The following is a 72089-nucleotide window of genomic DNA, read 5'->3' as shown; positions in this document are numbered from 1 at the left end:
GGTGGTCTACTAGAAATATTCTTCGGTTGCAGACTCCATGATATCTGATCCGGCTTCATCAACATAGTCATCATCGCTATCATCTGGGTCCGAGTCGGTGTCGTCGATGATGATGATGTAGTCTTCCGGGCGAATCTCCTTGAGTTCTTCGTCTTCATCTACTGGTGTAGGGCCTCCCATAAATATTCCGATCTTCTTGATCAGATCGTCATTCTTCTCCACCAATACTTCAATTTCTTCTTCATAATCTTCACGTGTAGCCTTGAGTTCTTCCTCCAGTTCTTTGATTCTTGTCTTAGCCTTCTTCAGGTCTATCATGTCGGCGCACATCTGGTTCTCCTGTCGTCGAATGTGCTGGTTTAATTCCTGGATAAAAGCTGCAATTGATCTATCCTTTCTGGTGCTGATCATCTCCCAGTGCTCATCTCGGCGCCCACAAATCTGGTAGATAGTATCCTTGAGATCATTGCGGTAGAATTCTCCAATGCGTTCCATGGCGATGTGAGCTGCCATGCTCTTTCGTAGACTCCAAGTTGGTGCGTCAAAAGAAAACTCTATGGGCTGTGATTGGCATGAACGTCCTTCCTGGAACTTGAACTTGAATCATCCAGCGCTCTTCTTCAGGTAAAGTGGCGTTGTAGGTTCCGATGAAGCTTGGTACTCCTATGTTCAGGTATCTAGTGACTTCCTTCAAGTGGCGTCCAAAGGGTGTATCTTCATCCGGTTGCCTGAACTTGTTTCTTGCATCCGCCATCCTAAAGAGTAGAAAATATGAGAGGTCAGAAGAGAAGAGAGTGAATAGTGAACTAGGTCTTTAGCTTAGTGGTCGTGTCCTACAGTCAGCGTGTGCTCTGATACCATCTTTGTAGCGACCAGACCTCAAACAGTCTGATCTCTGTGCTCAGGTGTCATCCCTGGATCAGTAGTGCTGACACCACACAGTACTTGAAAGATTTATAACAGAGTAGCAATCACACACTTATTACATCGAGTGTCTCAATAGAGAACTTATTACAATAAATATGGCTTAAGGCCATCTAGTAACGATAACAACGGAAGGCTTGGAAGATAAGTGAGTCCATCAACTCCAACGGCATCACTGAGTATAGAACCATGACCTAAAAACTCCTTAATCATCGTCTGAAAAGTCTGCAACATTAACGTTGCAGCCCGAAACGGGTCAGCGCATGGAATATACTGGCAAAGTAACACATAGAGAGTAATGGAATGAAACAACTATACTATATGCATATTTGGCTGGTGGAAAGCTCTATGGTTACAGTTTTGCGTAAAGCTAATTTTTCCCTACTGCAAAGGAATAAATTTTATTTAACTATCATGGTAGTTGTTACACATTGAGAATGGTTGATAGCATTCTCAATCCCAATTAAGCATCATCATTAAACAAAACCCAACAAAATTAAATTTTAGAGTAACATGTTGAGATTCACATGATAATCCAAGTACTACATACTCAAGATGTCCATAACCGGGGACATGGCTAACCATGATTAGTTTATACACTCTGCAGAGGTTTGCGCACTTTTCCCCACAAGACTCGATCGCCTCCGTTTGGTTTCTCGCACTACACGATGTTTGAGAAACGGATGACCGAGACATAGTCTTTCAGAAGCGCTAGCACCTTACGATGGATAGACCGTTACACCTACTTTCTCCTACATCTGCTAGTCTACCCTGTAAGAGTTCGCACGACTTAACCAACTATGCTAGAGCCCATAATAGCTTGTGGCTGCACACGGAAGTTTCTAGTATGAAAAATCTCATGATCCCTTTGGGCCTGGGTGGCGGTCCATAAAGAAAAACAGGCAATCCTGGAATACCCAGGTACCTCAATCCACCCAGATGTGTGTTTAAGTTGCCACCTTAGATAAACCATTAAATTAACAAACTCACATCTGTCATGGATATCACTCACCCAATCCACGTCTACTAGCATAGCATGGCATAATAGGCAAACGTAGAAGTAACTCCCAAAGGTTTGATAATACAACATGTAATAGGTACTACCTCAACTACTTCCCATCCCACAATTTAATTAGATCCTAATCATGCAATGTTTGAGGATTGATCTAATGCAATAAAACTGGGTAGTAGGAGGTATGATCAAAGTGTTACTTGCCTTGCTGATGATCCGCGAAACCTAGAGATTCGAAGTAACAGGCGGCGCACTCCGGGTATTCTATCACAGACAAACAAACAAACATACAATAAGTATTCATCTAATGCATAGGTAAAACTCAAATAAGAGATCTAACCAGAAGGTTCAACTTAAGAACTCTGGTTTGCAAAAAGAATCAAATCAAACGAAGCAACGAAAGTCAAATGGCAAAAGAAACAGGCTTCGTTTACTATTCTGGATCTAGGTCAATTTTTACAATGGCAAAAACTTGTTTAAGTTGGTTAAACGGATAGAGGGTTTCAAGATGAAACTTCATGCGCTTGAATCGCCTGATTTCGATAAACGAGCGAAAAGTTATACTAAAACGAAAATCGGATCAGGAATCGCGATCAGAAAAATTGCGGATTTAATCCGAGAAAAGAAAAAAACGACGAACGTTCGCTAGAACGAACGAACGAACGCTCGCTATTTAAATAAATCGGAAAACCGATCTATTAAAAAACCGAAACTAAAAAAACGAACAAAACCGTCGGAAAAACCGAACGGTTTTTCGGGAAAAAAACGGCGTCTAAAAAAACTACCCGGCAATTCCGGCGAGAGATCCGGCGGCGGCGGCGGGGCTCCGGCGGTCGGCGTCGGTCGGCGGCGGCGCGGTGGTCGGCGGCGGGGCGGTCGGCGGCGGCGGCAAGGCGGGGCGGCGGCGGCGGCGGGGCTGGGGCTAGGGTTTGGGGAGGCTCCCGGGCCGGGCTCCCGGCTTATAAAGCCTGGACGGGCTTAGTGTCCAGGTCGGACATGGCCCGTATGTCGGTTGCGTTTTTTTATATTCCGCGCAGAAAAACAAATAAAAGAAATACTAAACGGACTCCAAAAATCCCGAAATAAATTTTCCCGGGCTTCTAAAATCAAGCCGCACAAGGTGAACGTTTATTTGGGGCCTAAATGCAATTTTGAAAAACGCACATTTTTCCTAAATTCAAATAAAATAACGAAAAACTCCGAAATAAAATCTTATTTGATTTTATTATTAAATCCTCAATATTTCTTTAATTTGGGAAAGTCATTTTATTCCTTCTCTCATATTTTTGTAATAGAAATAATTGATGATAAAATAATTAAAATCAAATGATCCTATTCTCAAAATTTGAGAAAACCCAAATATGAAAACAACGAAATCCCCAACTCTCTCCGTGGGTCCTTGAGTTGCGTAGAATTTCTAGGATCAAACCAAAAGCAAAATAAAATATGATATGCAATGATGGTCCAATGTATAACATTCCAAATTAAAATTTTGGGATGTTACACATAACTAGTTGGGCACTTGTCTGATAAAGCACTAATGACCCCTACGTCTAGTCTCCACGCATGCCCCGGTTCTTATATAACCGAGAGGGTATTCGGATACACTCCGGACTGTCGGGTCCCGAGGTTGAAGCGAAAAGGCCCGCCACGACAAACGATCTACAATTCGGCTAGAAGGCATCATATATGTCACTTTACAATTACATAGTCAACTTGACTGGTTGAATTCTTCTTCAATGCCGTCCAATAGGCTGTCTAGTCTACAGTCCTGTTGAGAATACTTTGCGGCCAATTCTACTTGGTCATACACTAAATTTACAGGGATCTCCTTGCCATCAGGCCCCACAGGTCCGACTTCGGCCATGTGGTTTGGGTCAGCCTTCGTGTACCGTGTCTTCACCATCGCCCAAGCTTCCCTGGCGCCCTGACGGCAGGCCGATATCTTTCATAATCGGAAGCGTCGTCGTGCTCCCTTCAGCTTTTCTGCAAGCTCCCCAAGGCCTTCGGGTAGGGAGACGGACGGCCACAAGGCCTGGGCAACGCCTCGCATCACCTGCCGAACTCGTTCATGCAACTGTGCGAGCTCAGGAAGAAGATCACCCGTCGAACTTGGCATCTCCTCGGCAGGACGACCTGTTAACATACCTACAGACATAACTCTGTCAGCCAGCTTCCCCGCTGAACTCTTTTTAAGTTCGTTCAAGCACTTACTAAATATGCTGCGCCGAAGCCGTGGATTCTCCTTAACAGAGTCCGACAGTTGGGCACGAACATCTTTCAGTTCCACGCCCAGCTTGGTGTTGGCATCTTGGAGATCATTCTTCTCCTGCCTCACCCTTGTAAGCATGTTCTCACCAGCTTTCAGCTGGCGTTTGAGCTGTTTCTTATCCAGATTCACTCCAGCGTCATCTGCAATTTTTTCGTCAGATTCGCATATAAAGCCGCACTCTAATATGGTACTTATCATTTGACGGATATGTTACCAGCGGGGGTCTCTTTGGGCTCCCCTGCGGCGGACAGTGCGGCCTGAAGTTGGGCTTTGCACTCTTCCAGCTCCTGGGACAATTGAGTATTCTTTTCTGTAAGAACCTACATAACAAATGATCCTTAAATCAGTTATCCTAACTGTTTCAAGTCTCAGGGGCTACTGATATATATAATCATCAACTTTTCTCACCCGTATGTCTTTTACATACTGCTCCGTGGCTCTGGCTAGACCATCTTGAGCGGCACGGAGGTGCGCGTCTCCCGAGTTGAAGGCATCCAACGCCTCTGGGGAGAAACAAGCGTCACAAAGAACAGTCCGGGGACGCCTGTGGTTCATGGCACTTTCCACCTCACAATGGGTGGCGGACAGTCTATCCGTATCCTCTGTCGGAGGAGCACCCGACGCACGCCTTGTACTCGTTCCCACCTCTGAGCCTGGCCTTGGAGCCCGGCTTGTGGAGGCGCGATTGGTAGCCTCTCCGGGTATAGTCCGGTGAGCGCTCTTTTTCCTGAAAAGAAGGCATGGGCGTTAGTATGCCTCTGAAAATTATGTCTTGCAATAAAAACGGCGCGCCATACCACTACGCCGGTGCCTCAATTCGGACTGCGGATCTTTTTAGCCTGCCTGGCCTAGCGGCCCCTTGTTGGCTAGTTGCCACGGGCTCGGCCTTCTGCTCCGAGGACTTCCCCTGCAAAACACGGCTGTTATACGGCAATAAAAAGAGCACAAGGACGGATCCTTTTTTAACTGCTGGGATTTCGGTCTCAGTCACCTGTGAGGCTGGAAATAGCCCAGGGTAATCGGCCGTAATGGCCACCAAGGTATTGCCATTACTCCCTTGGTAAAATACCCCGTCGATCAGCTCCACGGATATGTCCGGATCCTCCTGGGAGGCCGGGTCAAGGGACCATCCAGGGTCCTCGGGCTGTGGGGGAGGGCTGTTTATCTCCTTTACTGCCTGGCGCAGCTCCTGCGATGAAATCGCTAGAATGAATACTTAAACTACGGGAATACAAAACGGATGGGCGAGAAAAATCTCCGCTTACCCAGCTCGGATGGTTGTACATGGAGAATCCGCCCTGCGGATTGACGCGGAGGAATTCCTCCTCTTCTCCCTTGTACAAAGTGGACAAGATCTTTATTAGATCGGCAGCCGATCCCGGCCCTTTGCGGCCGTGGCGGGTGGCGTCATCCTCCCCATTGAAATCCCACATGGGGTGGCCCCTATACTGGAGCGGCTGCACCCCCGCATAATGCATATAGCCATGACCTCGATCATGGTCAATCCGGATCGAGCTAAAGAGCTTATCCGGCTCATCAGATAAAGAATGTCCCGGTCGTGTTCCTCCAGGGGGCTCCGTGGACGCCAGCTCTGACGCTTCTTCAAAGGGGCGTTGTCAAACTCTGGAAGGCCGATCCGAATAGGGTCCGAAAGGGGGACATCTTCTATATAAAACCATTCTGAAGGCCAGTCTTCGGACGTCTTCTTTGGGGTCCAGTATAGGTATCCGGTCCCGGCGATACGCCACACTTCGGCTCCGCCCACTTGATATATTGATCCCTTCTTAGAACGGGGCACCAGACAGAACAGCTTCTTCCACAGAGCGAAATGAGCCTCACAGCCCAAAAATAACTCGCAAAGGGCTACGAATCCCGCGATATGCAGGAGAGAAGCAGGCGTGAGGTTGTGCAGCTGGAGGCCATAGAACTCCAGAAGCCCTCGGAGAAACGGATGGATTGGGAATCTGAGCCCTCTTACTAGATAAGGGACAAGGCACACCCGCTCTCCCTTGGAGGGATTGGGATGGCTCTCCGCTTGCTCTCCGCCATTATAGATGGCAATCCCGGCTCGAACTGGGACCAGGTACGCTGGGGGAAGAAATCCCTTGGACTGAAGCATCACCAATTTGCTATGCAGGATGGAACATCTCTCCCAATCTCCAGTCTTGGAGCTAGGGGTGCGAGAGGAGGAGCTGCATCGACCGGCCATGGTGGAATGGATCTCTATCGGGTACGCTCTGATGAAGACTCGGCAAGGGAGGATGATGTGATTTGGATCTGAATCCTTGTCTTTTTAAATAGGCAGCCCATTTGTATAGCTAGGGGGGTAAATGTGAAAACACCCTGGCTCTTCACATTCGCTCGACACGTGGAAAGTGGCCATTATTGGACGCGGAAGCCAAGAAATACAAACCATCACGAGGAACCGGACATTATTTCGACAGGTACACAGAATTTGGAGAAGGAACCCGCCCTGCAATGCCGAAGACAACTGCGCGCCAGACTCATCGTCATTGAAGCCTGGTTCAGGGGCTACTGTGGGAGTCCTGGATTAGGGGGTCTCTGGACAGCCGGAATATCTCCATTGGCCGGACTATTAGACTATGAAGATATAAGATTGAAGACTTCGTCTCATGTCCGGATAGGACTCTACTTGGCGTGGAAGGCAAGCTAGGCAATACGTATATGGATATCTCCTCCTTTGTAACCGACCTTGTGTAACCCTAACCCTCTCCGGCGTCTATATAAACCGAAGAGTTTTAGTCCGTAGGACAATAATCACAACATACAATCATACCGTAGGCTAGCTTCTAGGGTTTAGCCTCTCTGATCTCGTGGTAGATCTACTCTTGTAACACCCATATCATCAATATCAATCGAGCAGGACGTAGGGTTTTACCTCCATCAAGAGGGCCCAAACCTGCGTAAAACTTCGTGTCCCTTGCCTCCTGTTACCATCCAGCCTAGACGCATAGTTCGGGACCCCCTACCCGAGATCCTCCGGTTTTGACACCGACAACACCCTTGTAATCATGTTCATCATCATCAATATCAATGAAGCAGGATGTAGGCTTTTACCTCCACCGTGAGGGGCCGAACCTGGGTAAAAACCTCGCGTCTCTCGTCCCACTCAACCCCTCTCAAGCTACCACGTAGATGCATTGGCCTCACGACTAAGTCCTGACACTAAGGACATCTGTCGTGACAATTCCACGACAGTATCTAGTCATAATATGTTAATATTTCGTTGAACATGTTATATGCTAGCTACTAGTCATATCATGTTAATTAGCAATTTGATGAACTTAATTGATGTCATTTGGCTCTACTAGTAATGTCAACCTTAAATGCTATATGATATACTGTTGCTACTAAACTGAAAAATGTTATCATTTGGCTAGGAAAACACCATTGTGTAGCTTTTTTTATGTGTAAATATCAAATTAGTGGTGTGGCCCTATTATGACATGCCATCGACGATGAATATTACTGGTTGTGTGCCTTGTTACCACACGCCACCAGTATATCCCGTACCGGTGGCGTGCCTCCATGTGACACGCCACCAGTATATCTGCTATTGGTAACGCGGGGTCCACATGCCACCAATATATTGTATCAGTTGCGCATATTGATGGTGTGGGGGCGACACGTCACAAAGGTGTTTTTTAACATGCCATCAGTAGCGTCTTTTGCGCTAGTGTCTGTAAGATCTCTCTACGATCAATCATGTCACTAAAATTTGCGACAAGAGAAAAATATAGCGCATCAAATTGTTTCAACAGTGCAATTGACAATTTACATTCTTTCGTAAGAAAATGTTATAGAAAGCATCACTTTCATGAATTTTTTGCGTAAGTTATGTCCACATCGATATGGATTGCAGCACACCGTAAAGATCCTAAGTCTCTCTCTGTAAGTTATCTAAACATCATCACACGCCACTTGTCACTAATTGGTAGGGCCATAGCCCACTGTAAGCACAGCACAAAGGCAACATTTCTAGTGGATTCTCTCTAGACCTCTCTCTACTATGTACATTGCTTTCCCTCATAAAAAATAATAGTACTATGTACATTGCTCAATCCACTCATATGTGGAAGACAGTAAAACCAAGGTGCATGTGTGGCTGGAAACGAGGGACAAATCAATTTGGAGACACACAAATATCTTCCGGCGCGTCTTTGACAGCACGGGTCGACAACAAAATCGGACGGATGTGATGTAAGCCTAACAATAAACAGAACAATAGACGTCTACATCGAGCTAAAGATGCGGTTTGTTTCTCAAGCCACACACACAAAAAAACGTTTTTCCCCCGCTCAAGGTGGATTCCGCAATTAGAAAAGGCTGAAATTCCCATTACAAACATGTAGTTGGACCGCGTCGGGGGCCAATAATTGGTCGTGCGAAAATCATCGGAGGACCATATGAATGAGCGCTTCACCAGCTATTCAAGAGGGAGGCAGGGTGCATGCATCCTGCGACTGTGCCCATAGCTTATGCTAGATCCCATTGCGTTGGGCATCTTCTAGGCCTGGGCTACACGATCTCATGCCGCAGTGTGCGGTAAATGGAAGGGAACAATCATGCTGCAGCAGCTAGGATGGGGAGGAGTACACGACAGAGCACGGCGAGCGGGCGGGGCAATGGCCAAAAGGAGGAGGAATCTCGATCTCAATCTCAATCTCAATCCGCGCTTGCACTGCCGCTAGGCCACAGTGTGTGACGAGGGCTGCCGCATCCGCATATATGCTCCACCCCACCAAATTTCCCCACTCCGATGGGCCTCACCACGCCGAAAACCATAAAAGAGAGAGGAACCAGACGATATCCGTCGTGGTTTATAAGCAAGCAATCCACCTTCACTCCCAGCCGATTATTATCCCCATCCCGGAAGCCGAAAAATCCGAAGCGATCCTCGCTGTCGTTGGCGGTTTACCCCTCGGGCTCGGGCGTTTTACGCTTGCGCCCCATGCCCGGTGAAAAGTAGTCGCAGCCAGCCGAAAATCCCCCCGTGCGCCCGCGGAGAGATGCCCACGCCGGTAGCCGCGGCGAGGCAGTGCCTGTCGCCGGCGGCCGTGACGGCGCTCGACGCCGCGGTCGTGTCCGCGCGGCGCAGGGTGCACGCGCAGACCACGTCGCTCCACCTCGTCGCCGCGCTGCTCGCGCAGCAGGCCCCGCCGCTCCTCCGCGACGCGCTCGCGCGGGCCCGCAGCGCCGCCTACTCCCCGCGCGTGCAGCTCAAGGCGCTCGAGCTCTGCTTCGCCGTCTCGCTCGACAGGCTCCCCTCCGCCGCCTCCTCCTCGTCCGCCGACGAGCAGCCGGAGCCGCCCGTGTCCAACTCGCTCATGGCGGCCATCAAGCGCTCGCAGGCCAACCAGCGCCGCAACCCGGACACCTACCACTTCTACCACCAGGCCGCCTTCCAGGCCGCCACCGCCGCCTCGCAGGTCAGGGTCGAGCTCTCGCAGCTCCTGCTCGCCATCCTCGACGACCCCGTCGTCAGCCGCGTCTTCGACGACGCCGGCTTCCGCAGCGCCGACATCAAGCTCGCCATCCTACGCCCCGCGCCGCCCATGCCGCTGCTCGGCCGCCTCCCTACGCGGGCCCGCCCGCCGCCTCTCTTCCTCTGCAGCTTCGCCGCCGCCGACGACGCCGACGTGCCCTCGCCCGCCGGGAGCATCGCCGGCGGCGCCGGCGAGGAGAACGGCCGCCGCATCGCCGAGATCCTCGCCCGGGGCCGCAACCCCATGCTCGTGGGTGTCGGGGCCGCGTCCGCCGCAGCGGACTTCGCCGCGGCCTCGCCGTACCGCGTCCTCCCCGTCGGTCCAAACTCCATCGACCAAACAGAACTCGGCGTGGAAGCGGCGATGGCTGGCGCCACCTCCGGCCTCGTCGTAAGCGTCGGTGACCTCAGAGAACTGGTCCCCGATGACGGCGAGCTCCAGGAGAGGGGGCGCCGGGTGGTGGCGGAGGTGACGCGGGTGCTGGAGACGCACAGAGAGGGGCGTGTCTGGGTGATGGGGTGGTCGGCCACCTACGAGACCTACCTCACCTTCCTGTCCAAGTTCCCCTTGGTTGACAAGGACTGGGAGCTCCAGCTGCTGCCGATCACGGCGGTGCGCGCCGGCGGGCTCATGCCTCCGGCAACCACGGCATCTCCTTTACCCAAGTCCGCAAGGTGAAGAAGCCCTTTCACTTTTGCACATATATATCTTTTTTTTGAAACTTTTGCACATATATATCTGTCATAGTAATTGTTTATGCTTAGGGTTTGATTGGCAACCATTAGGTGGCTGACTGGTCTCGGTGCTTAGTTTATTATCCGGATGTTTCTTAATTCGAAATTACTACACGTACGATGCTTCTTGTCTGACCTACACGTACGATGTTTTCATTCCATATAAGCGTGTACGCCCATCGTAGCATTTGGTATTTTTCAGCGATGCATGCTTCATTTGAGTGTACTGTAATTACTACTAGTGGAGTGCACGTAGCTCAACAAGGTCTTTATTAAATATATAATCTATGTACTAGCTAGTAGAACCATTTTCTCCTGCCGACAGTTTATAGTGGTTTTACCTGCCCGGATATGCTTACTTAAGCGGTCAATGTGTTCATGCTTGTTACCGTATTTGAATTATGAAGTACGTCAAACTGAAGCCATGTTATTGTGGTTGTTCCATCTATGGTTCAGTTCATTCTCTGCACATTTTCCTTTTCTTTCTGATACTGTACTATTCAAGTGCTCCATGGCGGGGAAAATGGAACTTGAATTTTGTTATGTATTTCAGAACTGTTTCATCTTGAATTCGGATAGTATACTTGAAAGATGATTTGGGTTGTACTGGTCAGAGCCAAGAGTATGATGGTTTTATCATTGACTAGTGGTGCTTAAGACACGGAGTGTTTCCATGCAGTATATTCTTTGGATACATTAGGCCTTCCACTATGTGTTAGGTGCCAAAACTCTGAAAAGTTTGCCACATACACATCTATGTCAGATACAAAATATTTAGCACTGCTCACACCATGTTGAGAAGTTAGCATCGATTGAAGCTTGGACCCACATACATAAAATAGTATAGACCAGGCCAAGACACCCCACTGCCAGCGTCTCTCCTTCCTGGCTCACTGCCCTCCTTCCTGACTCACTGCAGTACGACGCCCTTACTTTATTTGCTCGATGGATTTGGCTTCGGAGCAAGTAGATGCTCCGGTGCCCATGAATTTTTATTTGGCATCGGCTTGACAATGTAGGGCATCGGTGCCAAATATCCAAAAAGCAAATTTGGCATCACTTTTGGCCTACATAGTGGAAGGCCTTACTAGCTAAACTTGATTATTACATGAAGATTCTTTATATGCACTTACTGCATCTGGGTTGATAATGTGATGTCTAGTAGTTTCAGACATTCGACCCATCTTGTTTTTAATTTTATTTGATGGGTACTAGCCATATTCTTCAGTAATTCCTTGGCTCGCTGTTTGTTCCTTATCTGATAAGTTTTGCTTGCTGATCTTTCAAATTTCAATTCTCGTATCATTTGATCCTTTGGATGTTCGTTGTACATTTATACTACTACATATGGCAATATAGTAGAGGTTTTATTGCCATAAGATTCATGCACTTGCAATTTATAACAGCTTGATGAGAAGGGTAAGAGACACTAAACAATGCATTTTCACGGGAAAGAGTTAGGTTTCGCCTAGTGCAGCAAATTTGTTCTCTGACCGGACATTCTAATGCCCAGCCAAAATTGGGGTCATAAATGTATCAATGGTATGACTAGCTGTACCTAAAGTTGCTGTGGAATCAGAAATAGTTCATTGTACTTGGTCTGGCTTCTGTCACAGTGTCATGTACTGCAGTTTCTTTCAGCCACTGGACCTAACAGTTTCAATCTTGTAATTTGCAGCTTGGTGGAATCGTTCCTTCCTTTTGGTGGACTTGTCAGTGGTTCATACGAGTCTAACAGCCTCGCAGCGCACCCTTGCCCGCAAACCCTCCGGTGTCAACAGTGCAATGATAGATGTGAGCAAGAAGTCACAACAATCGTTAAAGGGAGTGGCATTACAGCTGAAGGCCATCACCAGGGAGGTCCGTCTTCCCTGCTTCAGAATGGCAGCATGATGGGTCTTAACAGTGGACTGGATGCAATCAAGGTGTGAAGCTATTTATGTCTTTTGAAACGTTTTTAGTACAGCAGCAAAAACGCGCACGCGCCGCGTGTTAAATACATGGATAATTTTGCATCTCATTGGTATAAAAGGTGTGCAGTTTTTCTTCAGTGCAGGTTAGAGATGATCAGATGGTGTTGAAATCAAAAATATTGAATCTGCAGAAGAAGTGGAACGAGTACTGCCTGCGGCTCCACCAAGGAAGCCAGAGGATCAACACAGGTCCTTACCAGGTATTCCCACATTATACTGGTGTTCCTGTTGACACAGAAAGATCAGCAATTCTGAGCAAAGGCTCCGAGTCGGTTACAGTTCAAAGGGAGGTTATTAGGCCTTCTGCAGTACCTGCTACACATACGAATGCAACCCCAAACAAGAGTGTTTCACCTCCGTCTATCTCCAACCAAAGGAACGAAGGCCTTGTGTTGAATCTTCAAGGGAGGCATTCAAAGGGTGACGAGCAATTTCAAGACAGGCATGCGCAGTTGCGGCAAGAACACTTGTCAAGCTGCCATGATCGTGAAGATTGCATGTCGCCATCAGCTGCTGGATCCGTGGCAACGGACTTGGTGTTGAGTACGCCTCGTGGATCTTCATCCAAGGGTACAAGCTCTGTGAGCTGGAAACATGTGGTGGATTCAGAGAAGTCTACCCACCTGACACCCAGTAAGGTGGATGATTTGAATATGAAGCCCCCACAGCCCTTTGCACAACCTTACAGCTCCCGGAGTTCCACAAATATGGGGCAACCATCACCTAGTGCTCTGCATTCACCAGCTTCAGGAGGCGTGTCTGCCTTTGGCCAATGGCGAAAGCCCTCACACCTTGCAGCACAAGGTTCTGATTTGAGCGACTACAAGCTACTCGTGGAACGCCTGTTCAAGGTGGTTGGAAGGCAGGAGGAAGCCCTGAGTGCTATCTGTGGATCCATTGTTGGCTGCCAGTCAACAGAGAGGCGCCGCGGCACAAGCAGGAAGAACGACATCTGGTTCAGTTTTCATGGTTTTGACAGTATGGCCAAGCGGAGAGTTGCGGTGGCGCTGGCAGAGCTCGTGCACGGCAGCCAAGACAGCTTCATTTATCTGGACCTAAGCCTCCAGGACTGGGGCGGCTCAAGTTTCAGAGGAAAGACTGGCATAGATTGCATCGTTGATGAGTTGAGCAAGAAGCGGCGCTGTGTGATCTTCCTCGATAACATTGATAAAGCTGACTGCCTTGTTCAGGACAGCCTCTCTCATGCCGTTGACACGGGCAGATTCCGAGACATGCGCGGCAAGGAAGTTGCCATTAATGACTCCATAGTAATATTGTCAACAAGATTGGCGCGATGCAGCAAAAATGTCTCGGTTGGGGTGGAAGAGGGGCATACTTTCTCGGAAGAGAAGATCCTGGCTGCTAGAGGACGACAACTGAAGATCTTGATAGAGTCAGGCACGGAGATCACCAGCAGAGGCCCTAGTAGCAGTAAGCTGGCAGTTTCCCCAGGTCACTCTCTCACCAAACTTCAAACTTCTGTGTACTCTGGTTGTGTCAGTAAGAGGAAAATTGACATTTCTGACGACCAAGAAAAGCAGCTAGAATCACCGAGCAATCCGAAGCGTCCGCACAGAACATCAAGTGTGCCCTTCGACCTGAACCTCCCCATCGGCGACGATGGATCCAGTGACGCTGACGGCGACGACGGCAGCAGCAACGACAGTCCAGATGAGTCCATCGACAGCCTCATGGGTTTGGTCGACGGTGCGATCGAATTCAAGGCGTTCGACTTTGGCAAACTCGCCAACGACATCCTGCAGGGGGTGAGCAGTGTGCTCGGCAGCATCCTGGGCTCGGGCTGCACGTTGGAGGTCGGCGACGGCGCGATGGAGCAAATGCTTGCGGCCTCATGGGCATCGGAGGACGGGCGGCGGCCTCTGCGGGCCTGGCTGGAGCAGGTGTTCGCCAGGAGCCTCGAAGAGCTGAAGCTCAAGCGCAGCAAGCAGGCGAGCAGCTCTGCTCTTAGGCTAGTGGCCTGTGAGGACGGCGCAGCAGCAGCGACGGCGGCCAAGGAAGACGGCGGTTTTGGACCGCTGCTCCCCTCGAGAATAATCCTGGAGTGGCGATGAATGGATGACGATATCTGTATATACTGTGATGGATCGCGTCATTGTTGGTAGCTAGTCCACGGTAGTATAGCGTTATAAGCCTGGTTGCGAATTAAATAAGTTGTAGTCCACACTAGTTGATTGCTAGCAGTCTACCTCAGTTGATGATGCACTGCCTTCGTCGATCAATATATATTGGCAAGTGTATAGATTTTGACTGTAACTATTGTTGATTTCTTTGCCAATGTATACTGATTGTATATGTGGTGCTGCAAATATATAGTAGCTTTGTTATTTAGATACATTAAAACTGAGCACTTTCCCAATCCTCTCGGGGCATCATCGCTAGTTTGAAGCATTTTTGGCCGTTGGATGAGTTGTGAATCGGATTGCTAGTTTGAAGCATTTTTTGCCGTTGGATGAGTCGGGAGTCGCTTCTAATCCGGTTATGTTTGCTAATAACGATCGCTAACCATCCCGGACCACTGCTCCGGTCGCTTTTTTGGGTGCTCCGGATAAATTGGGCCTAATGGGCCTCTAGCAACCTCCTTACAGACCTGCACAGAGTGAATCGACACGTTGCGGAGAAAAACCTACGGAGTACAAGAGAAGGTGGCACGACCATGCGGGTCTCCTATTCGTACGCCGCCGCCGATCTCCTCTTCCCTCTGGGCGGCTGCTACTCTTGCGGCTGTCGGTTCCACTCATCCCCAAACCCCGTCCCTCCCGATCCCTTCCCTCTTATGACCGAGGGTGAATCATTGGTGTGAGCGAGATGCCGCCGACTACACTCGCAACCCTATTGAGGCGGCGGCAGTGGACGCCCCTTGATGAAGATGCCCTTGAAGGTAACGGGCGGGCGACGAGAACGGCGCGGTGAAGAACTCTCGCGTCCTGATTCCAGTTGATATCCTAGCTATCCATGCATTTGACAGCCGGCCGTAGAGTGAAGGTCAAGGCTAAGGTATATCGCGATACTCTACCCTACCCACGTGATTCCATTTCACTTCATGACGATGCCAACACCCATTCTGAATTTAACATCAACCAAGCAATAGGATTATCCCTCCGGATTCATTTCAGATTCCACACATGCTCTAGTTACTCATTAGTTCAAGCTAATTGGTGTTTCATATACTAATCTATTTGTTTCAACATTTTTTAATGTCTAATGTATTCGTCAACTTATGCAACTTTACTTTTGTGTTCCAAAATATTGCAGAAACTCGATATTATGATTATGAGCACGCACACACACCTTGCCGCTGGTTGGTGTGGATTGGTGATGCAAGAGCCTCGTCTTCGGAGAGGCGGCAGGTGGGAGAAAGATTGACAAAGTGGTGGTGTCCCGCGGCTGGGAGGACCATGGTGAGCACCCTCCCCCCTCCCCCCTCCCCCAATTTTTTGTATGTGTCACAAATTTCTCATGGATCACTGTGAGATTATTAATCATGCTTACTTTTGGGTTCACATGAATAATGCTCACGGGGAAACTTTGTTCCTTCAGTTGATCACATGGCTGAAGAAAATAACATGTAAATATATTAGTTTATTAATGTACATAAAACGTATGTTAGTTTCTCTGAAGAAAATAACAGGCAAAGATATTATTTTTATTAATGTATAGCATATGTCGACTTTGATGATTTGTGCCTATGAAGTGTAAAGATTTTATTCATTTTTCTTTTAGGAAAGGCTGTTATTTTCTGTACTGTTTACTCATACAGAAGGGACTTTGCTTATTTGTGCGTATCAACATATTCCTATGCTTTGCACTTAAGGAATCAATATGCGCGCACTTGCTCGAAATAAGATGAGAAATCTATTGTTTTCCCCTGCGAGTTTTTTCAAAGGTGTGCATGCGTGATTATCGATGCTTTCTTTTCTCTCAATCTAGTTTTAATGGTTCTTTATTTGCAGTCCAGATCACCGTCGGCACGAAAGAAAAACGGATCATGTGCTACAGATTAAGTTTGCATTCAAAATAATATTTTAAAAATATTTAACATGTAAAATAATATCATATTCAGATTCTACACATTTTTATAATCAAATTTCATATATAACATGTTAAAATCGAAGTTATGGTTTAAAAGATATGGATAATTTAGAAAACCATTTGTTTTATATGGACCATAAATTGATTAACCGAAAAACTTGGGGTTTCTGTTAAAATGCAAAAACAATTTGTTTGACTTAAATATGGATGGCAGGTTAATTACCTCAAAAGTCAGGGTGTTTTCTGAAAAACTGTAAAAAATAGTTCATCCTACTTAAATTGGACTAAGGGTTAATTTACATTAAACATGGGGATGTTTTATAAAAAGGACAACAGACGGGCAGAAACAATAGTTCAGTTTTTTGTAGGTATGGATTTTCACATCACATGGTGGTGCACGATGCCATAAGATGTCACCCGTGGCGTTCACACGTGCCACACTAGTTTGCGACGGTTCCTCAGTTTTTTTTTAAACACAGTACAGACGCAAACGCTCATATAAACGCGCATACATTCATCCCTATGAACGTATACACGCACATTCTATCCCTATGAGCATTTTCGAAAGACTGAGCCGGCATATTATCTTGAGATTTTACGACGGCGATTAGTTGTTAGAGTTCTGCTTCGGTACACTCTCTTAAAACATTTCATGAATCTTAGAGGTACTTAAAAAGTGTATTCTTGGACACTCATCAACTAATTCTATTAGTTCAATTAAACTACGTTGGAAAAATTGATTGTTGATCAGCACTCAAATCTTTTGGGTGGTGCACAAGTGGATAGAGGGATTAGAGTGAGTAACCATCGACCTTGGGTCTTCTCTTTGCCGATGGCAGCTTAATTTTTAATGCAAAAGACGCAAGTGCCCGGAGGTATAATATATGTTGACTATTGGTCACCCTGGATGAGAAATAGTTATTCTTCACCCACCTCTGTTTTAACATCTATGCACCGTAATTTTACGATTCGTAAATTTTGTCTTACTTTAGACATAAAAAGAGAATGTAAGAAAATCTATAATCATCGTAATTTTTTTATGTTATGTAAAATTACAAATGTAAAAATATAGTGTAAAATATACATAAAATATAATTTTTATATAATTTTTTTGTTATGCCAAATTTTATGTAGTAAATCAACATGAATATAACTATTTGTATTTTAAAATAAAAATAATTACATTCATCTTGATTCAGTGCGTAAAATTTGGCATAAGAAAACAAAAATATAGGTCCTAAGATCAGAAAAAATGCATTTTATGTATGTTTTACACTATGTTTTTACCTTTGTAATTTTACGTAACATAAAATATTTTTTACGGCGACTATATACTTTCTTACGATCTATTTTACGTATAGAATAAGACAAAATTTACGAAACGTAAAATTACAGTATATTGCTATTAAAATAGAGGGGATGGAGAATAACTATTCCTCACCCAGGGTGATGAATAGTCAATCATTATAGTAATAGATCGTGTTGTACATTAAACGTCCCTTATGTATTAAAAATTTACTTCTTCCGATCCATATTATTTGTCTTAGATTTGTCTAAATACGGATGTGTGTAGAAAAATATGGATCGGGAGGAGTACAATGCATATAAGAAAAGGTTGGCGTCAAAAAATACATTAACATAAAATCTTAATCATACATTTTCAAAAGGGTAAAACGTGCATATAAATATTCTTGGTGTACGAAAAAATATACAAGGTGTGTGGAAACAAGTAACACGTCCGAAAATATATTTCAAAATCTGTTGCACATGCATTTGAAAAATGATAAACGTGTACATAGGAAATGCTCGTGATGTATATGACAAATGTGCAAAGTGTATGAAAAAAACAGTTACACAGAAATATATGTTTAAAAAAATGTTTCTCATGTTTTGGAACACTGTAGAAAAATGTCTTATATGTATATAAAAATGTATAATGGGCACGAAACAAAAAAGTACACAGAAAACATATATTTAAAAATGATGATATATTTTTAAAACATTTTACACAAAAAAGTTTTAGATGTATATGAATATTGTTTCATGTATTTGGAAGAAATTAATCATGTATAAAAATGTTTTTGGTTCTATGCGAAAAGAGAAAGAAAAAACACGACAAAAACCTTCAAAATAAAGAAAAAACAAAAAAAACCCATAAAAACCGAGATAAAACCAAAAGAAAAGAAAAGAAAATCGAAAGAAAAAGGAAAAGAAAACAAATGTAAAAGAATGGAAACATTGAAAGCAAAGAAATACACGAAGAAAAAAGAAGAAAACCGAGAAAGAAACCAAGAAAACCAAAGAAAATAGAGAGAAAAAAGAGAAAAAAAATCATTAAAAACAAAGAAAGACAACCAAAGTAAACAAAAAATGAAATGAAAGAAGAACAAAAATAAAAAAATGATAAGGAAATGGAAAAACTGGTGGAAAAACAAAGGAAAACAATAAAACCCAAAGAAAACCTTTTAGGAAGGAAGACCAAGATAAAAACAAAAGAACCTAAAAAATACTAAGAAAACTACAACAACGAACACACGAAACATCAAACAAGCGAACATGATCAAAACTCTAAAAATAGGCTGGCCCAACATAGTACACCACGTGAAAAGGTGTCAGGCGAGACACAACGTCGCTAAGCTTTAGCACTTGGGTTTCGTCACAATGTTTGGTTAAGTATACCTAGGGAATTTTTTTTCTACTTTTAACGTTATGATATATGAAAAAGAAGTAAAACCAAGAAAACCCTACCCAAATAGTAAAACATACAAAAAAGCAACAAAGAAAAAACCCGACCCAAACAGTGAAAAGGTTTAACGGAAAAATACACGGAGAGAAAAAAAACGCACTACTACAGTTATGGGTCGTCCTGGTCGGGCAACGCTTCAGGAGAGGCTCCCAAGCGGGCGGGCTTTAGATTATTTTTTTCTAGGGGATTTATCTTCAGCTTTGGATACGGGCCGGACTTGGACTGCATTGCAGCCCAGCGGGATTTAGCCTGTCGCTCACAATCACAGCTCCTCCAGCGCCGCCGCTTGTTGGCATCCATGGCGGCGGCAGGGGAACCGGCGGGGGCTCAAGACCGGCGCCACCTCTCTCAACTACTTAATCAAAGGACGCGCAAGAATGTACGTTCCCTTGATCGTTCTTTTACTGGGGTTTTGATTTGGGCATGCGTGATGGGGCTGATTACACGATACGGCCACAGAGCTCGGCGGCAATGGCCGCGGAGGCCAAGAGGTCCGGGCGGCGCTGCCGCGCTGGGTACTTGGGTGAGGAGACGGAGGCCACGCGGAGATGACCACATGTGGGCGGGCGACCGCCGGCGAAGGTGGATCGACGGCCGCGGCAGTCCACATGTGTTCGGTGTTCCTTCTTCTTTCTGAATCACACATTGGGGCGTTGGTTAGACAGTGTTTGCTTCTGAATGCTCCCTGCTTGCTTGCTGCTCCGTGCCAGCTCAAATGTTACTAGAAGGAGCCAAAGCCTGCGGTTGCTGTTGCTAATGCGTGCGACGACTTGACTAAAAATACAACATGTGTTGCATTGATTTGCTGGTCTGGCTGACGCACCGCACACGGTATTATTCTACTCCGTATTAACATGTGGGAATTGACTGTTTAACCAAGGTCGCTCTCATCCTAGCTTTGCTGTCGCCCTGGCCAGCCACTGATCTCCTTGATTCACCATCGCCCGCAACCTCACCGGTGTGGTGGTTGATGAGGTAGCCCCCACATCTTTCGTTTTAGATCAAGAATAATGGCGCACAGTTCTTCATATATTCTGACTAGGCATGTTTGGCAATTTTGATACTGCTCCAGATCTGTTTTATCCTTTGTTTTGCTGTCGCTTTGCTGAACTAGTGTACACCTTTGATGTCGATGCTACTGGGACCATATCATTGGATGATTTGCTTGACTTTCATTTCAGCACATGTGCATTCTGTTTTCTTAATTTGCACTTTCTATTCTGCCATGCAACTGGGGGAGCTAGCTGCTAATGTCTTACTGGACTCTTTGTACCCATAATCTACGATTACTCTTATTTTCTCTCATAAGTATGCATAAGCCTCATAAAGTCTTACGATATTGTACTGATAGCAATCGTAATAATATTACCAATGCCAACCTATTGTTAGCCAAGCTGCATGATGTAGCATCACTTTCTTGCAGATAAGTGTTTGCTTCACAGAACTGCTTGTTGGATGTGTGGCCATCGTCGCTGTCGGCTCTAGGTATCTCGTTTCAAATGTTCAATGCAACATGTGTTTGATTGATTTGCTGGTATTAGCTGACACACGTACACATTAATTTGTCGTGCTTCTTGACTAGGTAAGGTCCAGCCGTAATTCCTTTCCTGCTGGCAAATAGTTACCTGCAAACTAGTTCCTCCTGACAGCACCTCATTGATCGATTGATAGATGTGCCTACGTACTGCATGTGAAACGGTGAGATTGCTCTTGGATGCTTTGTTTACATCAGCAATGAGATATTCATGCATAGTGCCAACCAAAACTTCCTAGCTAATTGTAACTATGAGTGTACATGTCGGGCAATCTTTATCATATATTCATATGTATAAATGTACATCAATTGTAGTGTGTCTACACCTAATTTGATATTGATGACATGATGTTATGCATAACCATATCATTTGCCGATTTTTTTGACTTTCATTTCAGCACGTGTGTATTGTTTCTTAATTGCCTTATCCAATCCTCCCATGGACCTGGGGGAACCAAGTAACTGCCCATGTTTTACCGGGTTTTCTGGGGTACATCTCCTTGTTCTAAAAGAACTACTATAACCTTAATTTACTACTCCCTCTGTTCCTAAATATTTGTCTTTCTAGAGATTTCAACAAGTGACTACATACAGAGCAAAATGAGTGAATCTATACTCTAGAATATGTCTATATACATCCGTATGTGGTAGTCCATTTGAAATCTCTAAAAAGACAAATATTTAGGAACGGAGGGAGTAGAACATACAAGTAAATCAACTGTGTGCTGTTATTATTTCACTATGAAATAGAACATGTATCAAAGCATGCTCAGAAGTCAGAGTGCATACATGATCTGCAAAAATATGTTAACATGCATGCCATCAAATAGAACATGCATTTCTAGTTTAGAAAAATTATTCCTCCTAGTTAGCAATATATACTGCTCCACTGGAATAACTAAAACCTCTAAAGCTCAGCAAGTTTAATTTTAAAGTGCAATTTCTCTCCTATTATTTGCAACCAATTCTGTCCCTATCAATTGATATGTGTTGTTCTTTGATTTTGACTATGTGCAAGCATTATCTGAAATGGTCAATTGATCACATGTCTATAGTGATATCAAAACAAAGAAATACTGCATCCTTTTTTCTAGTTTGTTTCTTCAAGGGTCAATCACGAAAATGAAGTTCACTTAGGATTGCAAAGACAATTACTATTGCCTCAGTAAATTTTGTGTGGCCAGTTCTCATTAAAAATAGTAACAATGACGTCGATTAACTCATCCGTGTTCAGAAAGTTTATAAGTTAACAGTATAATATCTATTAAATCATGTCTACGGAGCAAAAATTTGACAGTTCAACTGCACAAAACAAAATGCACTCTAATACCTTTTGAAGTTTATGTATTGATATATCATACTCCTAGTTAAATTACTGAAATAATATCGTATTCTCCCCACTTTTACATTAGCGTTTCGAAAGGAAATATATTATATGTGTGCTTACGTATCATATGTTGATTACTTGCACGAACAAGAAGCAAATAAATGTTATTATTAATTAGCTCACTCCATAAGATTGTATCTTCCATTGATGGCATATGAAACTGTATCCAAAAGATTGTATCTTCCACTAATGGCATATGAAATTGTATCTTCCTTCCATTAATGGCATACGAGACTGTATCCAAAAGATTTTAATTATATGTATATATCCAAAAGATTTTAGCAATATTCAGACGATAAATGAGGCATATCTCTTAATGAGCATAATCTTGTCCAATCTGTACACATATATCCGTCCAATCCCACCATGAACTGCACTAAATGCATTGCGATTTAATCTCATACATCACATATCCTTTCTCTATATAAACACACACACCCTCTTCTCATAACCAAACCAAGACCTATCACTCCCACCATGGCAAGTAACAATCTGCTTGACTGGCCAGAACCCATTGTACCAGTGCAAACTCTTTCCAACTCTGGTATGAGCTCCTTGCCACAACAGTACATCAAGCCTCCATCTGAGCGTCCTAGTGGTGTCACAAATGACCCTAATCTCAGTATCCCAGTTATCGATCTTGCTAGCTTCTCTAATACCCCTGAACATCATCAAGAAATGCTAAAAGCAATAGCCTCTGCATGCAAGAACTGGGGTTTCTTCCAGTTAGTGAACCATGATGTGGACACGGAGGCTGTGAGGAGGATGAGAAGTGCATGGAGGGAGTTCTTTGACCTCCCCATGGAAGAGAAGAAGGTACATGCCAACTTACCGGTAACATATGAGGGGTATGGGAGCCGCCTTGGAGTTGAGAAAGGGGCAATCTTAGATTGGAGTGACTATTACTTCCTTAATCTCTTCCCAAGTGATATCAGAAACCTTGACAAGTGGCCAAAGATTCCTACTGACCTGAGGTAGATAAATATTTTTCTTTTCTCGAGAAAACGCAGCTTCATTGTTTTTTTTTAATTTATCCTCATTCTTTATAAGTTCTTGCAGTTTAGAGTTTTCTGATATGTTTGGTTACACAGTTTCCTATTTGATATTGTTTTGGTATTTATGCAGGGAAGCCACTGAGAAGTATGCATGCCAACTAATAAGTCTCTGTCAAGTCTTGCTCAAGGCTATGTCCAGTAGCTTAGGGTTGGAGGAGGACTACCTCCATAATGCTTTTGGTGGCAGTGATGGCATCTCGGCTACCATGCGTGTGAACTACTATCCAAGATGCCCACAGCCTGAGCTCACTCTTGGTCTCTCATCTCACTCTGACCCCGGTGGCATCACCTTGCTCCTCACTGATGATAACGTCGAGGGGACACAGGTACGCAAGGGAGACACATGGGTCACCGTGCAACCAGTCCCAGGTTCCTTCCTCGTAAACGTTGGTGATCAGATTCAGGTGATCGCTGTGGCCTACTTACGTTTTTCTGTCAATCTGATGTGATATGTACTATGTTTTTAAGGCGACGCTTTGCTTTAAGGCGCTGGGGGGGGGGGGGGGGGGTGCCTCGACGCCTAGGTGCCTAAAGCGGACATATTTGCAAAGCGCTGGGGGGGCACCTCGACGCCTAGGCGTCGCCTTAGAGACGCCTTAAAAACATAGGATATGTATCTTCGATTGTTTTGTCTAAAGTAGTAACATTCTCATTACACCCAATCACTATATATTTTGTGCTGATGAAGCTAACGTGTGAAATTAATGTCAATTTGTTTGCATCTATAAGGAAGTCAAGAGTACCATATATTCTTGGCTTCTTTGCAAGAGATTAAATACAATATAGAATTTGGATAGTATGAAGCTAACCCTATGCATGTAGGTAGTTGATAAGATCCTTTTTTTTGTATTAATTATGACACTCCTTCCGATTGTACTAAATCAGCGACAATTAATATGGATCGGAGGGAATAGTAGATGTTGTTTAGAATCAACAGAATTGAATTGTATAAGATGCGTGCCTATTTAAGCATCACGGTGAATTATGGGCAACAGGTTTTACATGTTGTTATGCGCCTAACTCTCTTGGCCAAAGAGATTTATGGCATCCTTTTTTTTGATCTTGTGGGGGCGATAGAAGGAAGAGCTAAAAGAAAAGAAAAAAGGCAACACGTTTAAAACCTTCTAGATAGATCTAGCTAGCCTGTACACTTTCTGAAGTTTCAACATATACATATACTGAACTGCTTCATTGATCAATATACTAGTAGTACGCTGGTAGATAGAACTACTGAAGTTTGTTGACATGCATGATCTGCATATTTACGCACCAGAAATGACAGTTACACACACAGTAGCATGCCATGCAGTCCAGATACGTGAAAAAGATGATGTCATAGGTGCATGCATGCAAAGAGAAGTTGAATGAAAGAGACAGCACAGCCCCCCTACGAAAAATTGCTTGTTCTTGAAGCTTCTAAAATATCTTGTGATTTTCCAGATCCTGAGCAACGGGCGTTACAGGAGCGTGGAGCACCGCGCGCTGGTCAACTCGGACAAGGAGCGCTTCACCATCGCCTTCTTCTGCAACCCTCGAGGCGACCTCCCTGTCGCTCCGGCGAGCGAGCTCGTCGGCCCGGGGTCGCCGGCGCTGTACCAGGAGCCGGTCACCTTCAGCGACTACCGCAAGTACATACGCACCAAGGGCCCCAGCGGCAAGACGCAGGTGCAGTCCATCAGCAGCACCATGCAGCCAGGGCCTGCAGCTTGATCCACCATCCCTTCTCAGTCAGCATGGATAAATCATAATAAATGTATCAGCACGGACAGCGTTTGAACCTGTTGTTATAGGTTGCCAGCAGTTGGGAGATATGGGCGTCGTGCGTGCACGTAATTTGTTTGTACAATTTGGATCCTTGGTATTGTATCTCAATCAGTGTGCCTTTCATTTTATACGAATGCTCAGTCATGTGTGTGCAATGATCACTGGGGAATCCGGTGCACCTGCACTTTGGTGCTACCGGTGCACCGGATGTCATAGAATATTTTAAAAAATCTAAAAAAATTACAATGTTAACACAACATCAATGTATGATGTCATAAAATTTGAGATACAAAATGACAAACTTGACATCATTGTGATAATGGGCCAAATCTAAAGCCCAAGTTATGTTATGGGCTATTCAGTATTGAATTTGTCATTTTTATTTTTCAAATTATGTTTTAAATTTTGAATTGAAATTTTGTGACAATCTACATGTCGGGTGGTTGGTGCGACATATGCCAACGGGTGGCTTATCATTGTGGGAGCCAACAAAACATCGCCGGTGCCGGGAAACGGGATAAGGCGAAAACATGCACGCCGGCGGATCTTACCCAGCTTCGAGGCTCTCCGTGGAGATAACACCCCTACTGCTGCTCTGCGGGGTCTCCGCATGGTCACTAGATCGACAAGTAGCTACAAGAGGCTCCTTGAGCTGTTCGGTGAGAGGGAGAAGAAGGGCAAGGCTAGCTTACTTCTCCTCTCGATGTGGTGTCTAAAACTCCTTGAAAAAGATCTCCCCTTGCATGGGCGCCCTGGGGGGTTTATATAGGCCTACCCCTAGGGGTACAATGGTAATCCAGCCGGGCATGGGCCCTAGCTGTCTGCGTCTACGCCCGCCGGCTTCTTCGCCGGCCGATGAGGCCCGCCGACTGGTGGACCCCGCCGGCTGCCAGCCTTCTGGTCGACAGGCCGGTCCCACTGCTTGGGGGTCTTATCGGGGGCTGGTTACTGTTGCCTCGCCTCTGGTGACGAGGGCTCTGTCGTGGTAAGCATGGCTACGGTGTCGCCGCCGGGCGGCTTATCGCTGTAGCCTTACCTCGTCTTGTCTTCTTAATGAGGCGCCTCCCTCGAGGGAGGGAACTAGCCGACTATTGGGAGTCGGCCACACCCCAGGCCGACTGTGGGAGGCCTGGCCGCCTTTGGGTGTCTCCTAGACGGATGGTGCCCGCCACCCACGGGTCGTACTGACAGCTCACCGTGGGTGACGTCATGGTCAATATGGCAACAGTGCCGTGTCGGACGGGTGATGGCCGCCCCGTACGACGCACTGTGGCCATGCGCGTCCCGGGATTCGGGGGTGGCAGGCTTCACTGTAGCTACGCCCTGTCTCATCGCCGTTATGTGGGTGCACACTCTGAGGGCACGATCTTGGCCGCCTGCTGGGGGCGGCTTCTTGGAGTCGGCCTTCTCGTGGCCAGCTTCTTGGAGCCGACCCTCTCGTGGTTTTCTTCACAAGGATTTTAGGGCCGGGCCGCCTTCGTGCAGCCGGTTTGAGAGGTAGCCAGCTGGGGGAAGGTGGCCCCACGCCTTGGGTGCTTGGAGGCTTGCTCGGCCTATAATTTTTCAGGAGAGCCAAGGGGAGCTGGCTAGGCTACCCGTGGTCATTTACTCCGACAGTAGTCCCCGAAACTGGTTGGGCTCCGAGGCTGAAAAAAGACGAGAAGCTCAATCAGCTTCCTATCTTGAGGGGCCGGCAGTTGGGAGCCGGCTTTGATTTGGTGCGCTGTCTTCTGGAGGTTTTGAAGCTTGAAGGCGGGAATCAGGGGGCGCGCAAGTCAGGCTGCGAGCTGACCGCTCGCCGCCTACGCGCCACATGGCACCCTACAGCTGGAAGAGCCTGCCAGCCCACGCGCGCGACGGGACGTCGCCGTAGTCCGGGGCCCGCCACTACCGGGCCTTGGCCCACGCACGGATCTTCTGTGGCCCGGGTGGACCGCGCGCCTCCCAGCGGCGGTTTCCGCACGCTGTTAAGGCGCAATAAACGCGGGACGTGGGGGAATGGGCGCAGTTAATCCCACATCCCCCCACGCCTCGCCTCCTCGGCTTCACCGCACGAGGCTATAAGTAGGGGGAGGAGGGGGAGCGGCAAACGCTCGCACGCTCGCCCTCGCCCCGCCCCTTCCTTCTTCTTCCTCTCCGTCGCCATAGCTTCCTGCCGCCGCCCGGCTCTTCCGCCAGTCTTCTTGGCTCGCTGTTGCTCTGTCGTGACAGGGTCGCGCGCCTCTCCGCCACCGCACCTTTCTCATTGCCGCACCGTCCCCATGGCACCGTCGAGCTCCTGGGATGGCTCCAACGTCCATGACGACCATGTCGACTTCCTCCGCCGGACGCGGCGGCTGCCAGGCGCGAACTACGTGCAGGTCCGTCTCGCGCCGGAGAGGAAGATCTCGCCGGCACCGGAGGAGGACGAGCGGGTAATCTTCTGCTCGCACTGCCTGCGCGGCTTCAGCCTGCCGGCGAGCGGGTTCTTCCGCTCCTTCCTCGAGTTTGATCGTCTCCAGCCGCATCACCTCACTCCAAACGCGGTGATGCCGCCGTCGGCCTTCATCTCCTTGTGCGAGGGCTTTCTTGGCGTCCTCCCCACCCTCGAACTCTGGGGGGAATTCTTCCAGTGCAAGCTTGGCACCGTCGTCGCGGGCGTGCCCGCCCCATGCGGTGCCTTCATCGCCATGCGGCGGACGAGTGACAACAATCCGTTTCCGCCCATCCCGCTGATCCAGTCGGTGAAGCTCTGGTAGAACGTGAAGAACATCGCTCCGCAAGGCGACTTCGTCAATCTGCCGGCTTACGTAGCCGGCCCGCCGGCTGGGAGGCAGCCCTCATGGTCCTACCGGGCCAGGTCGCTGTCTCAAGGTGGGGCCACCTCCGTTGCACGGCTCCGGGTGATGATCTAGTCGGAAGGCCTGACCGGGGCCGACCTGGTGGCCGCCTTCGTGGAGCGCCGGGTGCTCCCGCTCCAGGGCCGACCTCACATGATTTGTCAGATGAGCGGCCGCTTCGACCCATGCCGGCTAAGCACCAAGGAGATGCCCCACGACGAGGTGTCTTATATGGTGAACTATGTATCCAACTACAAGCTCGTCGAGGGGTGGCGGTACGGCAAGGAGCCGTATTCTCGCGCCAATCCTCCGTCTGTGGTAAGTTTCTCTTCTTTTCTTATTTCCTTGTCGCTGGGTTCATGATGGCCGACTCATGATCAGTCGGCTTGTTTTCAGCAGAACCCCCTTCTTCCGCCGGTAACCGGGGCTGCGGGGGTGGAATGCCAGTTTCTCCCTGACCGCACGATGGACGACGTTGATGACCCGGACCTGGGGGCGGCCGCCATGGAAGACGACGTCGTAGGGGAAGGCGGCGAGGCAGGTGGCCCTGGGCTCGGGGCCGCCTTCGAGGACTGGCCGAATGACGATGAGGCCGAAGTTGTTCCGCACCGTCAGCCGGCGCCCGATCATCAAGGCACAGGCCCATCTGCCACGCCGGCTGCTCGTGGTGGCGCGCAGAAATGCCGGGCCGCATCGACCCACTTTGGCAGTTGGCCAAAGAAGCCCAAGGGTACCACGGCGGCGACCAAGCGGGACGAAGCGGCCGCGAAGGCGGCCCGCTTCCACAAGGTGGTGAAGCAGCCGCAGGCGGTTTCGGCGTAAGGGTCGCTTTTCTCACGCCTTTCTTTTTCCTCTTCGGTTGATATTCTTCTAAGCCCTCTTCTTGTCTTATCAAACAGGACCCCGCTTTCTCTCGAGCAAGCCTCTGCTGCCTCCATAGTCGGAGCCGTGGGAGGGTCTTCAAGCTCTCGCCGTGTGGATCCCCGTGCCGATCTCCTAGAGGCGACGGAGCGGAACGCACGGGAGGCGCGGGAGGAGCGGGAGGCGGAGGAGCGGAGGGCGGTTCGGGAGGTGAGGGAGAAGTCGGCGGAGGCGCGAGCTGACGCGGCTGCCAAGGCCCAGGCGGAGGCCGCGGTTGCGGAGAGGGGGGTGGAGGCCCTGCAGAACCAGCCTCCGCAGCCCGTCATCCCCCTTCGTGCCGCAGCTCCCGACATCCCAGTGCCCCCTACGGAGGAGGCCGGCTGCGGCCGGCCGGTGATGGAGAGGGAGGCGGTGCCGTCGCCGCCGACTGGAACGGGCCAAGGAGGCCGGCCTGATGCACCGCTCGTGCAGCCGGCTGGAGGCGAGCCGACTGTGGGGGCGGATCTTGTGGTCTCGTCGCCGTCTCGTCGGCGCACGGGGAAGGTGACTTCGGCGCTGGAGCCGCAAAAAACTGCGGGCGCCAGCTCGTCGGCCCAGGACCTGGAAGCGGCCAGCGATAGCTCGTCCGTGTGGACGTCGGGCGGCGGGACGGCCGTGCTGAACGTGGTGGCGCAGGACGTCTGGAACCGGCTTCAGGCCCAAGCTGCCGCGCTGAAGCAGTACACTCAAGAGTTTCTCACGACGCGAACGGTTATTAGGGTGAGTCCTCCTACTCTTCGTCGATTGCTCCTGATTTCTTCCGTGGGGGCGCGTCAGCGCACGCACTGGATGTAGTCCCCGAGTTCCGAGTCGGCTGCCGAGCAGGCGGCTTGGAACTTCTTGGTAGACTTCGATTGCCGTCTTGTTCTTACTCGCATCTCTTATCTTATCTGGAGGAGTATCATAACCTCCGCGTAGCTGCTTTCAACTCCCAGGCCCAGGAGTTGAATCAGAAAGCCACTGATCTGGCCGGGAGCCGGAGTAAGTGCTTCATCTTTTATCTCAAGTGGGGGGCGCGTTAGCGCACCCACTGGGTGTAGTCCTCGAGATCCGGGCCAACCGCTGAGCAGTCGGGTCGGATATTTTCCTGACGACTTCTTTCTTATTGCCTTTTTTCTTCTTCTTCATATCTGCAGGGGCCAATGTCGACTTGAGGGAGCAGCTCGGTGGGGCCCAGTCCGCCCTTCACGCCAAGGAAACTGAGTGCAACGCCCTGGCTCAGGAGCACGATCGCCTGGCCAAGAAACTGGCCGACCAGGAAGAGAGCCACAAGGCGGCCCTGAAGGCGGCGTAGGACAGCGAGGCCCCCCTCAAAGCCGAATATGAGACCGAGGCGACGAGCTAGGCCGAGGTGAGGCAGGCGCTGAGTCAAGGCTACAGCCGGGTTGAAGATTTAATTGATGGTAAGACGCCTTCTTCTTTGTTTCTTTGCCTGCCTCCTGTCATCTGACTCGTCTTTTGATTTTGAACTACTGCTTTCTTCTTTGTGCAGATTACTTTCCCGGTTACTCCGTTGCCGCTACCCAAGCCATCGAGGCCTACCGCGGTGCGTGACGGCAGGCAGGGGTCGAGATCGCGCCGGGTGCCGGCCGGTCACTTAAGGAGCAGCTTCTGGCGATTCAAGCCCGCCTGCAGCCAGCTCACCGCATGCTCCGCCATCTTCAGCGCACCGGGGTGCAAGTGCTGGCCGCCCTCTGGCCCGGCGAGGCAGTTCCGCGCACCCCAAGTCAGACTGCCGACTGGCTGGAGGTTGCAGTCGGCCGCTTCGAGGCTTGGAAGGCGTCACCGGCCCGGTCCGGTGCTGGGCGGGCGCTGGAGTTCGTCCGAGCTTGGTATCCTGGGCTGAACTTGGACCGGCTGAGCACCTTGCGGCAGGAGGCCGACGAGGAGCTGGAGGCGGCGCGGCCGGCTATCGCCCGGCGTGCCTCGGCGATCGCCGAGTACACCGACACCAGTGCCTTTGCCCCTGAGGTGAATGATGATGGCGTTGCTCAGCCGGAGGAGTGGTTCGGGTTGAACCTAGCAGAAGGTGAGGACTCGCAGAGGAGATTGCTTCCAGCGATGAGGGTGAAGAGGAACAGGGAGAGGCTGGTGAATACGTCGTGCCAGACGGCGAAGCGACCAGCCAGCCTCAGCCTGATCGTGCCTCCAGCAACGAGGCGTGTGCAAACGCGCCGTCTGCAAGAGGTGATGATCATGCCGAGACTCGCCAGCCGGCCACTCCTCCAGCCGGCACTACCGTCTCTACCAACCTGCCCGACTCGCCCGTCGCTCCCTTGGCCTGATCCGCCGTCCTTGCTTTTCCTGCTCGTTACTCTTTTGAACAACTTTTATTAAATTTGCGCAGTTCCACCCACTGGGGGTGTATTCAAATTATGTTGAATACTGGCCTTTCGAAGGTCTTTTGTGTAAATATAATCATGCATGTGTTTGGCTTCCGTTCATGTTTTCTTTTCATCTTTTTGGCTTTTTCCTTTGCCGTCTTCCCCTGGTCGCCGCCTTCCCAGCCGGACAGCTGCTCTGCAGTCTGTGGCTGGAGAAGGACTTGACTGTTTTTTTGGGAAGACAAGTACTCGAGTTTTCTTAGATTGTAGCAAGGTGAACGGGAAGCCGGCCAGCCGGCTGCTCTGGTAGCCGGTTGGCGGGACGGGAGGCCGGCTTGTGTTATATAAGTTCGTTAGTCCTTAGCCGTTTTTCGTGTGGGCATCCTTTCCTGCCTTCGGCTCTTGCCAGCCGGACAGTCGATTCTTCGAGTTGCGACTTTTGACAAGAGGGGGCTTGGGTGCAGGCACACTACTTGTCTGACTGCAGGCAGAACTTAGATATAACTTAAGGCGGCGAGTCCCCGGGCCGACTGGTCGAACCCGGTGCCAGACAAAAAAAAACAAATGTAGTAACATAATCATAGGCATGATACTCATCATTCATAGATAAAAGAGGGTAGTCCCCGAGTGCTCCTCGGGGGACCCTTTGTCTCGTACTTAGTACAAAAGGTAGCGTGGTACATACTGCTTTTTAACTGTAAAATCTTTGGAGGAGATTGGCGTTCCATGGTCGTTCCAACTCCTTGCCGGAATCATCTCTCTTGCGTGCCTTCGACTTCTGCGCGTCGATTAGGTAGTAGGAGTCGTTGCCTAAAGCTCTGCTGATGACGAAGGGACCCTCCCAAGGGGCCGAGAGCTTGTGCTGGTCGGCTGTTCGCTGGATCAGCCGGAGCACAAGATCGCCCTCTTGGAACGATCTTGGCTTGACCTTCCGGCTGTGGTAGCGGCGTAGACCCTGCTGATAGATGGCGGACCGGCTGAGGGCTAACCGCCGGCCCTCTTCCAGCAGTTCGACGCCGTCTTCTCGTGCTTCCTTGGCCTCCGCCTCCGTGTACATGGTAACCCGAGGTGAGTCGAACTCGATGTCAGTTGGGATGACAGCCTCGGCACCATATACAAGGAAGAAGGGGGTGAAGCCAGTTGACTTGTTTGGGGTAGTGCGCAAACTCCAGAGGACGGCTGGCAGCTCGTCGAGCCAACAGCCGGCTGAACGCTCCAGTGGCACGACCAGTCGGGGCTTGATGCCGGAGAGGATGAGGCCGTTTGCTCGCTCGACCTGGCCGTTTGACTGTGGGTGGGCAACGGACGCTAGGTCCAGCCGGATGCCTTGTGTTGCGCAAAAGCGTGCCAGTGCTCCCTTTACAAAATTTGTTCCATTGTCGGTGATGATGCTGTGCGGTGCGCCGTACCGGGTTGTGATATCTGCGATGAACGTCACGGCCGCCGGCCCATTCAACTTCTTGATCGGCTTTGCTTCAATCCACTTGGTAAATTTGTCCACAGCGACGAGCAGATGTGTCATGCCGCCGCGTGCCGACTTGAATGGGTCCACCATGTCCAGCCCCCAGACGGCAAAAGGCCAGGTGAGGGGGATGGTCTTGAGTGCAGAAGCCGGTAGGTGTTGCTTGGAACTGAAAACTTGGCACCCTTTGCAGTGTTTGACTAGCTCCTTGGCGTCATCCAAAGCAGTCGGCCAGAAGAATCCATGGCGGAAAGCTTTGGCGACGAGTGATCTTGAGGCCGTGTGGTGGCCGCATTCACCTTGGTGGATGTCCTTGAGGATTGCTATGCCCTTCTCTGGCTCGACGCAGTGCTGGAAGACTCCAGTGACGCTGCGCCTAACAAGCTCTCGGTTTACTATTGTGTATGCTCTGGCTCGGTGTTGGACTTGTCTTGCCGAGATCTCGTCAGTTGGCAACTCTCTGTTTACTAAGAAGTTGAGGATGGGCTGGGCCCATGATGGAGCTGTTGAAGGAAATATGCCCTAGAGGCAATAATAAAGTTATTATTTATTTCCTTATATCATGATAAATGTTTATTATTCATGCTAGAATTGTATTAACCGGAAACATAATACATGTGTGAATACATAGACAAACAGAGTGTCACTAGTATGTCTCTACTTGACTAGCTCGTTGATCAAAGATGGTTATGTTTCCTAACCATAGACATGAGTTGTCATTTGATTAACGGGATCACATCATTAGGAGAATGATGTGATTGACTTGACCCATTCCGTTATCTTAGCACTTGATCATTTAGTTTGTTGCTATTGCTTTCTTCATAACTTATACATGTTCCTATGACTATGAGATTATGCAACTCTGTTTACCGGAGGAACACTTTGTGTGCTACCAAACGTCACAACGTAACTGGGTGATTATAAAGGTGCTCTACAGGTGTCTTCGAAGGTACTTGTTGGGTTGGCGTATTTCAAGATTAGGATTTGTCACTCCGATTGTCGGAGAGGTATCTCTGGGCCCTCTCGGTAATGCACATCACTCAAGCCTTGCAAGCATTGCAACTAATAAGTTAGTTGTGGGATGATGTATTACGGAACGAGTAAAGAGACTTGCCAGTAACGAGATTGAACTAGATATTAAGATACCGACGATCGAATCTCGGGCAAGTAACATACCGACGACAAAGGCAACAACGTATGTTGTTATGCGGTCTGACCGATAAAGATCTTCGTAGAATATGTAGGAGCCAATATGAGCATCCAGGTTCCGCTATTGGTTATTGACCGAAGACGTCTCTCGGTCATGTCTACATAGTTCTCAAACCCGTAGGGTCCGCACGCTTAAAGTTCGGTGATGATCGTAATTAGGGTTTCTATGTTTTGATGTACCGAAGGTTTTTCAGAGTCCCGGATGTGATCACGGACATGACGAGGAGTCTCGAAATGGTCGAGACATAAAGATTGATATATTGGAAGCCTATATTTGGATATCGGAAACGTTCCTGGTGAAATCGGGATTTTACCAGAGTACCGGGGGGTTACCGGAACCCCCCGGGGGTTATTGGGCATACATGGGCCATAAGGGAGAAGAGGAGGGCCGGCCAGGGCAGCCGCGCGCCCCCTCCCCCCTTATCTGAATAGGACAAGGAAGGGGGGGGCACCCCCCCTTTCCTCTTTCTCCCTTCCCCCTTCCTTTTCCAATAAGGCAAGAGGGGGGAGTCCTACTCCCGGTGGGAGTAGGACTCCTCCAGGCGCACCCATAGGGCCGGCCGCACCTCCCCCTTTCCCTCCTTTATATACGGGGGTAAGGGGGCACCCCATGACACACAGAAGTTGATCTTCGTGATCGTTCCTTAGCCGTCCGCGGTGCCCCCTTCCACCATATTCCACCTCGGTCATATTATAGCGGTGCTTAGGTGAAGCCCTGCGGTAGAACATCATCACCGTCATCACGCCGTCGTGCTGACGAAACTCTCCCTCAATGTTTTGCTGGCTCGGAGCTCGAGGGACGTCACCGAGTTGAACGTGTGCAGAACTCGGAGGTGTCGTACGTTCAGTACTTGGATCGGTCGGATCGGGAAGACATACGACTACTTCCTCTACGTTGTGTCAACGCTTCCGTTGCCGGTCTATGAGGGTACATAGACAACACTCTCCCCTCTTGTTGCTATGCATCACCATGATCTTGTATGTGCGTAGGAATTTTTTTGAAATTACTACGTTCCCCAACGGTGGCATCAGAGCCAGGTTTTATGCGTTGATGTTATATGCACGAGTAGAACACAAGTGAGTTGTGGGCGATATAAGTCATACTGCTTACCAGCATGTCATACTTTGGTTCGGCGGTATTGTTGGATGAAACGGCCCAGACCGACATTACGCGTACGCTTACGCGAGACTGGTTCTACCGACGTGCTTTGCACACAGGTGGCTGGCGGGTGTCAGTTTCTCCAATTTTAGTTGAACCAAGTGTGGCTACGCCTGGTCCTTGCAAAGGTTAAAACAACACCAACTTGACAAACTATCGTTGTGGTTTTGATGCGTAGGTAAGAACGGTTCTTGCTAAGCCCGTAGCAGCCACGTAAAACTTGCAACAACAAAGTAGAGGACGTCTAACTTGTTTTTGCAGGGCATGTTGTGATGTGATATGGTCAAGACATGATGCTAAATTTTATTGTATGAGATGATCATGTTTTGTAACCGAGTTATCGGCAACTGGCAGGAGCCATATGGTTTTCGCTTTATTGTATGCAATGCAATTGCGTTGTAATGCTTTACTTTATCACTAAGCGGTAGCGATAGTCGTGGAAGCATAAGATTGGCGAGACGACAACGATGCTACGATGATGATCAAGGTGTCGCGCCGGTGACGATGGTGATCATGACGGTGCTTCGAAGATGGAGTTCACAAGCACAAGATGATGATGGCCATATCATATCACTTATATTGATTGCATGTGATGTTTATCGTTTATGCATCTTATCTTGCTTTGATTGACGGTAGCATTATAAGATGATCTCTCACTAAATTTCAAGATAAAAGTGTTCTCCCTAAGTATGCACCGTTGCCAAAGTTTGTCGTGCCCAGACACCATGTGATGATCGGGTGTGATAAGCTCTACGTCCATCTACAACGGGTGCAAGTCAGTTTTGCACACGCAGAATACTCAGGTTAAACTTGACGAGCCTAGCATATGCAGATATGGCCTCGGAACACTGAGACCGAAAGGTCGAGCGTGAATCATATAGTAGATATGATCAACATATTGATGTTCACCATTGAAAGCTACTCCATTTCACGTGATGATTGGTTATGGTTTAGTTGATTTGGATCACGTGATCACTTAGAAGATTAGAGGGATGTCTTTCTAAGTGGGAGTTCTTAAGTAATATGATTAATTAAACTTAAATTTATCATGAACTTAGTACCTGATAGTATCTTTCTTGTCTATGTTTGATTGTAGATAGATGGCCCGTGCTGTTGTTCCGTTGAATTTTAATGTGTTCCTTGAGAAAGCAAAGTTGAAAGATGATGGTAGCAATTACACGGACTGGGTCCGTAACTTGAGGATTATCCTCATTGCTGCACAGAAGAATTACGTCCTGGAAGCACCGCTAGGTGCCAGGCCTGTTGCTGGAGCAACACCAGATGTTATGAACGTCTGGCAGAGCAAAGCTGATGACTACTCGATAGTTCAGTGTGCCATGCTTTACGGCTTAGAATCGGGACTTCAACGACGTTTTGAACGTCATGGAGCAGATGAGATGTTCTAGGAGTTGAAGTTAATATTTCAAGCAAATGCCCGGATTGAGAGATACGAAGTCTCAATAAATTCTATAGCTGCAAGATGGGGGAGAATAGTTCTGTCAGTGAACATATACTCAAAATGTCTGGGTATCATAATCACTTGACTCAACTTGGAGTTAATCTTCCTATTGATATTATCATTGACAGAGTTCTTCAATCACTGCCACCTAGCTACAAGAGCTTCGTGATGAACTATAATATGCAAGGGATGAATAAGACTATTCCCGAGCTCTTCGCAATGCTGAAAGATGCAGAGGTAGAAATCAAGAAGGAGCATCAAGTGTTGATGGTCAACAAGACCACTAGTTTCAAGAAAAAGGGCAAAGGGAAGAAGAAGGGGAACTTCAAAAAGAACAGCAAGCAAGTTGCTACTCAAGAGAAGAAACCCAAACCTGGACCTAAGCCTGAAACTGAGTGCTTCTACTACAAGCAGACTGGTCACTGGAAGCGGAACTGCCCCAAGTATTTGGCAGATAAGAAGGATGGCAAGGTGAACAAAGGTATATGTGATATACATGTTATTGATGTGTACCTTACTAATGCTCGCAGTAGCACCTGGGTATTTGATACTGGTTCTGTTGCTAACATTTGCAACTCGAAACAGGGACTATGGATTAAGCAACACTGGCAAAGGACGAGGTCACGATGCGCGTGGGAAATGGTTCCAAAGTCGATGTGATCACGGTCGGCACGCTATCTCTACATCTACCTTCGGGATTAGTTTTAGACCTAAATAATTATTATTTGGTGCCAGCATTGAGCATGAACATTATATCTGGATCTTGTTTGATGCGAGACGGTTATTCATTTAAATCAGAGAATAATGGTTGTTCAATTTATATGAGTAATATCTTTTATGGTCATGCACCTTTGAAGAGTGGTCTATTTTTGATGAATCTCGATAGTAGTGATACACATATTCATAATGTTGAAACTAAAAGATGCAGAGTTGATAATGATAGTGCAACTTATTTGTGGCACTGCCGTTTAGGTCATATCGGTGTAAAGCGCATGAAGAAACTCCATACTGATGGACTTTTGGAATCACTTGATTATGAATCAATTGGTACTTGCGAACCGTGCCTCATGGGCAAGATGACCAAAACGCCGTTCTCCAGTACTATGGAGAGAGCAACGGATTTGTTGGAAATCATACATACAGATGTATGTGGTCCGATGAATATTGAGGCTCGTGGCAGATATCGTTATTTTCTCAACTTCACAGATGATTTAAGAAGATATGGGTATATCTACTTAATGAAACATAAGTCTGAAACATTTGAAAAGTTCAAAGAATTTTAGAGTGAAGTTGAAAATCATCGTAACAAGAAAATAAAGTTTCTACGATCTGATCGTGGAGGAGAATATTTGAGTTACGAGTTTGATCTACATTTGAAACAATGCGGAATAGTTTCGCAACTCACGCCACCCGGAACACCACAGCGTAATGGTGTGTCCGAACATCGTAATCGTACTTTACTAGATATGGTGCGATCTATGATGTCTCTTACAGATTTACCGCTATCGTTTTGGGGTTATGCTTTAGAGACGGCTGCATTCACGTTAAATAGGGCACCATCGAAATCCGTTGAGACGACGCCTTATGAACTGTGGTTTGGCAAGAAACCAAAGTTGTCATTTCTGAAAGTTTGGGGCTGCGATGCTTATGTGAAAAAGCTTCAACCTGATAAGCTCGAACCCAAATCGGAGAAATGTGTCTTCATAGGATACCCAAAGGAAATTGTTGGGTACACCTTCTATCACAGATCCGAAGGCAAGACTTTCGTTGCTAAGAATGGATCCTTTCTAGAGAAGGAGTTTCTCTCGAAAGAAGTTAGTGGGAGGAAAGTGTTGGAGAACGTTGCAGAAAACAAAATTTTCCTACGGTTTCACCAAGATCTATCTATGAGTTCATCTAGCAATGAGTGATTAGATGCATCTACGTACCTTGTAGATCGCGAGCGGAAGCGTTCAAAGAACGGGGATGATGTAGTCGAACACGGCGTGATCCAAATCACCGAAGATCTTAGCACCGAACGGACGATGCCTCCGCGTTCAACACACGTACGGAACGGATGACGTCTCCTCCTTTCTTGATCTAGCAAGGGGGGAGGAGAGGTTGATGAAGATCCAGCAGCACGACGGCGTGGTGGTGGATGCAGGGCGTCACAGTAGCAGGGCTTCGCCTATACTGCGAGAGAGAGACGTAACGGGGAGAGAGGAAGCACCAAAGGCTGAGGTATGAAATCCTCCCTCTCCTCAACTATATATAGGAGGTCCAAGGGGGGGTGCGCAGCCTAGGAGATCCAATCTCCTAGGTGCGGCGGCCAGTGGAGGGTTTCCCTCCCCCCCAAGGCACCTCGGGGTGCCTTCCACCACTTGGACTCCTCCGTGGTGGAAACCCTAGGCGCATGGGCCTAGTAGGGCTGGTGCCCTTGGCCCATGAAGGCCAAGGCGCACCCCCTACAGCCCATGTGGCCCCCCGGGACAGGTGGCCCCACCCGGTGGGCCCCCGGGACCCCTCCGGTGGTCCCGGTACAATACCGATAACCCCGAAACTTGCCCCGATGGCCGAAACAGCACTTCCTATATATAATTCTTTACCTCCGGACTATTCCGGAACTCCTCGTGACGTCCGGGATCTCATCCGGGACTCCGAACAACATTCGGATTACTGCATATACATATCTTCATAACCCTAGCGTCACCGAACCTTAAGTGTGTAGACCCTACGGGTTCGGGAGACAAGCAGACATGACCGAGACGACTCTCCGGTCAATAACCAACAGCGGGATCTGGATACCCATGATGGCTCCCACATGCTCCACGATGATCTCATCGGATGAACCACGATGTCGAGGATTAATCAACCCCGTATACAATTCCCTTTGTCAATCGGTATGTTACTTGCCCGAGACTCGATCGTCGGTATCCCAATACCTTGTTCAGTCTCGTTACCGGCAAGTCACTTTACTCGTACCGTAATGCATGATCCGGTGATCAACCACTTGGTCACCTTGAGCTCATAATGATGATGCATTACCGAGAGTGGGCCCAGTGATACCTCTCCGTTATATGGAGTGACAAATCCCAGTCTCGATCCGTGTCAACCCAACAGACACTTTCGGAAATACCTGTAGTGCACCTTTATAGTCACCCAGTTACGTTGTGACGTTTGATACACCCAAAGCACTCTTACGGTATCCGGAGTTACACGATCTCATGGTCAAAGGAAAAGATACTTGACATTGGAAAAGCTCTAGCAAACGAACTACACGATCTTGTGCTATGCTTAGGATTGGGTCTTGTCCATCACATCATTCTCCTAATGATGTGATCCCGTTATCAATGACATCCAATGTCCATAGCCAGGAAACCATGACTATCTGTTGATCAACGAGCTAGTCAACTAGAGGCTTACTAGGGACATATTATGGTCTATGTATTCACACGTGTATTACGATTTCCGGATAATACAGTTATAGCATGAATAAAGACAATTATCATGAACAAAGAAATATAATAATAATACTTTTATTATTGCCTCTAGGGCATATTTCCAACAGTGTCTCCCACTTGCACTAGAGTCAATAATCTAGTTACATTGTGATGAATCGAACACCCATGGAATTTTGGTGTTGATCATGTTTTGCCCTAGGGAGAGGTTTAGTCAACGGATCTGCTACATTCAGGTCCGTATGTACTTTACAAATCTCTATGTCTCCATTTTGAACATTTTCACGAATGGAGTTGAAGCGACGCTTGATGTGCCTTGTCTTCTTGTGAAACCTGGGCTCCTTGGCAAGTGCAATAGCTCCAGTGTTGTCACAAAAGAGTTTGATTGGCCCCGACGCATTGGGTATGACTCCTAGGTCGGTGATGAACTCCTTCATCCATATTGCTTCATGTGCTGCCTCCGAGGCTGCCATGTACTCCGCTTCACATGTAGATCCCGCCACGACGCTCTGTTTGCAGCTGCACCAGCTCACTGCTCCACCATTCAACATATACACGTATCCGGTTTGTGACTTAGAGTCATCCAGATCTGTGTTGAAGCTAGCGTCGACGTAACCCTTTACGACGAGCTCTTCGTCACCTCCATAAACGAGAAACATGTCCTTTGTCCTTTTCAGGTACTTCAGGATATTCTTGACCGCTGTCCAGTGTTCCTTGCCGGGATTACTTTGGTACCTTCCTACCAAACTTACGGCAAGGTTTACATCAGGTCTGGTACACAGCATGGCATACATAATAGAACCTATGGCTGAGGCATAGGGGATGATACTCATCTCTTCTATATCTTCTGCCGTGGTCGGACATTGAGCTGAGCTCAATTTCATACCTTGTAACACAGGCAAGAACCCCTTCTTGGACTGATCCATTTTGAACTTCTTCAAAATCTTATCAAGGTATGTGCTTTGTGAAAGACCTATGAGGCGTCTTGATCTATCTCTATAGATCTTGATGCCTAATATATAAGCAGCTTCTCCAAGGTCCTTCATTGAAAAACTCTTATTCAAGTAGGCCTTGATGCTGTCCAAGAGTTCTATATCATTTCCCATCAAAAGTATGTCATCTACATATAGTATGAGAAATGCTACAGAGCTCCCACTCACTTTCTTGTAAACGCATGCTTCTCCATAAGTCTGCGTAAACCCAAACGCTTTGATCATCTCATCAAAGCGAATGTTCCAACTCCGAGATGCTTGCACCAGCCCATAAATCGAGCGTTGGAGCTTGCACACCTTGTCAGCATTCTTAGGATCGACAAAACCTTCCGGCTGCATCATATACAACTCTTCCTTAAGGAAACCATTAAGGAATGCCGTTTTGACGTCCATTTGCCATATCTCATAATCGTAGAATGCGGCAATTGCTAACATGATTCGGACGGACTTTAGCTTCGCTACCGGTGAGAAAGTCTCATCGTAGTCAATTCCTTGAACTTGTCGATAACCCTTAGCGACAAGCCGAGCTTTATAGATGGTCACATTACCATCCGCGTCTGTCTTATTCTTGAAGATCCATTTATTTTCTATGGCTCGCCATTCAACGGGCAAGTCAGTCAAAGTCCATACTTCGTTTTCATACATGGATCTTATCTCGGATTTCATGGCTTCTAGCCATTTGTCGGAATCCGGGCCTGCCATCGCTTCTTCATAGTTCGAAGGTTCACTGTTGTCTAACAACATGATTTCCAAGACAGGGTTGCCGTACCACTCTGGTGCGGAACGTGTCCTTGTGGACCTTCGAATTTCAGTAGGAGCTTGATCAGAAGTATCTTGATCATCATCAATAACTTCCTCTCTAGTCGGTGCAGGCGCCTCAGGAACATTTTCTTGAGTTGCGCCATTTTCCGGTTCAAGAGGTAATACTTCATCAAGTTCTACTTTCCTCCCACTTACTTCTTTCGAGAGAAACTCTTTCTCCAGAAAGGATCCATTCTTGGCAACAAAGATCTTGCCTTCGGATCTGAGGTAGAAGATATACCCAATGGTTTCTTTAGGGTATCCTATGAAGACACATTTTTCCGATTTGGGTTCGAGCTTTTTAGGTTGAAGTTTCCTGACATAAGCATCGCATCCCCAAACTTTTAGAAACGACAGCTTAGGTTTCTTCCCAAACCATAATTCAAACGGCGTCGTCTCAACGGATTTCGACGGTGCCCTATTTAAAGTGAATGCGGCAGTCTCTAAAGCATAGCCCCAAAAGGATAGTGGTAAATCGGTAAGAGACATCATAGATCGCACCATATCTAATAGAGTGCGATTACGACGTTCGGACACACCACTACGCTGAGGTGTTCCAGGCGGCGTGAGTTGTGAAACTATTCCACATTTTCTTAAGTGTGTGCCAAATTCGTGACTCAAGTATTCTCCTCCATGATCTGATCGTAGAAACTTGATTTTCCTGTCACGTTGATTCTCAACTTCACTCTGAAATTCTTTGAACTTTTCAAAGGTTTCAGACTTGTGTTTCATTAAGTAGACATACCCATATCTACTTAAGTCATCAGTGAGGGTGAGAACATAGCGATAGCCACCGCGAGCCTCAACACTCATTGGACCGCACACATCAGTATGTATGATTTCCAATAAGTTGGTTGCTCGCTCCATTGTTCCTGAGAACGGAGTCTTGGTCATTTTACCCATGAGGCATGGTTCGCACGTGTCAAATGATTCATAATCAAAAGACTCTAAAAGTCCATCTGCATGGAGCTTCTTCATGCGTTTGACACCTATGTGACCAAGGCGGCAGTGCCACAAGTATGTGGGACTATCGTTATCAACTTTACATCTTTTGGTATTCACACTATGAATATGTGTAATATTACGTTCGAGATTCATTAAGAATAAACCATTGACCATTGGAGCATGACCATAAAACATATCTCTCATATAAATAGAACAACCATTATTCTCAGATTTAAATGAGTAGCCATCTCGTATTAAACGAGATCCTGATACAATGTTCATGCTCAAACTTGGCACGAAATAACAATTATTGAGGTTTATAACTAATCCTGTAGGTAAATGTAGAGGTAGCGTGCCGACGGCGATCACATCGACCTTGGAACCATTCCCGACGCGCATCGTCACCTCGTCCTTTACCAGTCTCTGTTTATTCTGCAGCTCCTGCTGTGAGTTACAAATATGAGCAACGGCACCGGTATCAAATACCCAGGAGTTACTACGAGTACAGGTAAGGTACACATCAATTACATGTATATCACATATACCTTTTGTTTTGCCGGCCTTCTTGTCCGCTAAGTATTTGGGGCAGTTCCGCTTCCAGTGATCCTTCCCTTTGCAATAAAAGCACTCCGTCTCAGGCTTGGGTCCATACTTTGACTTCTTCTTCCCAGCAGCTTGCTTGCCGGGCGCGGCAACTTCCTTGCCGTCCTTCTCAAAGTTCTTTTTACCCTTGCCCTTCTTGAACTTAGTGGTTTTATTGACCATCAACACTTGATGTTCCTTCTTGACTTCTACCTTTGCTGATTTCAGCATTGCAAATACTTCAGGAATGGTCTTTTCCATCCCCTGCATATTGAAGTTCATCACAAAGCTCTTGTAGCTTGGTGGAAGCGACTGGAGGATTCTGTCAATGACCGCATCATCCGGGAGATTAACTCCCAGCTGAGTCAAGCGGTTATGTAACCCAGACATAGTGAGTATGTGCTCACTGACAGAACTATTTTCCTCCATCTTACAGCTGAAGAATTTGTCGGAGACTTCATATCTCTCGACCCGGGCATGAGCTTGGAAAACCATTTTCAGCTCTTCGAACATCTCATATGTTCCATGTCTCTCAAAACGCTTTTGGAGCCCCGGCTCTAGGCTGTAAAGCATGCCGCACTGAACGAGGGAGTAGTCATCAGTACGTGTCTGCCAAGCGTTCATAGCGTCTTGGTTCTGTGGGACGGGTGAATCACCTAGCGGTGCTTGTAGGACATAATCTTTCTTGGCAGCTATGAGGATGATCCTCAGGTTCCGGATCCAGTCCGTATAGTTGCTGCCATCGTCTTTCAGCTTGGTTTTCTCTAGGAACGCGTTGAAATTGAATACAACGTTGGCCATTTGATCTACAAGACATATTGTAAAGATTTTAGACTAAGTTCATGATAATTAAGTTCATCTAATCAATTTATTAATGAACTCCCACTTAGATAGACATCCCTCTTCTAGTCATCTAAGTATAACATGATCCGAGTTGGCTAGGCCGTGTCCGATCATCACGTGACACGGACTAGTCAACGTCGGTGAACATCTTCATGTTGATCGTATCTTCTATACGACTCATGCTCGACCTTTCGGTCTTCTGTGTTCCGAGGCCATGTCTATGCACATGCTAGGCTCGTCAAGTCAACCTAAGTGTATTGCGTGTGTAAATCTATCTTACACCCGTTGTATGTGAACGTAAGGATCTATCACACCCGATCATCACGTGGTGCTTCGAAACGACGAACTGTAGCAACGGTGCACAGTTAGGGGGAACACTTTCTTGAAATTATTATGAGGGATCATCTTATTTACTACCGTCGTTCTAAGCAAACAAGATGCAAAACATGATAAACATCACATGCAATCAAATAATAATAGTGACATGATATGGCCAATATCACATAGCTCCTTTGATCTCCATCTTGGGGCTCCATGATCATCCTGTCACCGTCATACTCATCGACATGTAAGTTGTGATTCCTATTACAATAGCATGAACATCTCATACATCGCATATAGATCATTCATCATTCATCACAACTTTGGCCATTTCACATCACATAGCATACCCTGCAAAAACAAGTTAGACGTCCTCTAATTGTTGTTTGCATGTTTTACGTGGCTGCTATGGGTTTCTAGCAAGAACGTTCCTTACCTACGCAATGACCACAACGTGATATGCCAATTGCTATTTACCCTTCATAAGGACCCTTTTCATCGAATCCGATCCGACTAAAGTAGGAGAGGCAGACACCCGCTAGCCACCTTATGCAACTAGTGCATGTCAGTCGGTGGAACCTGTCTCACGTAAGAGTACGTGTAAGGTCGGTCCGGGCCGCTTCATCCCACGATGCCGCCGAATCAAGATAAGACTAGTAACGGCAAGCATATTGAACAAAATCAACGCCCACAACTACTTTGTGTTCTACTCGTGCAAGAGAACTACGCATAGACCTAGCTCATGATGCCACTGTTGGAGAACGTTGCAGAAAACAAAATTTTCCTACGGTTTCACCAAGATCTATCTATGAGTTCATCTAGCAACGAGTGATTAGATGCATCTACGTACCTTGTAGATCGCGAGCGGAAGCGTTCAAAGAACGGGGATGATGTAGTCGAACACGGCGTGATCCAAATCACCGAAGATCTTAGCACCGAACGGACGATGCCTCCGCGTTCAACACACGTACGGAACGGATGACGTCTCCTCCTTTCTTGATCCAGCAAGGGGGGAGGAGAGGTTGATGAAGATCCAGCAGCACGACGGCGTGGTGGTGGATGCAGGGCGTCACAGTAGCAGGGCTTCGCCTATACTGCGAGAGAGAGACGTAACGGGGAGAGAGGAAGCACCAAAGGCTGAGGTATGAAATCCTCCCTCTCCTCAACTATATATAGGAGGTCCAAGGGGGGGTGCGCAGCCTAGGAGATCCAATCTCCTAGGTGCGGCGGCCAGGGGATGGTTTCCCTCCCCCCCAAGGCACCTCGGGGTGCCTTCCACCATTGGACTCCTCCTTGGTGGAAACCCTAGGCGCATGGGCTAGGGGCTGGTGCCCTTGGCCCATAAGGCCAAGGCGCACCCCCTACAGCCCATGTGGCCCCCCGGGACAGGTGGCCCCACCCGGTGGGCCCCTGGGACCCTTCCGGTGGTCCCGGTACAATACCGATGACCCCGAAACTTGTCCCGATGGCCGAAACAGCACTTCCTATATATAATTCTTTACCTCCGGACCATTCCGGAACTCCTCGTGACGTCCGGGATCTCATCCGGGACTCCGAACAACATTCGGGTTACTGCATATACATATTTCATAACCCTAGCGTCACCGAACCTTAAGTGTGTAGACCCTACGGGTTCGGGAGACAAGCAGACATGACCGAGACGACTCTCCGGTCAATAACCAACAGCGGGATCTGGATACCCATGTTGGCTCCCACATGCTCCACGATGATCTCATCGGATGAACCACGATGTCGAGGATTAATCAACCCCGTATACAATTCCCTTTGTCAATCGGTATGTTACTTGCCCGAGACTCGATCGTCGGTATCCCAATACCTTGTTCAGTCTCGTTACCGGCAAGTCACTTTACTCGTACCGTAATGCATGATCCCGTGATCAACCACTTGGTCACCTTGAGCTCATAATGATGATGCATTACCGAGTGGGCCCAGTGATACCTCTCCGTTATATGGAGTGACAAATCCCAGTCTCGATCCGTGTCAACCCAACAGACACTTTCGGAGATACCTGTATGCACCTTTATAGTCACCCAGTTACGTTGTGACGTTTGGATACACCCAAAGCACTCCTACGGTATCCGGGAGTTACACGATCTCATGGTCTAAGGAAAAGATACTTGACATTGGAAAAGCTCTAGCAAACGAACTACACGATCTTTGTGCTATGCTTAGGATTGGGTCTTGTCCATCACATCATTCTCCTAATGATGTGATCCCGTTATCAATGACATCCAATGTCCATAGCCAGGAAACCATGACTATCTGTTGATCAACGAGCTAGTCAACTAGAGGCTTACTAGGGACATGTATGGTCTATGTATTCACACGTGTATTACGATTTCCGGATAATACAGTTATAGCATGAATAAAGACAATTATCATGAACAAAGAAATATAATAATAATACTTTTATTATTGCCTCTAGGGCATATTTCCAACAGATAGATCTTGACTGAGGTAACTTGTACTGCTCCTTATGCGAGAGGCAGTAGGATCACAGGAAACCGGTTTCTGTGACACCTTCCTACACCAGGATTACTGGGAGGAAGCTAGATTGATGAATGATTTCATGACGTACCACCTTGGGCGGATTTATTTCTGGTTGATCTTCGAGTCGTGTAGTAACTTAATCTGAGTTCATGATCATTCATCATTAGTCCTCAACTAATCGGCTGTAGGTGTCCACAGAAAACGGGTTTCTGTTGTATTACTGTACTTCTCCCTTAATCGGAGAAACCGGTTTCTGTACCTACACCAATTAGTAAATAGAAGACAAATAAATGAAACTTCAGATCAAGTTACTACCGAACCTCGTAGATCAACCAGAATAAGATCCGCACCAGAGTGGTACGGTAATCCTGTTCTGGAAGTCATGCTACTAGATCATGATGAACCTACGAACTATGAAGAAGCGATGGTGAGCCCAGATTCCGCAAAATGGCTAGAAGCCATGAAATCTGAGATGGGATCCATGTATGAGAACAAAGTGTGGACTTTGGTTGACTTGCCCGATGATCGGCAAGCAATTGAGAATAAATGGATCTTCAAGAAGAATACTGACGCTGACGGTAATGTTACTGTCTACAAAGCTCGACTTGTTGCGAAAAGGTTTTCGACAAGTTCAAGGGATTGACTACGATGAGACCTTCTCACCCGTAGCGATGCTTAAGTCTGTCCGAATCATGTTAGCAATTGCCGCATTTTATGATTATGAAATTTGGCAAATGGATGTCAAAACTGCATTCCTGAATGGATTTCTGGAAGAAGAGTTGTATATGATGCAACCAGAAGGTTTTGTCGATCCAAAGGGAGCTAACAAAGTGTGCAAGCTCCAGCGATCCATTTATGGACTGGTGCAAGCCTCTCGGAGTTGGAATAAACGCTTTGATAGTGTGATCAAAGCATTTGGTTTTGTACAGACTTTTGGAGAAGCCTGTATTTACAAGAAAGTGAGTGGGAGCTCTGTAGCATTTCTGATATTATATGTGGATGACATATTATTGATTGGAAATGATATAGAATTTCTGGATAGCATAAAGGGATACTTGAATAAGAGTTTTTCAATGAAAGACCTCGGTGAAGCTGCTTACATATTGGGCATTAAGATCTATAGAGATAGATCAAGATGCTTAATTGGACTTTCACAAAGCACATACCTTGACAAAGTGAAGAAGTTCAAAATGGATCAAGCAAAGAAAGGGTTCTTGCCTGTGTTACAAGGTGTGAAGTTGAGTAAGACTCAATGTCCGACCACTGCAGAAGATAGAGAGAAAATGAAAGATGTTCCCTATGCTTCAGCCATAGGCTCTATCATGTATGCAATGCTGTGTACCAGACCTGATGTGTGCCTTGCTATAAGTCTAGCAGGGAGGTACCAAAGTAATCCAGGAGTGGATCACTGGACAGCGGTCAAGAACATCCTGAAATACCTGAAAAGGACTAAGGATATGTTTCTCGTATATGGAGGTGACAAAGAGCTCATCGTAAATGGTTACATTGATGCAAGCTTTGACACTGATCCGACGATTCTAAATCGCAAACCGGATACGTGTTTACATTAATGGTGGAGCTGTCAGTTGGTGCAGTTCTAAACAAAGCGTCGCGGGATCTACATGTGAAGCGGAGTACATAGCTGCTTCAGAAGCAGCAAATGAAGGAGTTCATATCCGATCTAGGTGTCATACCTAGTGCATCGGGTCCAATGAAAATCTTTTGTGACAATACTGGTGCAATTGCCTTGGCAAAGGAATCCAGATTTCACAAGAGAACCAAGCACATCAAGAGACGCTTCAATTCCATTCGGGATTTAGTCCAAGTGGGAGACATAGAAATTTGCAAGATACATACGGATCTGAATGTTGCAGACCGCTGACTAAGCCTCTTCCACGAGCAAAACATGATCAGCACCAAGGCTCCATGGGTGTTAGAATCATTACTGTGTAATCTAGATTATTGACTCTAGTGCAAGTGGGAGACTGAAGGAAATATGCCCTAGAGGCAATAATAAAGTTATTATTTATTTCCTTATATCATGATAAATGTTTATTATTCATGCTAGAATTGTATTAACCGGAAACATAATACATGTGTGAATACATAGACAAACAGAGTGTCACTAGTATGCCTCTACTTGACTAGCTCATTGATCAAAGATGGTTATGTTTCCTAACCATAGACATGAGTTGTCATTTGATTAACGGGATCACATCATTAGGAGAATGATGTGATTGACTTGACCCATTCCGTTAGCTTAGCACTTGATCGTTTAGTTTGTTGCTATTGCTTTCTTCATGACTTATACATGTTCCTATGACTATGAGATTATGCAACTCCCGTTTACCGGAGGAACACTTTGTGTGCTACCAAACGTCACAACGTAACTGGGTGATTATAAAGGTGCTCTACAGGTGTCTCCGAAGGTACTTGTTGGGTTGGCGTATTTCGAGATTAGGATTTGTCACTCCGATTGTCGGAGAGGTATCTCTGGGCCCTCTCGGTAATGCACATCACATAAGCCTGCAAGCATTGCAACTAATGAGTTAGTTGCGGGATGATGTATTACGGAACGAGTAAAGAGACTTGCCGGTAACAAGATTGAACTAGGTATTAAGATACCGACGATCGAATCTCGGGCAAGTAACATACCGATGACAAAGGGAACAACGTATGTTGTTATGCGGTCTGACCGATAAAGATCTTCGTAGAATATGTAGGAGCCAATATGAGCATCCAGGTTCCGCTATTGGTTATTGACCGGAGACGTGTCTCGGTCATGTCTACATAGTTCTCGAACCCGTCGGGTCCGCACGCTTAAAGTTCTGACGATCGTGTAACGCCCCGAGACCGATGCACGAGGTGTCTTCGAGTTATTCGCTGCCGTTGCCATGTCATTCGCTTGCGTGTTGCATTTTATCATGTCATCATGTGCATTGCATCATCATGTTTTCAAAACTTGCATCCGTCCCGGTTTCCCCAGTTCCGTCCGTTGTCCGTTCTGAGCCCAGACACACTTGCACGCGCCCGCGGCACCTCCGAAATATTATTTTATAAGTGGCCGGTAAATGTTCTCGGAATGGGATGAAAGTTGGCATGTGGTGTTATGTTGTTAGTAGGTCGCTTGCCAACTTCATCGCATTCGGAGCTCGTTTGATAGCCCAGCCGTTAAACTATAGCGGCAATATAGCCGGTCTAACGTCGGACGTTTTCGGTCTCCGGAAATAGTCGCCGGGCCTCTCTCTCTTCTCCTCTCTCAGCTCGAGACCGTCTACACAGCTCACTACCAACCGCCAGGCCCCGAAACCCTCCCTGCACAGTGCATCGAACTCCCCCTCGCGCGCGTCCGAAAACTGTCCCGGACCCGACCCGGGCAGTCATCACAGTTGGGTCGGGAACATCCCCAAACATCTTCAATACGTCTCCGTTTTGTTAATTGGACTTCTAAGTCTATTTTTCTCGACCGCCCGATTACGATCGGACGGACCGAATACCCCCCTAACCTAGTCCAATAACGTATATAAGTGGGCAATCCTAAGTTTTAGGCTAGTTGTCCCATTTTTCCCTCACCCGCCGCCGCCACACTCCTGCATCCACCTCGGGATCCTCCTAGATCGGATCGATCCAATCGACCAGCGCCACATCGCCTCCTCCTCCATCCTCTGCTGCTCCCTCGCTCAACCCCCTGCATCCAGTGCCTTCCCACGCCGGCAACCAAGTCCCCCACGCAGAGCCACCTCCTGCCGCCGTTCACCTCGACTGCGCCCGAGCCTTCCCCTACCCGAGCCATGCCTCGTCCTTGGCCCCCTCCTCGCCTCGCCGTACGACGACGAACGCCGCCGCTGAAGCTCCTCCGCCATGGACGCCGGTCCCCAAGGCCGTGCCTCTCCTCCTCCTCACCTTCCCCTCCTTCTGTTTTCCCCTGCCATGGACTCTCTCCTCACGTTACTCTCTTTGGAGTAGCAGTACGCCGCCGCCGCCTGGAGTGTCCCCTCCGCCGACTCCCTCCGTCTCTGGTTCTGAGTGGCCTCGCTGCCTCGCCAACAGGAGCAGGAGCAGAGCCGTGGACAGGCCAGCCCCTCGCGCCCCTCTCCTTCCTCCTTCTCCCTGTCATCATCTCCTCCCTTTCTCTCTCCGACTCCCGTCGTGGCCGTCCTCGCAGGTAACCGAGCTCCGAACTGCGCCGCCCGGCCATGGATGCTGCCATGGACGCTGAGCTCCTCAAGCCCGGTGGCGTCCAGGCCCGTTTCCAGCTAGATCCGAACGCCCTGTACCTCGCCGCCCCTTCGCACGCTCGCCGGAGCTCTGCTCCCAGTCGTTCTCGCCGCCAAGTCTGTCGCTCTGAACCTGTCGTTGCCGTCTTTCTTCAGAGACGAGCAGAGGAGCTCGCCCGGTCGAGTCGCGTTCGTTGACCGAGTCCAACTGCTCGATCTGCCAGCGCTTAGCCTCGATTTGGAAAGGCCCAGTGGCCTGCCAGCGCCCGAGGCCCAGCTGTGCGCCTAGCAGCCAGATCCGGCCTGCCCTGCTTCCTCCACAACTAGGCCCGGCCCATGGGTGAGGCACACCCGCAGCGCCCACCTTTTTTTTCCTGATGTTGGGCCAGTTCTTGTTTCGGCCCATAATGGATTTTTTCAGATCTAGCGATTTTGTCTTTTTTCAGAGAGTGCAGTTTTTCAGAAAACCCCTTAGCCTTCATGCATTTAATATCTCACAACTAAGCATCACATGTAAAAACTTTGTATACGAAACTTGCTTATATTTTCATCTAGTTTAATAATTTTCAACTTTCATGAATGTTTGACTTGTTTAAAATGTTGTCTGGTTAAATTTGCTCCTATGCCATGTTAAAATGCTTTATTTCATAACTAAATAACCGTAACTCGGAATTTAACAAACTTTATATGTAAATGGGGTAGAAAATGCCTAGTTTAACATGATGCACTCATCTAGCATGTTTAACAACTCTAAAATTATGTTTAGGGCAGAACAGTACCAAACCTAATATATGCATATGTGGATTTCCGGAACTTGCTGTTTTTTGTTCTCGGCCTCATTTAAACTTGCCTAGATTAGATAGTTTCATCATTGCTTCACCTCTTGCCATGCTAACAACATTTAACCTTGTTGGGTACATAAACGAGAGAGAACTAAATAAAGTCATGTGGTGTTTCTTCAATATGCAACCCGTTGCATATTGAGCTCCCACTTAATTTGTAGGGATTGTTTGTGCATCTTGCCATGCCATGCCTTCATTAAACCGGACATGCATCATACTTGATTGATGCATCATGCCATGTTTATGGGGTGGTTGTTTACTATGTTGTTTGCTTTCTCCGGTGTATTTCTTCTCGCTAATGCCGGTAACGTCGCGTTTGTGAGGACCCGTTCGACTACGTCCGTTGTCTTCTTCATGGACTCGTTCTTCTTCCTTGCGGGATCTCAGGCAAGATGATCATACCCTCGAAATCACTTCTATCTTTGCTTGCTAGTTGCTCGCTCTTTTGCTATGCCTATGCTGCGATACCTACCACTTGCTTTCATGCCTCCCATATTGTTGAACCAAGCCTCTAACCCACCTTGTCCTAGCAAACCGTTGTTTGGCTATGTTACCGCTTTGCTCAGCCCCTCTTATAGCGTTGTTAGTTGCAGGTGAAGATTGAAGTTTGTTCCTTGTTGGAACATGGAGATGTTGTTCCTTGTTGGAACATGTTTACTTGTTGGGATATCACAATATCTCTTATTTAATTAATGCATCTATATACTTGGTAAAGGGTGGAAGGCTCGGCCTTATGCCTGGTGTTTTGTTCCACTCTTGCCGCCCTAGTTTCCGTCATATCGGTGTTATGTTCCCGGATTTTGCGTTCCTTACGCGGTTGGGTATAATGGGAACCCCTTGACAGTTCGCCTTGAATAAAACTCCTCCAGCAATGCCCAACCTTGGTTTTAACATTTGCACTAACAACCTACCACCTTCCCTTGGGTTCTGCAGACTCAAGGGTCATCTTTATTCTAACCACCTCGGGCCAGTGCTCCTCTGAGTGTTGGTCCGAACTGAGCTGCCTGCGGGGCCACCTCGGGGAAACTTGAGGGTTGGTTTTACTCATAGCTAGTCTCATTTGAGTGTGCCCTGAGAAAGAGATATGTGAAGCTCCTATCGGGATTTGGCGGCACATTCGGGCGGTGTTGCTGGCTTTGTTTTACCATTGTCGAAATGTCTTGTAACCGGGATTCTGAGTCTGATCAGGTCTTCCCGCTAGAAGGAATATTGTCTCGGGAGGAGGTCTATTCCTTCGTTGACCGTGAGAGCTTGTCATGGGCTAAGTTGGGACTCCCCTGCAGGGATTTGAACTTTCGAAAGCCGTGCCCGCGGTTATGGGCAGATGGGAATTTGTTAATGTCCGGTTGTAGAAAACCTGAAGTTGACCTTAATTAAAATACATCAACCGCGTGTGTTACCGTGATGGTCTCTTTCCGGCGGAGTCCGGGAAGTGAACACGGTGTTGGAGTAATGTTTGACGTAGGTTGTTCTAGGATCACTTCTTGATCATAGTTTCACGATCGTGCTTTGCCTTCTCTTCTCGCTCTCATTTGCGTATGTTTAGCCACCATATATGCTAGTCGCTTGCTGCAGCTACACCTCATACCTTTTACCCTACCTATAAGCTTAAATAGTCTTGATCGCGAGGGTGTGAGATTGCTGAGTCCCCGTGACTCACAGATACTTCCAAAACCAGTTTGCAGGTGCCGATGATACCGTGCAGATGATGCAACCAAGCTCAGGAGGAGCTCGATTAAGATCTTGCCCTTATGTTGTTTCGTTCTAGTCGATCAGTAGTGGAGCCCAGTTGGGGTCGATCGGGGATCTGTGTAGCATTTGGGGTAGTCTTCTTTTATTTTGGCTCCGTAGTCGGGCCTTGATTGTATCTGGATGATGTAATGCTTTATTCTTGTATTTGTGTGAAGTGGCGATTGTAAGCCAACTATGTATCTCTTTCCCTTATGTATTACATGGGTTGTGTGAAGATTACCTCACTTGCGACATTGCTTTCAATGCGGTTATGCCTCTAAGTCGTGCTTCGACACGTGGGAGATATAGCCGCATCGAGGGCGTTACAAGATGGTAATCAGAGCCTTCCCCGACCTTAGGAGCCCCCACTGCTTGATCGAATTAGCTGTCGTTGTTGAGTCTAGAAAAATGTTTTGAGTCATTTAGGAATTATATATCGGAGAGTTTAGGAATTCTTTTTACTCCCCAGTCCCTTCATCGCTCTGGTAAGGCATTCTGACAGAGTTTTGTCTCTTCTCTTCTCAAATTTCACTAATTTTTTTTAGGATCACGCGGGTATCTTGGAATCGTTCCGATGGTTTTGTGACGAGAACATTGTCTTGGTGCCTCCTGTCAGGGGTTTTGTGGAAGTGTCCCGGGGAGTTGAGCTTTGAGGTGTTGTCGTCATAATTTTATCGTTGCAGTTCTGGGATACCTGAGTTTAGTTTCGCCGACATCGAAAATCTCTTTTATGCAGTTCGTTGGTGAGATAACCTCGACGCCACCCAGTACTGGGGCGGGAGTTCGGGAGTATTGTCATAACTCGTATAACGGATGCTTTTCGAAGGTTGAGGTAGACGATTTCCGAAGGTTTCTTGGTTATGTGTTGAAGGATGGATACAGCTGGATGTAGGATTTGCTAGTTTGGGTGAGATATTATGCTTCCCCTGTATCCCCAACACCTGATTGCATAACCGGAAAATTTCGGGAGTTTCATAGGTGGGAATTCAAGTAGCTCTTAGGATATATCTTTCCGACGGATATATGATATGAAATTGGGGTTCGACGTCTAGTGGTCCGCCTATCCACGGTCGGTTTTACAGTGGTCTCGTTGTGTCTTTCATATGTTTGTTCCGGCTTATTTTGCAAGCCAAGCCATTGTTTTGTTTTGAGTTGTGGTATTCGAGTTGCTTCAGAGACAAATGTGGATTCCATCCCTTTTCTAAGCGGTGTTCTCATATTTCTATGTGAATACTAATCCTTCATGAAAATCGAGATTGTCATGTTGATCCTTTTCAACTGGTGTGCTTCTCTTTAAGTGGACCCGATCATTTCAACATCCGCAAGATTAAGTATCAGTTTTTCTCAACGGTGTTTGTTTCATCCGTCTCCAAGTTGCCTTTGTTTTTTCCCCCCCCCCCCCCCCCTTTTTTTTTTCAAGGACTCAGATTTCTTCATTAGGTATCCATTTTATTCTTGTGAAGTCTCTCCATTCTTTTCCTTCAATGTTCTTATCCAGTGATTCTCATGAAGATTCTAACGGAATCTCAAGTTCATCATTATTCATTCTCTTTCTTCTCCGGTGGAACTAATTCAAGCTTTGTTGATCATATCCTTCCCTCATTTCAAATGCCTTCTCATACCGGTGCACCTCATAATATTTCATTTCTCGATATTCAATTCTTCCGGAGTGCTCAAGATATCTCGAAGATTCATGTGTTCACTCTGCTTTCGTTCAAGCTTTTTTTTCGAGGATGTAATCTCATTCAAGCCTTTTAATTCAACCGGTGCTTTCTCTCTTTTAAATCGTTCTACGGTGTTTTCTTTTGAGTGGGCCCTAACCCACAGGTATTTTCCCAGGATCTTACCTGACTCTTCTTATTTTCCCGGAGGTAACCTCAATTTCATTTCGAAGTTTGACGTAAGAATGATATATCATCAGTCAAATGTCTTCTCCAAGATCTGTCAAAATCTTTTCATCGTGGGCTCAACTTTTCCATTCTTCATTCCGGAGTGCCTCAATAATTATTGGTGATGTTTCTCATCGTAATTCTCAGATTTCAATGACCAAAGAAGAGTTTTCCTCAAAATCTTAACCATTCTCTCAGAGATGCGTAGTTCAAGCTTGTCGCCATCCTCTCATAATTGTTTTCGATTGTGAGATTTCTTTTCACTCATCCGGTGCAAATTCAGGAGTCTTTTCAGTCTGATTCTCTGGAGGCCATCATCTCATTATTATTCATTTCAGCTGGCAGCTCACATTCTCCAAATCTTACCGGGGCATCGTTCGAATATCCTCTAATCAGTTCATGATCTCTTCGTTCCCATGGATCCAAACCCTCTCATGTATCTTCGTTCATTTGCTAATTTTCCCAGTGTTTCTTTATCTTTACTTCGTTCATTTTCAATCCCACCGGTGTTTCGTTGAAGACCTTATCAAGTTATCGATATCCCTCTTAATCCTTTTCAACGAGAATAAGTAGTATGCCAAATCCGTTGCTTGCCATCAATCTAAATTGGTGAAGGATAAGCATAATGTAATTCTTATTCTTCTTTCAGCCAAGAGATTAATTCCCTATTCCGGGGGCTCATCAAATTCTTGGTTTCAATTGTTTCATCTTTCTTTCCCGGAGTCCCAAGCTCTCGCAATTACATCTCCACGGAGATCCATCTAAAGCATTACAAGGTTTCACCTTGTGTTTCCAACTTCTCTTTCTTTTCGTTATCCTTTTGTTTACCGGAGTTCTTCATGAAGATTCTACATGATGGTTCATCAAGGATTTAATTCCTTCTCGAAGTGTTCATCGAGATTCTTTTCAGAGGAGTTCAAGCATTCTTCATCTCGCAATCCGGAGTGCAATTTCTTTCTACCGTATCATTTGAGGTGGTGCTATGTCATTCGTCATAACTTGAGTTCATGTTTCATGATTCACATGTTGTTAAGGATGAGGTATCTTAAATCTATCAATCTCTTCATTAGAGTTATCTTCAATAGATTTCACCTAAAGCCTTCCATTGGGAATGTTGCCATTACGATGCTTATCTATGATCCAATTTACACTTCTCATCTCGATGAAGGAGTTTTCATCTCCTTGTTCTTCTCAATCCAACTGATTGATTTCGTTAGTGGCTGGTCTTCACCTCATAATTTGGGGACGTTTTCCTTACGACCATTGGAAATCATATCTTTTGTTGTGGGTTTTCCAACAACTCCATTCGACCCTTCTCCTAAAGATGTTTCTTCAAGCTCATTTGTGGCAGAAATTGCCATTTTCTTTTCCGTCCCTTTATCCCAACAATCTAGCTTCTATTCTTTTGTTCCAGAAGCTTTGTGATGTTGCTCTCTTCACTCATCATCTCGGATTGTGAAGATCATGTTCTTTCCTTGCTTATCCCATTTAACCGGAGTGCCATGCCCTCTTTTCAAGTTCTTCCCATTCTGTCAAGTTTTGGCTCCCCTCTCAACCAAAGTGTCGTCTGAAATCGTTCTTACCCTTTGTGCCATTCTTTCAATAATTCCGGAGGTAGTGTGTTGTTGATTTCATCAAGTATCCTCTCATCTTGTCAAGTTCTTGTTAATTCCTTCCATTTTCAGTCGGAGTGCTGTCCAAATTATATCAGTCTTATTCCTTCTCTATCTTGTTTATCCAGAGTGTTGTGCCCTCTGCTCAAGTTCTTGTCATGTTATCAAGTTTCATATCACTTTTCAACCGGAGTGCTGCTCGAATTGGTTCTTCCTTGTTCCTCTTTTCTAACGAAGGTTTTTCAACTTTGTTAATCTTCGTTGTATTCTTTCTTTCAATTTGTTCAACCTCGCAAGGTTCTTTGGTTTCACTCGTTTGTCAGAGAAGCAACTTAGTTTTACCTCTTCCCTTTCTCTTCCATTTTCCTTCCGGTGCTATTCTAGATCTCGGGACGAGATCCTCTCGTAGTGGTGGAGTGTTGTAACGCCCCGAGACCGATGCACGAGGTGTCTTCGAGTTATTCGCTGCCGTTGCCATGTCATTCGCTTGCGTGTTGCATTTTATCATGTCATCATGTGCATTGCATCATCATGTTTTCAAAACTTGCATCCGTCCCGGTTTCCCCAGTTCCGTCCGTTGTCCGTTCTGAGCCCAGACACACTTGCACGCGCCCGCGGCACCTCCGAAATATTATTTTATAAGTGGCCGGTAAATGTTCTCGGAATGGGATGAAAGTTGGCATGTGGTGTTATGTTGTTAGTAGGTCGCTTGCCAACTTCATCGCATTCGGAGCTCGTTTGATAGCCCAGCCGTTAAACTATAGCGGCAATATAGCCGGTCTAACGTCGGACGTTTTCGGTCTCCGGAAATAGTCGCCGGGCCTCTCTCTCTTCTCCTCTCTCAGCTCGAGACCGTCTACACAGCTCACTACCAACCGCCAGGCCCCGAAACCCTCCCTGCACAGTGCATCGAACTCCCCCTCGCGCGCGTCCGAAAACTGTCCCGGACCCGACCCGGGCAGTCATCACCGTTGGGTCGGGAACATCCCCAAACATCTTCAATACGTCTCCGTTTTGTTAATTGGACTTCTAAGTCTATTTTTCTCGACCGCCCGATTACGATCGGACGGACCGAATACCCCCTAACCTAGTCCAATAACGTATATAAGTGGGCAATCCTAAGTTCTAGGCTAGTTGTCCCATTTTTCCCTCACCCGCCGCCGCCACACTCCTGCATCCACCTCGGGATCCTCCCAGATCGGATCGATCCAATCGACCAGCGCCACATCGCCTCCTCCTCCATCCTCTGCTGCTCCCTCGCTCAACCCCCTGCATCCAGTGCCTTCCCACGCCGGCAACCAAGTCCCCCACGCAGAGCCACCTCCTGCCGCCGTTCACCTCGACTGCGCCCGAGCCTTCCCCTACCCGAGCCATGCCTCGTCCTTGGCCCCCTCCTCGCCTCGCCGTACGACGACGAACGCCGCCGCTGAAGCTCCTCCGCCATGGACGCCGGTCCCCAAGGCCGTGCCTCTCCTCCTCCTCACCTTCCCCTCCTTCTGTTTTCCCCTGCCATGGACTCTCTCCTCACGTTACTCTCTTTGGAGTAGCAGTACGCCGCCGCCGCCTGGAGTGTCCCCTCCGCCGACTCCCTCCGTCTCTGGTTCTGAGTGGCCTCGCTGCCTCGCCAACAGGAGCAGGAGCAGAGCCGTGGACAGGCCAGCCCCTCGCGCCCCTCTCCTTCCTCCTTCTCCCTATCATCATCTCCTCCCTTTCTCTCTCCGACTCCCGTCGTGGCCGTCCTCGCAGGTAACCGAGCTCCGAACTGCGCCGCCCGGCCATGGATGCTGCCATGGACGCTGAGCTCCTCAAGCCCGGTGGCGTCCAGGCCCGTTTCCAGCTAGATCCGAACGCCCTGTACCTCGCCGCCCCTTCGCACGCTCGCCGGAGCTCTGCTCCCAGTCGTTCTCGCCGCCAAGTCTGTCGCTCTGAACCTGTCGTTGCCGTCTTTCTTCAGAGACGAGCAGAGGAGCTCGCCCGGTCGAGTCGCGTTCGTTGACCGAGTCCAACTGCTCGATCTGCCAGCGCTTAGCCTCGATTTGGAAAGGCCCAGTGGCCTGCCAGCGCCCGAGGCCCAGCTGTGCGCCTAGCAGCCAGATCCGGCCTGCCCTGCTTCCTCCACAACTAGGCCCGGCCCATGGGTGAGGCACACCCGCAGCGCCCACCTTTTTTTTCCTGATGTTGGGCCAGTTCTTGTTTCGGCCCATAATGGATTTTTTCAGATCTAGCGATTTTGTCTTTTTTCAGAGAGTGCAGTTTTTCAGAAAACCCCTTAGCCTTCATGCATTTAATATCTCACAAACTAAGCATCACATGTAAAAACTTTGTATACGAAACTTGCTTATATTTTCATCTAGTTTAATAATTTTCAACTTTCATGAATGTTTGACTTGTTTAAAATGTTGTCTGGTTAAATTTGCTCCTATGCCATGTTAAAATGCTTTATTTCATAACTAAATAACCGTAACTCGGAATTTAACAAACTTTATATGTAAATGGGGTAGAAAATGCCTAGTTTAACATGATGCACTCATCTAGCATGTTTAACAACTCTAAAATTATGTTTAGGGCAGAACAGTACCAAACCTAATATATGCATATGTGGAGTTTCCGGACTTGCTGTTTTGTTGTTCCGGCCTCATTTAAACTTGCCTAGATTAGATAGTTTCATCATGCTTCACCTCTTGCCATGCTAACAACATTTAACCTTGTTGGGTACATAAACGAGAGAGAACTAAATAAGTCATGTGGTGTTTTCTTCAATATGCAACTCCGTTGCATATTGAGCTCCACTTAATTTGTAGGATTGTTTGTGCATCTTGCCATGCCATGCTTCATTAAACCGGACATGCATCATACTTGATTGTGCATCATGCCATGTTTATGGGGTGGTTGTTTACTATGTTGTTTGCTTTCTTTCCGGTGTATTTCTTCTCGCTAATGCGATAACGTCGCGTTTGTGAGGACCCGTTCGACTACGTCCGTTTGTCTTCTTCATGGACTCGTTCTTCTTCCTTGCGGGATCTCAGGCAAGATGATCATACCCTCGAAATCACTTCTATCTTTGCTTGCTAGTTGCTCGCTCTTTTGCTATGCCTATGCTGCGATACCTACCACTTGCTTTTCATGCCTCCTATATTGTTGAACCAAGCCTCTAACTCACCTTGTCCTAGCAAACCGTTGTTTGGCTATGTTACCGCTTTGCTCAGCCCCTCTTATAGCGTTGTTAGTTGCAGGTGAAGATTGAAGTTTGTTCCTTGTTGGAACATGGAGATGTTGTTCCTGGTTGGAACATGTTTACTTGTTTGGATATCACAATATCTCTTATTTAATTAATGCATCTATATACTTGGTAAAGGGTGGAAGGCTCGGCCTTATGCCTGGTGTTTTGTTCCACTCTTGCCGCCCTAGTTTCCGTCATATCGGTGTTATGTTCCTGGATTTTGCGTTCCTTACGCGGTTGGGTAATAATGGGAACCCCTTGACAGTTAGCCTTGAATAAAACTCCTCCAGCAATGCCCAACCTTGGTTTTACCATTTGCACTAACAACCTACCACCTTCCCTTGGGTTCTGCAGACTCAAGGGTCATCTTTATTCTAACCCCCTCCCCCCCGGGCCAGTGCTCCTCTGAGTGTTGGTCCGAACTGACCTGCCTGCGGGGCCACCTCGGGGAAACTTGAGGGTTGGTTTTACTCGTAGCTAGTCTCATCTGAGTGTGCCCTGAGAAAGAGATATGTGCAGCTCCTATCGGGATTTGTCGGCACATTCGGGCGGTGTTGCTGGATTTGTTTTAACTTGTCTAAGTGTCTTGTAGAATCGGGATACCGAGTCTGATCGGAATGTCTCGGGAGGAGGTCTATTCCTTCGTTGACCGTGAGAGCTTGTCATGGGCTAAGTTGGGACTCCCCTGCAAGGATTTGAACTTTTGAAAGCCGTGCCCGCGGTTATGGGCAGATGGTAATTTGTTAATGTCCGGTTGTAGAAAACCTGAAGTTGACCTTAATTAAAATACATCAACCGTGTGTGTTACCGTGATGGTCTCTTTCCGGCGGAGTCCGGGAAGTGAACACGGTGTTGGAGTAATGTTTGACGTAGGTTGTTCTAGGATCACTTCTTGATCATAGTTTCACGATCGTGCTTTGCCTTCTCTTCTCGCTCTCATTTGCGTATGTTTAGCCACCATATATGCTAGTCGCTTGCTGCAGCTCCACCTCATACATTTTACCCTACCTATAAGCTTAAATAGTCTTGATCGCGAGGGTGTGAGATTGCTGAGTCCCCGTGACTCACAGATACTTCCAAAACCAGTTTGCAGGTGCCGATGATACCGTGCAGATGACGCAACCAAGCTCAAGAGGAGCTTGATGAAGATCTTGTCCTTTATGTTGTTTCGTTCTAGTCGATCAGTAGTGGAGCCCAGTTGGGGTCGATCGGGGATCTGTGTAGCATTTGGGGTAGTCTTCTTTTATTTTGGCTCCGTAGTCGGCCCTTGATTGTATCTGGATGATGTAATGCTTTATTCTTGTATTTGTGTGAAGTGGCGATTGTAAGCCAACTATGTATCTCTTTCCCTTATGTATTACATGGGTTGTGTGAAGATTACCTCACTTGCGACATTGCTTTCAATGCGGTTATGCCTCTAAGTCGTGCTTCGACACGTGGGAGATATAGCCGCATCGAGGGCGTTACAGATCGTAATTAGGGTTTTTGTGTTTTGATGTACCGAAGGTTGTTCGGAATCCCGGATGTTATCACGGACATGACGAGGAGTCTCGAAATAGTCGAGACATAAAGATTGATATATTGGTAGCCTATATTTGGATATCGGAAACGTTTCGGGTGAAATCGGGATTTTAGCGGAGTACCGGGGGGTTACCGGAACCCCCCCGGGGGTTATTGGGCCTACATGGGCCATAAGGGAGAAGAGGAGGGCCGGCCAGGGCAGGCCGTGCGCCCCCTCCCCCCTAGTCCGAATAAGACAAGGAAGGGGGGCGGCGCCCCCCTTTCCTCTTTCTCCCTTCCCCCTTCCTTTTCCAACAAGGCAAGAGGGGGAGTCCTACTCCCAGTGGGAGTAGGACTCCTCCAGGCGCACCCATAGGGCCGGACGCACCTCCCCCTCTCCCTCCTTTATATACGGGGGCAAGGGGGCACCCCATGTGAAGGAAATATGCCCTAGAGGCAATAATAATGTTATTATTTTATTTCCTTATATCATGATAAATGTTTATTATTCATGCTAGAATTGTATTATCTGGAAACATAATACTTGTGTGAATACATAGACAAACTAAACGTCACTAGTATGCCTCTACTTGACTAGATCGTTAATCAAAGATGGTTATGTTTCCTAACCATAGACATGTGTTGTCATTTGATTAACGGGATCACATTATTAGGAGAATGATGTGATTGACACGACCCATTCCATTAGCTTAGCACCCGATCGTTTAGTATGTTGCTATTGCTTTCTTCATGACTTATACATGTTCCTATGACTATGAGATTATGCAACTCCCGTTTGCCGGAGGAACACTTTGTGTGCTACCAAACGTCACAACGTAACTGGGTGATTATAAAGGAGCTCTACAGGTGTCTCCAAAGGTAAATGTTGGGTTGGCGTATTTCGAGATTAGGATTTGTCACTCCGATTGTCGGAGAGGTATCTCTGGGCCCTCTCGGTAATACACATCACACAAGCCTTGCAAGCATTGCAACTAATGAGTTAGTTGCGAGATGATGTATTACATAACGAGTAAAGAGACTTGCCAGTAATGAGATTGAACTAGGTATTGAGATACCGATGATCGAATCTCGGGCAAGTAACATACCGATGACAAAGGGAACAACGTATGTTGTTATGCGGTCTGACCGATAAAGATCTTCGTAGAATATGTGGGAGCCAATATGAACATCCAGGTTCCGCTATTGGTTATTGATCGGAGACATGTCTCGGTCATGTCTACATTGTTCTCAAACCCATAGGGTCCGCACGCTTAAGGTTTCGATGACAGTTGTATGAGTTTATGAGTTTTTGATGTACCGAAGTTAGTTCGGAGTCCCGGATGTGATCACAGACATAACGAGGAGTCTCAAAATGGTCAAGACATAAAGATTGATATATTGGACGGCTATATTCGGACACCGAAAGTGTTCAGGGTGATTTCGGAGAAAACCGGAGTACCGGAGGGTTATCGGAACCCCCCGGGAGAAGTAATGGGCCATATGGGCCTTAGTGGAGAGAGAGAAGGCAGCTAGGGTGGGCCGCGCGCCTCCTCCCCCCTTGGTCCGAATTGGACTAGGAGAGGAGGGCCGGCGCCCCCCCTTTCCTTCTCCCTCCCCACTTCCTTTCCCCCTCCTAGTAGGAGTCCTCTCCTAGTAGGAGTCCTACTCCTACTAGGAGGAGGACTCCTCCTTGGCGCGCCAATAGGGCCGGCCGGCCTCCTCCCCTTGCTCCTTTATATACGGGGGCAGGGGGCACCCCTAGACACACAAGTTGATCCACGTGATCGTTTTCTTAGCCGTGTGCAGTGCCCCCTTCCACCATAATCCTCGATAACATTGTAGCGGTGCTTAGGCGAAGCCCAGCGACAGTAGAACATCAAGATCGTCACCACGCCGTCATGCTGACGGAACTCTTCCCCGACACTTTGCTGGATCGGAGTCCGGGGATCGTCATCGAGCTAAACATGTGCTAAAACTCGGAGGTGCCATAGTTTCGGTACTTGATCGGTCGGGTCGTGAAGACGTACGACTACATCAACCGCGTTGTGCTAACGCTTCCGCTGTCGGTCTACAAGGGTACGTAGATCACACTCTCCCCTCTCGTTGTTATGCATCACCATGATCTTGCGTGTGTGTAGGAAATTTTTTGAAATTACTACGTTCCCCAACAGTGGTATCAGAGCCTAGGTTTTATGTGTTGATTTTATATGCACGAGTAGAACACAAGTGAGTTGTGGGCGATATAAGTCATACTGCTTACCAGCATGTCATACTTTGGTTCGGCGGTATTGTTGGACGAAGCGGCCCGGACCGACATTACGCGTACGCTTACGCGAGACCAGTTCTCCCGACGTGCTTTGCACAAAGGTGGCTAGCGGGTGTCAGTTTCTCCAACTTTAGTTGAACCGAGTGTGGCTACGCCCGGTCCTTGCGAAGGTTAAAACAGCGCCAACTTGACAAACTATCGTTGTGGTTTTGATGCGTAGGTAAGATTGGTTCTTACTTAAGCCCGTAGCAGCCACGTAAAACTTGTGACAACAAAGTAGAGGACGTCTAACTTGTTTTTGCAGGGCATGTTGTGATGTGATATGGTCAAGACATGATGCTAAATTTTATTGTATGAGATGATCATGTTTTGTAACCAAGTTATCGGCAACTGGCAGGAGCCATATGGTTGTCGCTTTATTGTATGCAATGCAATTGCGCTATAATGCTTTACTTTATCACTAAGCGGTAGCGATAGTCGTGGAAGCATAAGATTGGCGAGACGACAACGATGCTACGATGGTGATCAAGGTGTCGCACCGGTGACGATGGTGATCATGACGATGCTTCGAAGATGGAGATCACAAGCACAAGATGATGATGACCATATCATATCACTTATATTGATTGCATGTGATGTTTATCTTTTATGCATCTTATCTTGCTTTGTTTGACGGTAGCATTTTGAGATGATCTCTCACTAATTATCAAGAAGTGTTCTCCCTGAGTATGCACCGTTGCGAAAGTTCTTCGTGCTGAGACACCACGTGATGATCGGGTGTGATAGGCTCTACGTTCAAATACAACGGGTGCAAAACAGTTGCACACGCAGAATACTCAGGTTATACTTGACGAGCCAAGCATATACAGATATGGCCTCAGAACACGGAGACCGAAAGGTCGAGCGTGAATCATATAGTAGATATGATCAACATAGTGATGTTCACCAATGAAACTACTCCATCTCACGTGATGATCGGACATGGTTTAGTTGATTTGGATCACGTAATCACTTAGAGGTAGGGATGGCAATGGGCCGGGTTTGGGGCGGGTGGAGCTGGTCCAAATCCAACCCATGACCCATCTTCCTACCCTCTGCCCATCCACCAAATTATCCATGGGCAAAACTTGTGCCCATGTCCGAACCCACTGGATACCCACATACCCATGGAGCTCCATGGGCATAGAAAAGTCAGCATGAAGCCTTCCCAAAGAGCAAATTAACTCATCATCATTCACTCACAAATGACAACATAAGCTACATGCATAAGTAGGCAACAAGTAATACGATGAGTCCTTAAGTGTGACATACCAGAGGTTGATTCTCCAGCATATAGCTCGTGGAACAAGTTGCATATTTCCTGCCATTTCCCATTGATTCGCTCTTTCTACTATCACTAGCATATGGCCCCACATGTCGTACGGGTATCCATTGGATATCCATGGAGCACAAACTATAACCATGCCCAACATGGCTGTTCGTGGGTATCCATATCCATGGACCCATGGGCAAAAATGTGCTCCATACCCTTGCCCAACCGGGTCGGATATCCATGGGTATCCATATCCGTGGATAAAATTGCCATCCCTACTTAGAGGATTAGAGGGATGTCTATCTAAGTGGGAGTTCTTTAGTAATATGATTAATTGAACCTAAATTTATCATGAACTTAGTACCTGATAGTATCTTGCTTGTTTATGTTTGATTGTAGATAGATGGCCCGTGCTGTTGTTCTGTTGAATTTTAATGCGTTCCTTGAGAAAGAAAAGTTGAAAGATGATGGTAGCAATTACACGGACTGGGTCCGTAACTTGAGGATTATCCTCATTGCTGCACAGAAGAATTACGTCCTGGAAGCACCGCTGGGTGCCAGGCCTGCTGCTGGAGCAACACCAGATGTTATGAACGTCTGGCAGAGCAAAGTTGATGACTACTCGATAGTTCAATGTGCCATGCTTTACATCTTAGAATCGGGACTTCAACGACATTTTGAACGTCATGGAGCATATGAGATGTTCCAGGAGTTGAAGTTAATATTTCAAGCAAATGCCCGGATTGAGAGATATGAAGTCTACAATAAGTTCTATAGCTGCAAGATGGAGGAGAACAGTTCTGTCAGTGAGCATATACTCAAAATGTCTGGGTATAATAATCACTTGATTCAATTGGGAGTTAATCTTCCAGATGGTTGCATCATTGACAGAATTCTCCAATCACTGCCACCTAGCTACAAGAGCTTCGTGATGAACTATAATATGCAAGGGATGAATAAGACTATTCCCGAGCTCTTCGCAATGCTGAAAGCTGCAGAGGTAGAAATCAAGAAGGAGCATCAAGTGTTGATGGTCAACAAGACCACTAGTTTCAAGAAAAAGGGCAAAGGGAAGAAGAAGGGGAACTTCAAAAAGAACAGCAAGCAAGTTGCTACTCAAGAGAAGAAACCCAAACCTGGACCTAAGCCTGAAACTGAGTGCTTCTACTGCAAGCAGACTGGTCACTGGAAGCGGAACTGCCCCAAGTATTTGGCAGATAAGAAGGATGGCAAGGTGAACAAAGGTATATGTGATATACATGTTATTGATGTGTACCTTACTAATGCTCGCAGTAGCACCTGGGTATTTGATACTGGTTCTGTTGCTAACATTTGCAACTCGAAACAGGGACTATGGATTAAGCGAAGATTGGCTAAGGACGAGGTGATGATGCGCGTGGGAAATAGTTCCAAAGTCGATGTGATCGCGGTCGGCACGCTACCTCTACATCTACCTTCGGGAATAGTATTAGACCTAAATAATTGTTATTTGGTGCCAGCGTTAAGCATGAACATTATATCTGGATCTTGTTTGATGCGAGATGGTTATTCATTTAAATCAGAGAATAATGGTTGTTCTATTTATATGAGTAATATCTTTTATGGTCATGCACCCTTAAAGAGTGGTCTATTCTTATTAAATCTCGATAGTAGTGACACACATATTCATAATGTTGAAGCCAAAAGATGCAGAGTTGATAATGATAGTGCAACTTATTTGTGGCACTGCCGTTTGGGTCATATCGGTGTAAAGTGCATGAAGAAACTCCATACTGATGGACTTTTGGAACCACTTGATTATGAATCGCTTGGTACTTGGGAACCGTGCCTTATGGGTAAGATGACAAAAACACCATTCTCCGGTACTATGGAGAGAGCAACAGATTTGTTGGAAATCATACATACAGATGTATGTGGTCCGATGAATGTTGAGGCTCGTGGCGGATATCGTTATTTTCTCACCTTCACAGATGACTTAAGCAGATATGGGTATATCTACTTAATGAAACATAAGTCTGAAATGTTTGAAAAGTTCAAAGAATTTAAGAGTGAAGTTGAAAATCATCGTAACAAGAAAATAAAATTCCTACGATCTGATCGTGGAGGAGAATATTTGAGTTACGAGTTTGGTGTACATTTGAAACAATGCGGAATAGTTTCGCAACTCACGCCACCCGGAACACCACAGCGTAATGGTGTGTCCGAACGTCGTAATCATACTTTACTTGATATGGTGCGATCTATGATGTCTCTTACTGATTTACCGCTATCGTTTTGGGGTTATGCTCTAGAGACGGCCGCATTCACTTTAAATAGGACACCATCAAAATCCGTTGAAACGACGCCTTATGAACTGTGGTTTGGCAAGAAACCAAAGTTGTCGTTTCTGAAAGTTTGGGGTTGCGATGCTTATGTGAAAAAGTTTCAACCTGATAAGCTCGAACCCAAATCGGAGAAATGTGTCTTCATAGGATATCCAAAGGAAACTATTGCATACACCTTCTATCACAGATCCGAAGGCAAGACTTTTGTTGCTAAATTCGGAAACTTTCTAGAGAAGGAGTTTCTCTCGAAAGAAGTGAGTGGGAGGAAAGTAGAACTTGATGAGGTAACTGTACCTGCTCCCTTATTGGAAAGTACTACATCACAGAAACCAGTTTCTGTGACACCTACACCAATTAGTGAGGAAGCTAATGATGATGATCATGAAACTTCAGAACAAGATACTACTGAACCTCGTAGATCAACTAGAGTAAGATCCGCACCAGAGTGGTACAGTAATCCTGTTCTGGAAGTCATGCTACTAGATCATGATGAACCTACGAACTATGGAGAAGCGATGGTGAGCCCAGATTCCGCAAAATGGCTTGAAGCCATGAAATCTGAGATGGGATCCATGTATGAGAACAAAGTGTGGACTTTGGTTGACTTGCCCAATGATCAGCAAGCAATTGAGAATAAATGGATCTTCAAGAAGAAGACTGACGCTGACGGTAATGTTACTGTCTACAAAGCTCGACTTGTCGCAAAAGGTTTTCGACAAGTTCAAGGGATTGACTACGATGAGACCTTCTCACCCGTAGCGATGCTTAAGTCTGTCCGAATCATGTTAGCAATTGCCGCATTTTATGATTACGAAATTTGGCAGATGGATGTCAAAACTGCATTCCTGAATGGATTTCTGGAAGAAGAGTTGTATACGATGCAGCCAGAAGATTTTGTCGATCCAAAGGGAGCTAACAAAGTGTGCAAGCTCTAGTGATCCATTTATGGACTGGTGCAAGCCTCTCGGAGTTGGAATAATCGCTTTGATAGTGTGATCAAAGCATTTGGTTTTGTATAGACTTTTGGAGAAGCCTGTATTTACAAGAAAGTGAATGGGAGCTCTGTAGCATTTCTGATATTATATGTAGATGACATATTACTAATCGAAAATGATATAGAATTTCTGGATAGCATAAAGGGATACTTGAATAAGAGTTTTTCAATGAAAGACCTCGGTGAAGCTGCTTACATATTGGGCATTAAGATCTATAGAGACAGATCAAGACGCTTAATTGGACTTTCACAAAGCACATACCTTGACAAAGTTTTGAAAAAGTTCAAAATGGATCAAGCAAAGAAAGGATTCTTGCCTGTGTTACAAGGTGTGAAATTGAGTAAGACTCAATGCCCGACCAATGCAGAAGATAGAGAGAAAATGAAAGATGTTCCCTATGCTCAGCCATAGGCTCTATCATGTATGCAATGTTGTGTACCAGACCTGATGTGTGTCTTGCTATAAGTCTAGCAGGGAGGTACCAAAGTAATCCAGGAGTGGATCACTGGACAGCGGTCAAGAACATCCTGAAATACCTGAAAAGGACTAAGGATATGTTTCTCATATATGGAGGTGACAAAGAGCTCATCGTAAATGGTTACGTTGATGCAAGCTTTGACACTGATCCGGACGATTCTAAATCGCAAACCGGATACGTGTTTACATTAAACGGTGGAGCTGTCAGTTGGTGCAGTTCTAAACAAAGCGTTGTGGCGGGATCTACATGTGAAGCGGAGTACATAGCTGCTTCGGAAGCAGCAAACGAAGGAGTCTGGATGAAGGAGTTCATATCCGATCTAGGTGTCATACCTAGTGCATCGGGTCCAATGAAAATCTTTTGTGACAATACTGGTGCAATTGCCTTGGCAAAGGAATCCAGATTTCACAAGAGAACCAAAGCACATCAAGAGACGCTTCAATTCCATCCGGGATCTAGTCCAGGTGGGAGACATAGAGATTTGCAAGATACATACGGATCTGAATGTTGCAGACCCGTTGACTAAGCCTCTTCCACGAGCAAAACATGATCAGCACCAAAGCTCCATGGGTGTTAGAATCATTACTGTGTAATCTAGATTATTGACTCTAGTGCAAGTGGGAGACTGAAGGAAATATGCCCTAGAGGCAATAATAATGTTATTATTTATTTCTTATATCATGATAAATGTTTATTATTCATGCTAGAATTGTATTATCTGGAAACATAATACTTGTGTGAATACATAGACAAACTAAATATCACTAGTATGCCTCTACTTGACTAGCTCGTTAATCAAAGATGGTTATGTTTCCTAACCATAGACATGTGTTGTCATTTGATTAACGGGATCACATTATTAGGAGAAGTTGTCATTTGATTAACGGGATCACATTATTAGGAGAATGATGTGATTGACATGACCCATTCCATTAGCTTAGCACCCGATCGTTTAGTATGTTGCTATTGCTTTCTTCATGACTTATACATGTTCCTATGACTATGAGATTATGCAACTCCCGTTTGCCGGAGGAACACTTTGTGTGCTACCAAACGTCACAACGTAACTGGTTGATTATAAAGGAGCTCTACAGGTGTCTCCAAAGGTAAATGTTGCGTTGGCGTATTTCGAGATTAGGATTTGTCACTCTGATTGTCAGAGAGGTATCTCTGGGCCCTCTCGGTAATACACATCACACAAGCCTTGCAAGCATTGCAACTAATGAGTTAGTTGTGAGATGATGTATTACATAACGAGTAAAGAGACTTTCCGGTAACGAGATTCAACTAGGTATTGAGATACCGACGATCAAATCTCGGGCAAGTAACATACCGATGACAAAGGGAACAACGTATGTTGTTATGCGGTCTGACCGATAAAGATCTTCGTAGAATATGTGGGAGCCAATATGAACATCCAGGTTCCTCTATTGGTTATTGACCGGAGACATGTCTCGGTCATGTCTACATTGTTCTTGAACCCGTAGGGTCCGCACGCTTAAGGTTTCGATAACAGTTATATGAGTTTATGAGTTTTTGATGTACCGAAGTTAGTTCGGAGTCACGGATGTGATCACGGACGTAACGAGGAGTCTCGAAATGGTCGAGACATAAAGATTGATATATTGGACGGCTATATTCGGACACCGGAAGTGTTCAGGGTGATTTCGGAGAAAACCGGAGTACCGGAGGGTTACCGGAACCCCCCGGGAGAAGTAATGGGCCATATGGGCCTTAGTGGAGAGAGAGAAGGGCAGATAGGGTGGGCCGCACGCCTCCTCCCCCCTTGGTCCGAATTGGACTAGGAGAGGAGGGGCGGCGCCCCCCTTTCCTTCTCCCTCCCCACTTACTTTCCCCCTCCTAGTAGGAGTCCTACTCCTACTAGGAGGAGGACTCCTCCTTGGGGCGCCAATAGGGCCGGACGGCCTCCTCCCCTTGCTCCTTTATATACGGGGGCAGGGGGCACCCCTAGACACACAAGTTGATCCACGTGATCGTTTTCTTAGCCGTGTGTGGTGCCCCCTTCCACCATAATCCTCGATAACATTGTAGCGATGCTTAGGCGAAGCCCTGCGACGGTAGAACATCAAGATCGTCACCACGCCGTCGTGCTGACGGAACTCTTCCCCGACACTTTGCTGGATCGGAGTCCGGGGATCGTCATTGAGCTGAACGTGTGAAAACTCGGAGGTGCCGTAGTTTCGGTGCTTGATCGGTCGGGCCGTGAAGACGTACGACTACATCAACCGCGTTGTGCTAACGCTTCCGCTGTCGGTCTACAAGGGTACGTAGATCACACTCTCCCCTCTTGTTGCTATGCATCACCATGATCTTGCGTGTGCGTAGGAATTTTTTTGAAATTACTACGTTCCCCAACACCATGACACACAGAAGTTGATCTTCGTGATCGTTCCTTAGCCGTGTGCGGTGCCCCCTTCTACCATATTCCACCTCGGTCATATTGTAGCGGTGCTTAGGCAAAGCCCTGCGTCGGTAGAACATCATGACCGTCATCACGCCGTCGTGCTGACGAAACTCTCCCTCAACGTTTTGCTGGATCGGAGCTCGAGGGACTTCACCGAGTTGAACGTGTGCAGAACTCGGAGGTGCCGTATGTTCGATACTTGGATCGGTCGGATCGGGAATACGTACGACTACTTCCTCTACGTTGGGTCAACGCTTCCGTTGCCGATCTACGAGGGTACGTAGACAACACTCTCCCCTCTCGTTGCTATGCATCACCATGATCTTGTGTGTGTAGGAATGTTTTTGAAATTACTACGTTCCCCAACAGCTGTGACTTCTTCTATTGTCAAAACTGCTACTGTGACCAGGGTGGTTGGGCTGGGTGGTGAAGAGTTGGAGTCGGCCACCGCCTGTTGTGTCGATGCAGTCCCCGGGCCGGCTGCAGTAGCCCCCAGGCCGAGTTCCGAAGTTCCCGGGCCGGGTGCGACTATGGCAGTCCCTGGGACGCCTGTCG

The 72089-nt window shown here is 47.0% G+C and overlaps 2 protein-coding genes across 3 annotated transcripts; both read left to right on the top strand.

Annotated features, from left to right (window-relative positions):
- Window positions 1-8691: 8691 nt before the first annotated feature.
- Window positions 8692-14773, top strand: LOC125508816 (protein DWARF 53-like). The gene is made up of 3 exons (XM_048673610.1): window positions 8692-10389; window positions 12128-12374; window positions 12506-14773. The coding sequence occupies exons 1-3, from the start codon at window positions 9239-9241 to the stop codon at window positions 14492-14494; spliced, it is 3387 nt and encodes a 1128-aa protein (XP_048529567.1). The 5' UTR covers window positions 8692-9238; the 3' UTR covers window positions 14495-14773.
- A 4642-nt stretch (window positions 14774-19415) lies between these two features.
- Window positions 19416-25086, top strand: LOC125508815 (jasmonate-induced oxygenase 4-like). 2 transcript variants are annotated; one of them, XM_048673609.1, is made up of 5 exons: window positions 19416-19597; window positions 20642-20703; window positions 20890-20916; window positions 23265-23598; window positions 24635-25086. In XM_048673609.1, exons 1-5 carry the CDS (start codon window positions 19517-19519, stop codon window positions 24902-24904), a joined length of 774 nt encoding a protein of 257 aa, XP_048529566.1. In that variant the 5' UTR covers window positions 19416-19516; the 3' UTR covers window positions 24905-25086. The 2 variants fall into 2 exon arrangements, with proteins under 2 accessions (XP_048529566.1, XP_048529565.1); XM_048673608.1 differs by lacking the exons at window positions 19416-19597; window positions 20642-20703; window positions 20890-20916 and adding an exon at window positions 20923-23113.
- Window positions 25087-72089: the final 47003 nt, after the last annotated feature.

This window comes from Triticum urartu, chromosome 5 (genome assembly GCF_003073215.2).
Source record: "Triticum urartu cultivar G1812 chromosome 5, Tu2.1, whole genome shotgun sequence".
In the NCBI taxonomy this organism is placed as follows: domain Eukaryota; kingdom Viridiplantae; phylum Streptophyta; class Magnoliopsida; order Poales; family Poaceae; genus Triticum; species Triticum urartu.
Note: the sequence above shows the minus strand (reverse complement) of the source record. Positions and strands in the feature narration are given on the sequence as shown.

Excerpts from the sequence above, each read along its gene's own strand:
- LOC125508816 (XM_048673610.1), top strand. The coding sequence starts at position 9,239 with ATGCCCACGCCGGTAGCCGCGGCGAGGCAGTGCCTGTCGCCGGCGGCC. Across the intron at positions 10,390-12,127 it reads CCTTTACCCAAGTCCGCAAG|CTTGGTGGAATCGTTCCTTC; the intron begins GTGAAGAAGCCC and ends TGTAATTTGCAG. Across the intron at positions 12,375-12,505 it reads GTGGACTGGATGCAATCAAG|GTTAGAGATGATCAGATGGT; the intron begins GTGTGAAGCTAT and ends TCTTCAGTGCAG.
- LOC125508815 (XM_048673608.1), top strand. The coding sequence starts at position 22,617 with ATGGCAAGTAACAATCTGCTTGACTGGCCAGAACCCATTGTACCAGTG. Across the intron at positions 23,114-23,264 it reads AAGATTCCTACTGACCTGAG|GGAAGCCACTGAGAAGTATG; the intron begins GTAGATAAATAT and ends GTATTTATGCAG. Across the intron at positions 23,599-24,634 it reads ACGTTGGTGATCAGATTCAG|ATCCTGAGCAACGGGCGTTA; the intron begins GTGATCGCTGTG and ends GTGATTTTCCAG.